Source organism: Pristiophorus japonicus, chromosome 1, assembly GCF_044704955.1.
Source record: "Pristiophorus japonicus isolate sPriJap1 chromosome 1, sPriJap1.hap1, whole genome shotgun sequence".
Classification (NCBI taxonomy): Eukaryota; Metazoa; Chordata; class Chondrichthyes; family Pristiophoridae; genus Pristiophorus; species Pristiophorus japonicus.
Window position 1 is genome coordinate 238,182,411 of NC_091977.1, and position 72,089 is coordinate 238,254,499.

The 72,089-nt window shown below is 45.0% G+C and overlaps 1 long non-coding RNA gene across 1 annotated transcript; it reads left to right on the plus strand.

Annotated features, from left to right (window-relative positions):
* The first annotated feature begins 9,198 nt into the window (after nt 1-9,198).
* On the plus strand, nt 9,199-59,272 carry LOC139243930 (uncharacterized). Its single transcript, XR_011589811.1, has 4 exons — nt 9,199-9,537; nt 22,080-22,281; nt 50,000-50,098; nt 58,018-59,272. It is a non-coding gene; the product is annotated as an uncharacterized lncRNA (long non-coding RNA).
* Nucleotides 59,273-72,089: the final 12,817 nt, after the last annotated feature.

Below are 72,089 nucleotides of genomic sequence, written 5' to 3' on the forward strand. Positions count from 1 at the left end.
GTGAGCACCAATCTTTGGATACGGGCAGAGGCATTGGTATTAATCCCTTTGCTCTCAGAGAACAGCGATATGAGCGGCTTGTGGTCAGTTTCAAGCTCAAACTTGAGGCCAAATAAGTACTGGTGCATTTTTTTTTACCCCATAAACACACACCAGAGTCTCTTTTTCAACCATACTGTAGGCCCTTTCGGCCTTGGACAAACTCCTGGATGCATACGCAATCGATTGCAAAATCCCCAAATGTTGTAACACACACCCGACCCCGTATGACGACGCATCGCAAGCTAACACTAATCATTTACATGGATTATACAGGACAAGCAGTTTGATAGAACACAATAAAGTTCTTGCTTTCTTAAAGTCAGCCGCTTGTGAATTCCCCCTTACCCCATCGTATCCCTTGCGCAGTAGCGCATGTAGGGGTTCTAGCAGGGTGCCTAACCCAGGTAGGAAATTACTGAAATAGTTAAGGAATCCCAGGAACGACCGCAGCTCCGTCACATTCTGTGGTCGCGGCGCTTTCTTGATGGCCTCCGTCTTGGCGTCGGTGGGTCTGATGCTATCTGCTGCGATTCTCCTTCCTAAGAATTCGACATCCTGTGCCAGGAAAACACACTTCGAGCATTTCAACCTGAGCTCCACGCGATCCAACCGACGAAGAACCTCCTCCAGATTCTTCAAGTGCTCCATGGTGTCCTGACCTGTAACCAATATGTCATCCTGGAAGACCACTGTGCAAGGAACCAACTTTAGTAGGCTCTCCATGTTTCGCTGGAAGATCGCCGCAGCCGACCGAATCCCGAATGGGCACCAGTTGTAGATAAACAGACCTTTGTGTGCGTTGATGCAGGTGAGGCCTTTTGAAGACTCCTCCAGCTCCTGTGTCATGTAGGCCGAGGTCAGGTCCAACTTGGTGAATGTCTTCCCTCCAACCAATGTTGCTACTAGGTCGTCTGCTTTGGGTAGCGAGTACTGGTCTTGCTGTGAAAAATGGTTAATCATTACTTTATAGTCCCCGCAAATTCTAACCGTACCGTCTTCCTTGAGTACCGGGACAATCGGACTTGCCCATTCGTTGAATTCCACCGGCGCGATGATGCCTTCACGTTGCAGCCTGTCTAGCTCAATTTCCACTTTTTCACGTATCATGTATGGTACCACCAGAGCCTTGTGGTGGATGGGTCGCATACTGGAAATCAAATGGATCTGCACTTTCGCCCCCGAGAAGCTTCCAAAGCCTGGCTCAAATAGCAATGGGAACTTGCTTAGAACCTGGGTCCATGAGGCGGTGTCGATGGATGAAAGGGCTCGGATGTCATCCCAGTTCCAGCGAATTTTCCCCAGCCAGCTTCTTCCAAACAACGTGGGGCCATCCCCTGGCTCAATCCACAACGGGAGTTTGTGTACTGCTCCATCAAAGGAGACTTTGACTTCTGCACTGCCAATTCCTTGGTTTAAGTCCTTAGATTAGTGTGAATGGGGCTGAGCTTGGGCCTGTGTGCCTTCTTTCCCCACAGCCTGTCGAAGGCTTTTTTACTCGTTATGGACTGACTTGCCCCCAAGACCAGCTCCATAGATACTGGAATGCCGTTCAGTTCAACTTTCAACATTATTGGTGGGCATTTCGTCGTGAACGTGTGTACACCGTACACTTCTGCCTCCTCCGTACGAGTTTCCAACTCAGTCTGATCCACTGTGGATTGATCTTCCTCTGCAACATGGTGGTTTGCAGGGTTTGCAGGGTTTACACCTCAGCTGCACATTAGTTGGAGGTGTCCCATTGTTCTGCAACCATTGCATGCATAGTGCTTAAAGCGGCATTGATGGGGCCGATGATCACCTCCGCAGCGCCAACAGGGTGTTAACTGCCTCGCATTAACAGATGATGGCGGTCTCTGGGTCAATTGAGGTTGGGCCACAGCAGCTGGTGTGTACATTCTGCCATGTACATTTCTGCTCAAAGCTGACGTTACTTTATGCACAGTACTGGCCGAAACTTCTTTGTTCTGTGAAATCTGCTTGGTATTGTTGCTGGTGGACATAAATGCCTGGGCAATCATTATGGCTTTACTCAGATTCCTTGTTTCTACAATCAACAGTTTGCAAAGGATTGTCTCATGTCCGGTGCCCAGTACAAAAAAGTCTCTGAACATTTGTTCTAGGAATCCCTCAAACTCACAAGGTCCTGCGAGGCGCCTTAGTTTGGTGACGTAGCTCGCCACTTCCTGGCCCTCCGATCATTGACACATGTAGAACCGATAACTCGCTATCAAAACGCTTTCCTTAGGATTAGCTGCTCCCGGACCAGCGTACACAATTCTTATTAGGATTTTTCTGTTGGTTTTTCTGGGGCCAGGAAATTCTTCATGAGGCTATAGGTTGTTGCCGCACAGAGAGTTAGGAGGATCGCCCTTTGTTTGGTGGCATTCTCGTCACTTCCAGCTTGTTGGCCACAAAGTATTGGTTGAGTCTCTAACGAAAGCCTCCCAATCATCTCCTTCTGAGAACTTCTCCAGGATGCCAACAGTTCTTTGCATTTTTGAGTGGTTGTTCATTAACTCGTCGCCAATTGTTACACTCATAATAAATGTTGAGACACTGTACTGTGTGTAATGAGCAAGTGTGACCTTAGCTCCTTTATTAAGGTTCCAGAGTGCAGGTACCTCATGGGTGGCCTGCTTATATACTGTGCTCCCAAGGGATACTGGGATACCTTGGAACACAAACAGCTGGGCCCTCTGGTGGTCAGGTGTACTGTAAGTTACAAAGGGTTAAATACATAACAGCACTTTCAAAGAAGAGCAGGGGAGCTCTCCCTGGTGTACTGGCCAATTTTTATCCCTCAACCAACATCACTAAACAAAAAAAAGTATCTGGTCATTACCAGAAAAAACAGCAAACCTGAGGACTGGGAGAAATTTAGAATTCAGCAGAGGAGGACAAAGGGTTTAATTAGGAGGGGGGAAATAGAGTATGAGAGGAAGCTTGCCGGGAACATAAAACCTGACTGCAAAAGCTTCTATAGGTATGTGAAGAGAAAAAGATTAGTGAAGACAAACATAGGTCCCTTGCATTCAGAATCAGGTGACTTTATAATGGGGAAGAAAGAAATGGCAGACCAATTGAACAAATACTTTGGTTCTGTCTTCATGAAGGAATACACTAATAACCTTCCTGAAATACTAGGGGACTGAGGCTCTAGTGAGAAGGAGGAACTGAAGGAAATCCTTATTAGTCAGAAAATTGTGTTCGGGAAATTGATGGGATTGAAAGCCGATAAATCCCCAAGACCTGATAATCTGCATCCCAGAGTACTTAAGAAAGTGGCCCTTGAAATAGTGGATGCATTGGTGTTCATTTTCCAACAGTCTATCGACTCGGGATCAGTTCCTATGGACTGGAGGGTAGCTAATATAACCCCACTTTTTAAGAAAGGAGGGAGAGAGAAAACGGGGAATTATAGATCGGTTAGCCTGACATCAGTAGTGGGGAAAATGTTGGAATCAATTATTAAAGATGAAATAGCAGCGCATTTGGAAAGCAGTGACAGGATCTGTCCAACTCAGCATGGATTTATGAAAGGAAAATCACACTTGACAAGTCTTCTCGAATTTTTTGAGGATGTAACTAGTAGATTGGACAAGGGAGAACCAGTGGATATGGTGTATTTGGACTTTTAAAAGGCTTTTGACAAGGTCCCACACAGGATATTGGTGTGCAAGATTAAAGCACATGGTATTGGGGGTAATGTATTGATGTGGATAGAGAACTGGTTGGCAGACAGGAAGCAGAGAGTCAGGATAAACGGGTCCTTTTCAGAATGGCAGGCAGTGACGAGTGGAGTGCCGCAGGGCTCAGTGCTGGGACCCCAGCTATTTACAATATACATCAATGATTTAGATGAAATAATTGAGTGTAATATCGCCAAGTTTGCAGATGACACTAAGCTGGGTGGTGGTGTGAGCTGTGAGGAGGATGCTAAGAGGCTGCAGGGTGACTTGGACAGTTTAGCCGATTGGGCAAATGCATGGCAGATGCAGTATAATGTGGATAAATGTGAGGTTATCCACTTTGGTGGCAAAAACATGAAGGCAGAATATAATCTGAATGGCGGCAGATTAGGAAAAGGGGAGGTGCAACGAGACCTCGGTGTCATGATACATCAGTCATTGAAAGTTGATATGCAGGTACAGCAGGCGGTGAAGAAGGCAAATGGCATGTTGGCCTTGATAGTGAGGGGATTTGAGTATGGGAGCAGGGAGGTTTTACTGCAGTTGTACAGGGCCTTGGTGAGGCCTCACCTGGAATATTATGTTCAGTTTTGGTCTCCTCATCTGAGGAAGGACGTTCTTGCTATTGAGGGAGTGCAGCGAAGTTCACAGACTGATTCCCGGGGTGGGAGGACTGACATATGAGGAGAGACTGGATCGACTGGGACTGTATTCACTCGAGTTTAGAAGGATGAGAAGGGATCTCATAGAAACATATAAAATTCCGACGGGACTGGACATGTTAGGTGCTGGAAGAATGTTCCCGATGTTGGGGATGTCCAGGACCAGGGGACACAGTCTAAGGGTAAGTGGTAAGCCATTTAGGACTGAGATGAGGAGAAACTTCTTCACTCAGAGAGTTGTTAACCTGTGGAATTCTCGACCGCAGAGAGATGCCAGTTCGTTGGATATATTCAAGAGGGAGTTAGATATGGCCCTTACGTCTAAAGGGATCAAGGGTTATGGAGAGAAAGCAGGAAAGGGGTCCTGAAGTGAATGATCAGCCATGATCTTATTGAATGGTGGTGCAGGCTCGAAGGGCCAAATGGCCTACTCCTGCACCTATTTTCTATGTTTCTATGTTGCTATGTTTGTGGGACCTTGCTGTTTGCAAATTGGATGTCATGTTTTTTTACACTAGACCAGTGATTGCGCTTCAGAAGTAATTCATTGGCTGTGAAGCGCTTTGGGATATCCTCAGGTTGTAAAAGGCACATCTTTTTTTTAGTATCTGAATTCCCTTATTGTAAAGCTCTGTGTCAGGGGGTCTAATTCATAAAATCTACTCCCAGTGTTCTTTAGAACTCCATTAATTAATTCTTATACTATTCTACAAACGTCCAAACTGCGTCATTCCAAATTAAATTGTAAATCTACTGTATGAACTGTAATTCTGCCATCTTGTCACTAATTCCTGTCTGCAAATGGTGTTTCACGACATTTTGGTAGTGTCTAGATTTGTTATTAACAAATGTAGCAGTAGCATCATGCTAGTTTACATTTACTTTTAGTTAGTTTAATCCTTTCTTAGCAAAACAGGTTTTAATTAAAAATTAATTTCCGAAGACCAGTCAATTCTTGTGTACCTCATCATTAATTAATGCACGTTACGCTTATTAATTAACGTGCACGTGTCAAGAACTAGTGTGCAGTAAATAACATGTAGCATTTTGAATACTGTGCAAATTTTCTATCATTTTATTACCTTCTTGGTTTTATTACACACCCAGAAATTCCTGAAGACTTTAAAATGGCACTTCTATGGCTTTTGTTTAGTTTTAGACCGAGAAAGTCCCAGGAAATGAAAACGCATGCAAATAATGGCATGTCACTTATGCCATCATTTCCTGGGACTATTGCACCCTCACCGAAATTATGCAAAATTCATCATCATAGCTCCTCCCTCCAAAGTCAAGTCAATGGTGATCGCTAATTTCAAGATTCATGCCATGTTTCCTGCAGTTGCCTCTAAGACTGAAAAGTAATGGTGTAGCTGAATGTATTTAAATTCATGAGTTCAAATTTGCTGAAGTTTGTTGAGATGAATTTCCTGGAAGTTTGCGCCATAGTATTGACACATTAATGCTAGGCGTAAAACTTCTGTGAAGTAATGGAGTAAGTGAGTTAAGCCATTATTTGCGTGGTGTCATAATTTGCTGGGACATCTCGCAATAGCTGCACCCAATGAAACTGTATATTACAACAGTGAGCACTCTTCAAAAGTACATAATTGGCTGTAAAGCGCTTTGGGACGTCCGGTAGTTGTGCAAGGCGCTATAGAAATGCAGGTCTTCTTTTTTTCCTTTTAAATTAGGTTTCTGCATGTAAACTCAGCTTTGAGGAAGCTCTCACAATGCCTTTGTTCTTGACTACATCATCATCTGTAACTTAATCAGCAGGGAGGAACAAGGAGGTGGAGGAATTGTGAAGGACAGAGCTTATCGAATAAAGCCATTGCTGATGGCACCATTCTACAATACCAACAACGCAGCATAGGAAAGGTACAACTGCACATGGGACAACCCAGCAAGTGGTGGAGAGGACCATCGGAGTGCTGAGATCACCCATCACATGGTACCGGGATATCCCAGTTTGGGGGGCGGGGGCAGGGGGGGTGCTCCTACAGTATGTCCATGATGAAATGATGAAAGATGGAATGGTCTCCTGCGCAGTGCACAATTTTGTCCGGTAGGAAGGGCTCCCCTTTTCACTTGGCAGCTGAAAGGCCCGTGGAGCCCTAGAATTCTGACCCGCATGTCCCTGGACCCATGCAAGGAGCCACCCTGCTCCCACTGACACCTGCGCCTCGTTTTAGGGTGACCCGTGAAATGCCTGAGTCCTTGTGGCACTCGAGCGGCCTGCAAGACCACCAAGTCTGTCGGGGAACATCAATGAGAGATGCTTCTCTGAGGGGACATGGGGAAGAGGCCTGGCCTGACCTACCGGCAACCGACTCTGGCCATCGACCGGCTGGTGGCTGCATCATTCACCGGCGGTCCTCAGCCATTTGGGTCCTTCAAGGCTTGTGCGTGTGGCACATAGCCTGAAGATGAAAGGAAATGGCCGCAGGGACTGCTGCCCTCCCAGCGGAGGTTCTCCAGCTTCCAAAAAATTGTGCACGCCTTGCCACAGGAGAGCCTCCCCTAGCGGTCGATGGGACTAGAAATGTCACAGATACCCGCAATGCTCCTACATTCTCCTCCTTCACAGGTATGGACCCCTGTAGTCCTGTGCCCATTTATCCTCGCGCTGGGTAGGACAGGAGACCGAGGTGCATCATCCCCCCTTTCCTCCCCGCCCCCCCAACTCCAGCCTTCCAATGCTCCCTGATCCCCTGACTTCTCAGTCTCAGACTTTGTATCTCCTGTCACACAGGCTCCGTGGTCGTAGCTGGGGCTTCACGTCTGCCTGTGAGAGCAGAGATGGTTGCCCTGATGCAGAGTGGGAGAGGCCGGGAGCTGATGAGAAGGTGGGACACCTGAGAGGGACAGCGTGAAGAAGCTGTCCATGGTCTCACGTCCCCTCCATCTCAACAGCCTCATGGTGCAGCAAGGGGATGAGTGCCCGTGCCACTTCTCCCACCTTTCCTCCCAGAATCTCACCCTGCTCCTAGTTCCCCAGTTCCTTTTGCACCTGTTCAACCTCTGCTTCAGTGTACTCTGTCCTCATGTCAACTGGTTGTTGTAGAGCTGTGGGAAGGAAGAATAAAAGGAAACAATGGTGTAGCACGTACAATCCTCTGATTGCATAGCCAGCTTTATATTCAACGCAATGTGACCAAAGTGGTCAATGCCGGAGTTCAGACACCAGACAAGCATTCTCCAACTCTAATTTCCTCTTCCCACCCTGCAGCAACGAGTGGAAGCAGGTTTTCCTCATCCAGCCTATCGACCCCATGCATAACTTCAAATATCTCCATCAACCCTTCTCTTAGATTCATCCCTGGGTAGCTCGCTGACCAGGAGACAAATCTCATGAGAGGCTGCGATATTCACCTGGCGGTGCCAATGCGGTGCCAACCTCAGGCTGGCTCAGCTTTGCACAATCCTTGCATCTTCAAGGCCCTGTCCTCACGATATGTTAGCTCTTTTAGGAAGGGAATTCCGCCATCGCTCCGTGCGCGTTCCCGCGTATTTTGCGCCAACTTGCCCTGAGGGGAGTAAAGAGAGATAAGATTAGGTGAGCTGCACTTTGTCAAGCTGACAGGCTTCTTTTGAACCATTGGAATGTTTTCTTCATCAGAAACTGAAGCTGTCAAATTCATACTCTGAAAAGACTATCTCCCATGGCAACAGGCTTTGATGGCTCGCATTTGGGTTTTGCCTTGAGAAAACAAACGGATCACATCTTGAACGCACCTCAGCTTCCCCCGCTGAATTAGAAGGACAACTCCTTCCCAGCACAAGCCACTGTTCAAAAAACAATTACAGAGACAGACAAGTTTTGATACTGCTCATCATAGGATTGTAACTTCCGGTGTGAAGCCCTGTGAAATGTTTACCGCGTCTACCCTTGTCAGGTTATCTTTCTGCCCTGGACTTTCGCTCATAGACTGACCAATGCGGAGCTCAGTGCTTTGGCCATCTCCTTCCACGCTGCCCTGCTGACTTTGTGGGGAGCCCTTGCCCTTGACCTTGACCTCAGCGTCTGTTCATGCCTCGTCCAAGAAGCCAGGTCTTCATCCTCAAAATGTTGTGATCTTTCCTTTAAATCTTTCTGTGATCTTTCTTTGGAAAAGGGGATGTGCAAACACCAATGATTACTTTTTACAGCCTTTGAACAAGTTACCTTTATTTTAAACTTGTTATTCACTTTTTAAAAGTTGGTTTCAGGTTGATGTCAGAGATTAGCTGCTCTCTGACATCCCAGTGCAATGTCTCAATCTGCATCTGTTCTCTGCTTTTTATAGAGGCACGTGATTGGTCTGCGACCTCGCTAGGCCGTCGATTGGTTTTCCAGAAAATTGCAAGGTAAATTTGGCGCGATATGAACGGAGAGCATAAATGTCCAATTAAAGTGTTCGCCATCAAACGCGCCAGTCCAGCAAATTCAGGAGGCCATTCAACCCCTCGGGGCTGTCCCATAGGAACAGGAGGAGGCCATTCATCCCCTTGGGCCTATCCCATAGGAACAGGAGGAGGGCATTCAGGCCCTCGGGCCTGTCCAACAGGAACAGGAGGAGGCCATTCAACCCCTTGGGGCTGTCCCATAGGAACAGGAGGAGGCCATTCATCCCCTTGGGCCTATCCCATAGGAACAGGAGGAGGGCATTCAGGCCCTCGGGCCTGTCCAACAGGAACAGGAGGAGGCCATTCATCCCATTTTAAATTCTTAGCTAAACCCATCAAAACACTTCAGGGCTGAGTGCTGGTGAGGGGCAGAAGTGGGGGTGGGACAGAATCTCTGCCGCTGTCACTGGTGGGGTCACTGTGCGTGTGCGTCACCACATCTCTCCCTTCATTTAAAGGGGAGAGGCAGCGATTTTCTCGATTTGGCCACTGGGTCACCTGGGAGGGTTTCAGCCGGGCCAACAGCCTGACACCCAAGAGGGGGTGCCAGGCTGCCTGTTGGCAGCCCGGCCGAACCCGGGGGCACAATGGTCCGGCTGATCAAAAAATCGACTGGCCAAAAAAAAACATGACGGCCATGGCAGTGCGCCCTCCCCTTGAAGGGCCGTCGTGCTGCCGTGCCTCACACACAAAAAACAAGGTGCACCAACTGAAAAGCTGCCGGGGACACCGCGCAGCGGCTCGTGGATTTTTTTAAGGTAAATTTCACACGGAGTGGGATGGAGGTGGTGGCAGAGCGGCGGTGCACACTTTGATGAAACGCTTGCGACGGTCGGGGCGGAAGTGGGGACCACCCAAAAAATCCCCGAGGTGAATTTGGATTGTGGCGACCAATGAGCTGCAATGCGGCGGCCATTCGATTCTGCCACATGGCTGCCATAAAATGGCGGTAATAGGCTTTATCCGGACCCTAACTTTCGCCCCCTTCTTCTTTGCCATTATGTCCTGGGTTTAGTGTATATTTTGTGCATGGTGTGAGGCCATGAAGTGCCAGGACATGCCATTGATGAAATTGAGAGTGGGGGAGATATTAATTTAGGACCGTTTGCAGGCCCAAAATGGTTGGTGGCTCAGCAGAAGCTTGAAGTTCGTTCAAAATTGAACCTTGGGCCTTACCTGTGGGCTCTGTGGCCTGTTGGACCTGCTGTAGCACATAAGAACTTAAGAACATAAGGACTAGGAGCAGGAGTAGGCCATATGGCCCCTCAAGCCTGTTCTGCCAATCAATAAGATCATGGCTGATCTTCGACCTCAACTCTACTTTCCTGCACTATCCCCATATCCCTTGTCCAAAAAACTATCGATCTCTGTCTTGAATATACTCAACGACTGAGTATCCACAGCACTGTGGGGCAGAGAATTTCAAAGATTCACAACCATCTGAGTGAGGAAATTCCCCCTCATCTCAGTTTCATATGGCCGACCCCTTATCCTGAGACTGCGCCCCCTAGTTCTAGACTCTCCAGCCAGGGGAAACTATCTCTCAGCATCAACCCTGTAAATAACCTTCAGAATCTTACAGGTTTCAATGAGATCACCTCTCATTTTTCTAAATTCCAGAGAATATAGGCCCATTCTACACAATCTTTCATTGAATCTTCATTGCACTGCCTCTAAGGCAACTATATCCTTCCATAAATAAGGAGACCAAAACTGTGCACTGCAGTCCAGGTGTGGTCTCATCAGAACCCTGTACAATTGTAGCTCACCTGTTTCCTCTAGATCAAATGGGCCAGCTGCAACTCTGGCAAGATCCCTCAGGTAAGTCCTGGGAGGGGGAGGGAAGCAAATGGGAGAGCTGTGAGCACTGACTGGCAGCAGCCCGCAGTAGTTCTGTGAAGCCAGATGAAGCATTCTGTAACTCCTGGCTCCACGTTAAAGTAAGTTAAAAGGAAAAAAATCTTACCTTCTATGTGAAAGCAAAATACTGCAGATGCTGGAATCTGAAATAAAAACAGAAAATGCTGGAAATACTCAGCATCTGTGGCGAGAGAAACAAAGGGGTTGAAATTCCCTTTATAAGGCTGCCTGTTAGCACTGGTGCTAGACGGCTAACGGGATGGCAAAGGCTTAACATCGGTGATAAGCGGCGTCCACAGCTCGGGAGAAATTCGGTAGGCTCTTTGCCAAGAGGTAACGCTGTGCCGTCTAACGTCATCCACGTGGTGAAGTCATCCAGCCACTTGGCGCTGCTCTGGTGATATTTGGTTTGTACAGATGCCTAATGGCAAGGCGTGCGTACTGCCTGGGAAAAGTGAAGATAACATCGCGGTGCTCGGGCGTATTCGCCCAGAGATCAGGTAAGTTGCTTTCTTTTTTATTTCATCTTTTTTTAGTTGTAACAGTGGGGAAGTTTGTGTGTGGGTCGGAGAAGTTTCAGGGTTTATTCTTTCTTCCCTTTTCTTCCCATTTTTCAACTAGCAAGGCGGCGACCTGTCCTTGCGACAACCAGTCGGCGTCCTGGGCTCCTGCCCGAGGATGATTGTGCAACACAACTTTTTAGCGCTGCTCTCTCATCTTTGGACATAAAAACTGATCTTGGCAGTTTGAACCTGCACCTACCGCCTGGAGGTAAAATCAGCACTCGGGCGGTGACACCGCCTCAAAAACAGCAGTACTCAATTTCGCCCCTTTAATGTTTCAGGTTGATGACCCTTCGTTAGAACAAGAAACAGTTAGAGATGTAACAGATTTTATGCAAGTGTAGGGGCAGGGAAAAGGGGGAGGGGAGGAAAGAACAAAAGGGAAGGTCTGCAGCTTGCACCATCATCCCTTTTGTCTCTTAATATCTTCTGCCTTCCGCCCTATCACAGAACTTCTGGGGGCGAGGACGGGAGGAGCGAACAATGTGAAGTTCCCCCCCGCTATTGTCATCTGGGTCCTAGTAAGAGGGGAAGACTGAACTGACGTGTAATCAAATTACTGAAACATAACTATTTGTTAAAGTTCCAACACATTTATTTTGAGTTATCTACTGTTTTTAGTTTCCTAAACAATCTGGTTTTGAGCAGAATATTTGCGAACGATACCAAATTGGTAGGTTTAGTTAATACAAAGGAAGATTGTGACAAAATACAAAAAGATATTAATAAACTTGGGTGTATAATTGGCAAATTAATTTAAATATAGACAAGTGTGAAGTGGTGTACTTTGGTAGAAAGAATAAGGAGGCTACATACTACTTGGATAATAAGAGTCTAAATGTGGTAGAAGTGCAAAGGGATCTCGGGGTACAGATACACAAATCACTAAACATAACGACACAGGTTAATAAGGCCATAAGGCCATAAAAATAACAAACCTAGCATTGGGGTTTACTTCCAGAGGGATAAAATTGAAAAGCAGGGAAGTCATGTTAAACTTGTATAACACCTTAATTGGAGTACTGTGCACAGTTCTGGCGGCCGAAACTGCCCCTCTCCTAAAGACCTGTTACCACTGCCAATCAGCAACCACTCTGCGGAGTGGAGTGGCCGCCGACTTTTCGTGGAATGGCTGCTGATAGCCTAATTGTCCTTCCGAGGTTTCCCAGCGGTGCCCCGATCCCCCCCACCGCTCTGCTGCTGCCGATCTGTCTTAAGTGCGTCATCACCGTGTGCACCGCCAATCTACCCCCCTCCCATCCTCCATCCTGCCGACGGCGACATTCCCCTCTGAAATTTTCGGCCTGCCCGGCGGTGCCAAAATTAGTTTTTTTCCTGGTGGCCCAGTGAGGCATTGGCCTTCTGCAATGGCGGTGCAGCTTCAATTAATGGGGCGGATGCACTGCCGCTACCGCCATGTTTTTTTTTGTCGGCCAACTGCCAGGTGGGCCCAACAATTATGCCCCCGGTTTTGGCCGAGTCGCCAACAGGCAGCCTGGCAACCCTCTTGGGTGCCAGGTCACTGGCCTGACTGCAACTCTCCCTGGTGGCCTAGTGGGCCGAAGTATTAAAATCGCAGAGGTTCTCCCCTTTAAGTGAAGGGGAGAGTGTGGTGACACGGTGCCATGATGATGTCATCGTGGCAGTCACTCCACACCGCCCCCAACTTCTGCTCCTCAGGTGTTGCCACCACTGCGTATCTACCCCTCTCGTGTAGTCACCGCCCACATTAGGAGCGACATCTGGATTTGAATTTTAAAAAAACAACAAAGAGCGGAATTTCGCACAAGAGGCGACCTCAACCACAGCCGCGGTAAAAACCATTGAAACAGGGTGCGTGCGCCCGTTTTGTACGGGGGGCAATTTCTAGCCCCTGGTCTTCATATTATAAAAACAATTTAGAGCCGTTGGAGAAGCTGCAAAAAGATTTACAAAATTTATACCAGATCTGAGAGGTTATAGCTACCAGGAAAGACTCTCCTCTATAAAAGAGAAGGCTGAGAGGTGACCATTTGAGGTCTTTAAAATTATAAAGGGGTTTGATAAGGTATACATAGAGATGTTTCCACTTGAAGAGGATTCAAAAACTAGGGGTCATAAATATAAGATAGTAACTAATAAATCCAAGAGGGAATTCAGAAGAAACTTCTTTACCCAGAGAGTAGTTAGAATGTGGAACTTACTATCACACAGAGTAGTTGAGGCGAATAGCACAGATGCATTTAAGGGGAAGCTAGATAAGCACATGAGAGAGAAAGGAATAGAAGGATATGTTTATAGGGTTAGATAAAGAGGGGTGGGAGGAAGCTCATGTGGAGTATAAATGGTGGCACAGGTTGAACCTCCCTTATCCGGAACCCTTAGGACCTGGCCTGTTCTGGATAAGGGCTTTTTCTGGATGAATGATGGTCACGTTAAATTGGATGGTACAGGTACTGAGGAAGGGGATATCGGGGCTGGCTGATTTGGGGCTGTGAATGTGGCAGAGATATCATGGGGGCGGGGGCAGTGGTTCATGGGGTCAGGCCAGCGATTGTGGGAGTCAGCAGCGAGGAAGGTCTTCAATTTGTTCATTTTGGAGTTCTGCGCATGCGCCACCCGGTGGCTGGGAATGGTTTTGGACAAGGAGTGGTTCCGGATAAGGGAGTTCTGGATAACGGAGGTTCAACATGTACAGGCCAGTTGGGCCGAATAGCCTGTTTCAGTGCAGTAGACTCGATGTAACATTTAAAGCTTTTCAAATTATTTTCCCAGATTGGCAAGACATAATTTGTTTTTCAAATAATGCTATATTCTCTTTGTTCAATTCAATCCCTCTACGTTCCTTCCCTTTCCACATACATCTTTACAAATTCATAATAAAGCATCCTGTTCTCAGTTTGTTTCATCTTATCTTTTAATTTTCAATCACCAAGCAGAAAAGGTATACAACTTATCAGCAGAAATGAGGGAGATGAGCTCATTAAATCCTGATTCAATAGGGACGCAGCATCAACCATATATCATCTTTATCCTCTAGGGAAAAAAATAGAAAGCATTAATTAGAGGTGGGTTATGTAAAGTGAACATATCAGAATTTAAAATATTTTAATATTCATTGCTTTAGGTAAAGCTTTTTTTTAACTTTAGTGAGCTCTGAAAGTTGCTAATTTGCATTTCTTTGTGTTTGTGTCAGAGATGAATCATTCAGTCAAGAATTACTTTTTTGAGACTTGCTCAGGACCTGATTACATTTTTTTATCTCGGTTTTCCTGCCGCAGCCAGCCAGATTGAGAAAAGGGAGGGAGGGAGAAATTGGAAAGGCTGGTGGTGGGAGGGGGGAAGATCAAAGGCCAGATGGGGAGATCAGAGAATGGGGTAAGGGGGGAGTGGGGAATCAGAGGCCGGAGTGGGGTAGCATATCAAAGGCTGGAGGGAGGGAGGAGATCGGAAGCCGTGGGGCCCGAGGAGGCTGGTGAGAGATCAGAAAGACCCGGGGGGCTTGACCGGGGGTGGGGGGAGATCGGAGAGGAGATCGGAGGGGTCAGAGAGGGAGATCAGAAAGTCGGGAGGGAGGAAGGCTGGGGGTGATATTGGAAGGGTTGCAGGGGGAAGGCCGGAAGGTTCAGAGGGAGATTGGAAGCTGTAGAGGGGGGAGGGAGGGAGGGATCGGAAAGATGGCAGGGCAGGGGGGATTCGAAAGGCTGGGTCAGTGGGAAATCATTGCTCAGGGGGACATCGTGGTTCAGGGAGGGTGGTCCGATCCCAGTAGGTCGGCTGATTGCAGGAGTGGTTTACAGATAATCTTGGTGGACCGGTGGGGGGAACACTCCTGCTCCTCCTGGCCCACAAGCTGTGCTGGAAAGGTACTTTCCTGCTGGATCCAGCAGTCCTCACCTCCCTTCAGCTGCGGGTTACTTGAGGGCTGGATAACCTTTCCGGCTAGTGTAAAATTTAAAATGGAGGTAAAATCTGAGGCACGCATCCTCATTAAAATATTTAAGTGAGTGACCTGCCTCCGGGGAGCCGATTTGATGCCCGCCTCCATTAAAACCGGAAGTGGGTAGATTCGAGGAGGTTGGGTACAGGTTTTTATCATTTACATTTTAATAATTTTAACATCCTACCCAAACCAAAGCCACCTGTTGTTGGGGTAAAGATTCCCCCTGTGAGAGAGTGAAAAATAGCCAGAGTTGGGTTTCCCTGAGAAAAATGCAGGTCCTCATCTTTAACGCATACAGAAGGAATTTACTGTACAATCATCTCCGAGTCAGCTGAAATACTCCCTTAATCAAGGGGGAAATGCATACTAAACATCAAAAAACAGAGCCAAAAATAAGCAACATTCCAGGTTAAAAAAGGAGCGAGAGAGAAAACAGGGAATTATAGATCCGTTAGCCTGACATCAGTAGTGGGGAAAATGATGGAATCAATTATTAAAGATGAAATAGTAGCACATTTCGAAAGCAGTGACAGGATTGGTCCAAGTCAGCATGGATTTATGAAAGGGAAATCATGCTTGACAAATCTTCTAGAATTTTTTGACGATGCAACTAGTTGAGTAGACAAGGGAGAACCAGTGGATGTGGTGTATTTAGACTTTCAAAAGGCTTTTGACAAGGTCCCACACAGGAGATTGGTGTGCAAAATTAAAGCACATGGTATTGGGGGTAATGTACTGATGTGGATAGAGAACTGGTTGGCAGACAGGAAGCAAAGAGCAGGAATAAACGCGTCCTTTTCAGAATGACAGGCAGCGACTAGTGGGGTACTGCAAGGTTCAGTGCTGGGACGCCAGCTATTTACAATCTACATTAATGATTTAGAACATAAGAACATAAGAACAAAGGAATTGAATGTAATATCTCCAAGTTTGCAGATAACATGAAGCTGGGTGGCTGTGTGAGCTGTGAGGAGGATGCTAAGAGGCTGCAGGGTGACTTGGACAGGTTAGGTGAGTGGGCAAATGCATGGCAGATGCAGTACAATGTGAATAAATGTGAGGTTATCCACTTTGGTGGCAAAAACAGGAAGGCAGAATATTATCTGAATGGTGACAGATTAGGAAAAGGGAGGTGCTACGAGACCACGGTGTCATGATACATCAGTCATTGAAAGTTGGCATGCAGGTGCAGCAGGCGGTGAAGAAGGCATATGGCATGTTGGCCTTCATAGTGCGAGGATTTGAGTAGAGGAGCAGGGAGAACTTACTGCAGTTGTACAGGGCCTTGGTGAGGCCACACCTTGAATATTGTGTACAGTTTGGGTCTCCTAATCTGAGGAAGGACATTCTTGCTATTGAGGGAGTGCAGCGAAAGTTCACCAGACTGATTCCTGGGATGGCAGGACTGACATATGAGGAAAGACTGGATCGACTAGGCTTATATTCATTGGAATTTAGAAGAATGAGAGGGGCTCTCATAGAAATATATAAAATTCTGACAGATTGGACAGGTTAGATGCAGGAAGAATGTTCCCGATGTTGGAGAAGTCCAGAACCAGGGCTCACAGTCTCAGGATAAGGGGTAAGCCATTTAGGACCAAGATGAGGAGAAACTTCTTCACCCAGAGAGTGGTGAACCTGTGGAATGCTCTACCATAGAAAGTTGTTGAGGCCAGTTCGTTAGATATATTCAAAAGGGAGTTAGATGTGGCCCTTATGGCTACAGGAATCAAGGGGTATGGAGAGAAAGCAGGAATGGGGTACTGAAATTGCATGATCAGCAATGATCATATTGAATGGTGGTGCAGACTCGAAGGGCCGAATGGCCTACTCCTGCACCTATTTTCTATGTTTCTCTGTTTCTATGAATCCTCGGTCTGTGCTGAATTAGCTTGTCTCAGCTAGGGCTGCTTTAGAAGTGGTTGCGTTTGCCTCAGAATTATACGTGGGACTGCTGCGCTGTTAGAGGTGCCGTCTTTTGGATGAGCTGTTAAAAACCACTGGTCCTTCTGCTCTCTCAGGTGCATGCAAAAGATCCCATGTAACTATTTCGAAGGAAAACAAGGGAGTTGTTGTGTATGGAGAAAGAGTCCGACTGAACACTGTGAGCTCGGAGCAAAGTGTGACCTCAGTCTTTTATTGCAGGTCTCCAGAGTGCCTCCCCAACCTGTGAAGCCTCCTTAAATATCTGTGCTCCCAACAGATTATGGGATCCCTTGGGACTCCAGGGGATGAACTTTCTGGTGGCTGTACAGAGTAAATACAAGTTTACATATATAATAACATTTCCCGCCAAAGTCAATTGCGTAATTATTTACAATGTGCGTCGAACTGGAGCGCTTCTTGCGCTTGTTGATTGTCTCGGTGTGAAAGCTGGTGTTGTTGAATCATTTGTTGGGTCCTCGCTGGGCTGCTGTGCAGCTGGCCTTGCTGGGCTGTCTGGTGTGTTGGGCTCTGCTGGGCTGCTGTGGACAATGGGTTCTGCATTGTGGTCAGCCGTGGTGCCGGTTGCCACTGGTGTGTTTGTTGAGGGATCCAAAAAGGTAGGGCCCAAGGTGGGTTGCTCAGGATAGTTCGTAAATCTGAGTTCAATTTGATAGAAGTGTTTCCGGTGAATGAGTCCATTTCAAAGTTTGGCCTGAAACACCCTGCTCCCGTCTTTGGCCACGACAGTGCCAGGAAGCCACTTGGGACCTTGTCCATAATTTAATACAAATACAGGATCATTGATTTCAATCTCGTGTGACACATTTGCGCTATCATGGTATGCACTTTGTTGAAGCCGCCTGCCCTCTACCTGTTCATGTAGATCAGGGTGAACTAACGAGAGCCTTGTCTTCAGTGCTCTTTTCATGAGCAGTTCAGCAGGTGGGATCCCAGTGAGTGAGTGGGGTCTTGTGTGGTAGCTAAGCAGGACTCAGGATAGGCAAGTCTGCAGTGAGCCTTCAGTTACCCTCTTCAAGCCTTGCTTGATGGTTTGTACTGCTCTCTCTGCCTGGCCATTGGACACTGGTTTAAACGGGGAAGATGTGACATGTTTGATCCCATTACGGGTAATGAATTCTTTGAATTCAGCACTGGTAAAACATGACCCGTTGTTGCTCACCAGGGCATTGGTAGGCCGTGTGTGGCAAATATGGCCCGCAGGCTTTCAGGACTTGCTAGCCGACATTATCTCACATTCAATCCACTTGGAGTACGCGTCTACAACCACAAGGAACATTTTACGCGAGAACTGGCCTGCATAGTTGACGTGTACCCTAGACCACGGTTTGGAGGGCCAAGACCATAAACATAGCGGCGCCTCCCTGGGTACATTGCTTAACTGCGAGCATGTATTACATCTGTGAACGCAGGACTCTAAGTCTGCATCGATACCGGGCAACCACACATGGGATCTGGCTATCGCTGTCATCATTACGATACCTGGGTAGGTACTGTGGAGGTCATTGATGAAGGTGTCTCTGCCCTTCTTGGGGACCACTACTCGATTGCCCCACAGAAGGCAGTCTGCCTGTATAGACATTTCAGCTTTGCGCCGCTGGAACGGCTTTATCTTTTCCTTTATTTCCACTGGGACACTGGACCAGATCCCATGAAGCACACAGCTTTAGACTAGAGATAATAAAGGGTCCTGGCTTGTCCAGGTTTTGATCTGCCGGGCAGTGACAGGTGATTGCTCACTCGCAAATGCTTCCAAAACCATGGCGAAATCTGCGGGCTGCGCCATTTCCACCCCGTGGTGGGCAATGGCAGCCTACTGAGACCATCTGTGCAGTTTCCTTGCCTGGCCTGTGGCGGATGGCGTAGTTGTAATTGGACAACGTGAGCGCCCATCTCTGGATGCGGGCCGATGCGTTGGTATTTATCCCTTTACTCTCGGAGAACACGGATATAAGTGGCTTGTGGTCAGTTTCCAATTCGAATTTTAGCCCAAACAGGTATTGATGCATTTTCTTTATCCCATAGACACAGGCTAATGCTTCTTTCTCAATCATGCTGTAGGCTCTCTCAGCCTTAGACAGACTCCTGGATGCATAAGCAATCGGTTACAGTTTCCCGAAATCATTAGCTTGTTGCAATACACTTCCGACGCCATATGACGACGCATCACATGCTAGTACCAAACACTTACATGGATCATAAAACACAACAATTTGTTTGAGCATAACAATTTTCTCGCTTTTACGAAGGCATTTTCTTGTCTTTTGCCCCAAACCCATTCGCCCCCTTTTCGTAATAAGACATGCAGTGGTTCTAATAGTGTGCTGAGACCCAGTAAGAAGTTACCAAAGTAGTTCAGGAGTCCCAGAAATGAACGCAGCTCCGTCACGTTCTGTAGCCTCGGTGCGTTCTCGATTGTCTCTGTCTTCGTGTTGCTGGGCCTGATGCCGTCCGCCGCAATCCTCCTTCCCAGGAACTCCACTTCCGGCACCAGGAAAATGCACTTCGAGCGTTTTAACCTGAGCCCCACACGGCTGAGTCGACTAAGAACCTCCTCTGGTTCTGCAGGTGCTCGACTGTGTTCCGACCTGTGACCAAGATTTCGTCCTGGAAGACCACAGTGTGCGGGACCGACTTCAGTAAGCTTTCCATGTTTCTCTGGAATATCGCCGCCGCCGATCTGATTCCAAACGGGAATCTGTCATAAACAAAAAGACCTGCGTGTTGATGCAGGTGAGGGCCTTCGATGATTCCTCCAATTCCTGTGTCATGCAGGCTGAAGTCAGATCCAGCTTCGTGAACGTCATTCCCCGCCAACGTTGCAAAGAAGTCATCGGCTTTTGGAAGTGTGTATTGGTCCTGCAGGGAGAAACGATTGATAGTTACGATGTGATCGCCACAGATTCTGACGGTGCTGTCTCCCTTGAGGATTGGGACGATAGGACTAGCCCACTCGTTGAACTCGATCGGTGAAATTATGCCCTCTCTTTGCAGCCGGTCCAGCTCGATCTCTACCGTTTCTCTCATCATGTACAGTACTGCTCTCGCCTTGTGATCGATGGGTCGTACCCCCGGAATTAGGTGGATCTGCACTTTTGCTCCTTGGAATTTCCCGATGCCTGGTTCGAACAGCGAAGGAAATTTGTTTAAGACCTGGACACGAAGTGTCATCAGCAGGCGATAGCGCTCAGACGTTGTCCCAGTTCCAGCGTATCTTTCCCAGCCAGCTCATGCCGAGCAGCGTGGGACCATCGCCCGGTAAAACCCAGAATGGTAGATTGTGCACCGCTCCATCGTAGGAGACCTTTACGGTAGCACTGCCAATTACAAGAATCAGTTCCTTTGTGTAAGTTCTTAGTTTTGTGCGAACTGGAGTTAAGACTGGCCTTGAGGCCTTGTTGCACCAAAACCTTTCGAACGTCTTTTTGCCCATGATGGACTGGCTCGCGCCCGTGTCCAGCTCCATTGACACTGGAACTCCATTTAGTTCATCATTCAGCATTATCGGGGGACAATTCGTGGTGAATGTGTGCACCCCGTGCACCTCCGCTTCCTCGATCTGAGTCTCTGGTTCATCGTGATACTCCCTGGATCTGTCCTCCTCTGCAACATGGTGGTTTGCAGCTTTAACAGGCTTTGCAGCTTGCCTGCACACTCATTGGAGGTGTCCCATTGTTCAACATACCTTGCAAACTACTCTTTGAATCGGCATGAATGAAAACGATGATCACCCCCAAAGCACCAACAAGGTGTTAATGGCCTTGCATTCATCACCCTTGATGGTGGACTCTTAGACATCTGCGGATGTGTAGCTGCCGGTATGTGTGACCTGCCCTGTATGTTACGATTTGAAAACAACATCACCTTGTTCACAGTACTTGTAGCAGCACTTGTGTGCTGAGAGATTTGCTTCGTATTGTCACTGGTGGCAATGAATGCCTGGATTATCGCTATGGCCTTACTCAAGATTGGAGTCTCCACAGTCAAAAGTTTGCGAAGTATGGTTTCGTGGCCAATGCCAAGTATGAAAAAGTCTCTGAGCATGTGCTCCAAATGTCCTTCAAATTCGCAATGTCCTGCAAGGCGTCTTTGCTCGGCGACATAACTCGCCACTTCCTGGCCTTCAGACCTTTTATATATGTAGAACCGATACCTCGCCATCAGAACGCTTTCCTTTGGGTTCAAATGCTCTCAGACTAGTGTGCACAAATCGTCATATGATTTCTCCGTGGGTTTCGCTGGATTGAGCAGATTCTTCATAAGGCCATATGTTGGTGCCCCACAGATGGCGAGGAGGATTGTCCTTGGTTTTGCAGCGCTCTCTTCCCCATCTAACTCATTGGCCATGAAGTATTGGTCGAATCACTCCACAAAAGTTTCCCAATCATCTCCCTCTGAGAATTTCTCCAGGGTGCCCACTGTTCTCTGCATCTTTGGGTTTGCTAACGGTATCTCGTCACCAGTTGTGTAAGGAGAAAGAGTCAGACTGAACACTGAGCTCAAAGTAAAGTGTGACCTCAGTCTTTTATTGCAGGTCTCCAGAGTGCCTCTCCAACCTGTGAAGCCTCCTTAAATACCTGTGCTCCCAAGGGACTATGGGATCCCTTGGGACTCCAGGGGATGAGCCCCCTGGTGGCTGTACAGAGTAAATACAAGTTTACATATATAACAGGAGTTATCCCTGGTGTCCTGGCCAATATTTCACCCTCAATCAACATCACTAAAAACAGACTATTTTGTCATTATCACGTTGCCCATTACAGAAGCTTACTGTGCGCAAGTTGGCTGCCGCGTTAGCTACATTACAACAGTGACTACACTTCAAAAGTACTTCATTAGTTGTAAAGCGCTTTGGTATGTCCTGAGGTCGTGAAAGACGCTATAGAAATGCAAGTCTTTCTTCATGTTGTCAAATGGTTGCTGCTTGTTTGGAAAATGTGATGAGGTGAGGGCAGGATGGGGCATGCCTGCGAGGCTTTAATTGAACTGAACCGCTGACATTGATTCTTAGGCTCGCACATGCGAAGGCTGACCACTTAGATGAGAGAGCAAGAGACTTGCAGCAGCTGTGGAACTGTACTTAACAAGGAGATTGAGAAAACTGGAAGAAGATGAACCGTGTCCTAGTCTAAAGGAAAGAAGACGTCTAAAGATTCAAAAACCATCAAGTGATCATGGGTTTGGCCACCAAGCACTTGAAGACTCCAGGACAGGTCTAGTTATGTTTCATATTTATTCTGGGTATTAGTTAAAGAAAGATCATCTGTGTGTTTCTGTTGCAGTAGATTCTAGTCTACGAACCCCACTCTAACACCCAATGTGGGAGGCCTGAAGATCATAATTAATTCCTACAACTCTGTATGGTTATCAAAACAGCACAGCATAATCCATGCGTCCGTACTCCAAATGTTTTCTTTAGATTTGTACGACAAAGTGTTTATTGAAATTGAGCCCTCTTTTGTGGTGAAGTATGCATTCACTTAAACATTTTAGCCTCCTGACTAAGAGCATTAATATAGGCTATGGTTAAATTAGCAACAAGGTTCGTATGATTATTAAGGAATCGTTGCATGTTGAGGGTGCAACGTAGATATTTTTAAATGCTAACATCATTGAACACCCACATATTAAAGACTATTAGAATGAGATTGAATTAAGCCTCAAGCATACTAATACCCATCATTTATTCTTTCAAAATGAAATACAATGTTCTTTTACCTCTATCATATTATATATTTGAGATTTACCAATGGGGTTCATATTCATTACAACATCAGTTTGTTCCACACTACTGAACAACTTCACTATTTCACCGAGTACTCATACACCAAAAACGACAATATCAGGTTCGCTCAGCATTTGGAATAAGGAGCTCATGTCCTTTAAAAATCTGACATGAGCATAGGTTTCAGTTTGTGAGTATAGTAATGTGGAAGAGAATGACCTCAATCAATCTCACAATGAACTGTAAACTTTGAAATCCCTTCAAGGCCTCGCCGCTCTCTAGCTGTAACCTCCTCCAACCCTATAACCCTCCATGATCTATGCACTGCTCCAATTCTGGCCTTTTTGCCATCTGCGATTTTAATTGCTCCACCACTGGCGGCCATGCCTTCATATGCCTCGATCCTAAGCTCTGAAATTCCTTCCGTAAACCTCTCCATCTCTCTACCTCTCTCTCCTCCTTAAAACCTATGTATTTGACCAAGCTTTGGTCCCCTTTCCTAATATCTCCTTATGTCGCTTGGTGTCAAATTTTATCTAATAATGCTAATGTAAGTTGTTGTTGGAAGACACCTAATGCACAAAAGCAAGTTGCATTTATATAGCACCGTCAACAGAGTAAAAATGTCCCAAAGCAATTCACAGGCGTGTTACTAGACAAAAATTTGACACTGAGCTACATAAAGAGATATTAGCACAAGTGGCCAAAAGCTCGGTCAAACAGATAGGTTTTGAGGAACAACTTAAAGGAGGAGAGAGAGGTAGACAGGCAGAGAGATTTAGGGAGAGAATTCCAGAGCTTAGGGCCAAGGCAACTGTCCATACAATTTGAGAGGTTTGATGCTAAAATGGATAATTTACTCACTGCACCTTTAATGGTATTGCAACATATGCAAAACTTGTTTCCCTTTCACGAGAGCAGATACCGATTTTCATTTTGATAAACATCGACTTTTTATTTTTTAATCTTAACAACCCTCTCTTTATTATCAATGTTTGTGGAAACATATTGTTTTTTTTGAGAGAGGTAAGATGCGTGAGACAAAACTAGGCTTGCTGAAGGACTGCAAAAATTGTTACAAAGTTACAGCAAAATCAATCAGAAAAAAACATTGGATTAGAAGAGTGATTGACCAACAAACATTTACACCAGAGCAAACATCCTCAATTCGAGCAGAACTGGATGCCAAAGATCTAAGAACAACAACAACAACTTGTTTTTATATTGCACCTTTAGCATAATAAAACGTCCCAAGGCGCTTCACAATGTATGACAAAAATTTGACACCGAGCCACATAAACAGAAATTAGGTCAGATAACTAAAAGCTTGGTCAAAGAGGTAGGTTTTAAGAAGTGTCTTAAAGGAAGAAAGAATGATGGAGAGAAGGAGAGGATTACGCACAGAATTCCAGAGTTTAGGGCCGAGCATCCGAAAGCATGGCCACCAATGGTTAAGCGATTATAATCATGGATGATCAAGAGGCAGAATTAGAGGAGCACAGATATCTTGGGGGGTTGTGGGGCTGGAGGAGGTTACATAGATAGGGAGGGATGAGGCTATGGAGAGATTTGAAAACAAGGATAAGAATTTTGAAATTGAGGCGTTGCTTAACTGGCAGCCAATTTAGGTCAGCGAGCACAGGGGTTATGAGTGAGCAGGACCTGGTACGAGTTAGGATGAGAGCAGCTGAGTTTTGGATGACCTCAAGTTTATGCAGGTAACTGTGGTATCTTCTCTATGACATCACAACACAGGAACTCCAAGATGGTTCTTAACACAGGAACTTGTCAGGTGACCTGACCTTTTTCTTATATGCAGCAATGGCTGCATTATTACAGTAGTACACTAGGTGGAACAGTAGTCCACTAGATGGAGCTATATATTACAATTCTCCCTTCTTAATGAAGAAGTAATTATAACAAACAATCATCATACATAACTTGCCTGGATATACATGACAAAAGATATGGACTTATTTTATCATATTTACAAATCAAACATTTTCTGTTTCGAAGAGGATACCTTCTCTCTTGAACAAAACCTTCCAAACATGGTGTCGAACTTAGACTCATTCTAGGCTGAGCCCGAGGAAAATTTTCTTCCAAGGGTAACCCTTGATCTACATTTTGACTCTCTACAACTTTAGGATGCTTGTCTGCCTGACTTGGACTCAGATTTAAATTCTGACTTTCTCATGGACTTGCTTCGAGTACATCTGATGTAGGATTTGCTATTGGTACTCTACTTGTAACAAGACTATCTGATGAGTCAGAAATCATCAAATCATTCCACATTTGCAGGTAAAATATAATCAATGTGAACAAATCTAACCTGTCCATGATCAAACATATTGACCAAATATGTGCGAGGACCACATATCTTCACCATTCTTCCTGGTAACCACTTTAACAATTTATGATGATGGTTCTTCAATCTCACCTTCTGATTTATTTTCACACTTCTCTCTCTTACTCTACCTCTATCATGATTCTCTTTCTGTCTTAATTATTTCTCTTCTACTGACTGTGCCAAGTTTGGCATTAACAAGGAGAACCTAGTTCATGGCTGTCATATGAGAAAGAACAATGCTGGTGTTCTACCAATAGTTGTATGAGGAGTGTTAATAATAGTAATTCAAAATTAGCTAATATGTGGTTCAACGATAAAAGCTGTTTATTTAGATTTGGATCCAACATTTGTTTGATGAGGGAACATTTTACAAATTGTACTGTGCCCTCTGCTGCACCATTTGAAGCAGGATGGTACGGTGGAACCTTGGTACGTTTCACACCATTTTTGCTCATGAACTGTGCAAATTCTTCTGAACAAAATTGTGGCCCATTATCAGGCACAATTTTTTTCTGGGAGACCATATGAAGAAAATAATCTTCGCAAATGGTCAACTGTTTTACTTGTTGTTATTTTCTGCATTGGAAACACCTCTATCCAGTTCAAATGGATATCAATCACAATGAACAATTGCTGTCCTTCTAGCTCAACAAACTCCATATGTAACCTTTGCCACACCCTAGGAGGCCATTTCCCTGGCTGTAATGGTACTGATTGTGGTTTCTTGCTTACCGATTTGACATGTCGGACTACTCTATTGGCTAGATTTTACACTTTTGTGAATATCGCCCAAAAATGGACATTATTTCCAGCGTGGGCGGTAAAAATGGCTTCTCGCCCAATCTCAAAGCACCTAGTCTCCATTTTTGAAATTGGTCATTACCTCGAGCGATATGAAATGGGCGGCAGAGTTAAATCTCGGTGATCTGCTGCAAAGTGTCGCCATCCTTAGCAACGGCATGGCAACACTCGATTCCCGTGATTCATGAGGTCAAGGATCATCATGACATGCACAGAAGAGGAGACAGAGAGAGAGGGTGCTGAGGAGGACTGAAGGAGTGTGTGGCTGTGGTATGGCTGTTTTGGGAGGAAGGAGGGAGAGTTTAGAGCTTTCGAGCAAATAGGGAAATAAAATTTAGCTGTTACCAGCCACATATTTGCACAAATTTGGCCTAGAGTGGAGGCCGAGGAGGAGGCATCACAGCATGCTGTGGAGACTGAGGCTGGAGAGACCAGTGAGATGGGAAAGCAGTGCATTGGAGGGGGCAAAAGAGTGAGGAGGTTCTCGGACAAGGCAAATGCCTCCCTCCTGCAGGAGGTTGAGTTACGCTGGGGTGATTTAACCCAGGGAAGGCATGGGAAGCCCATCCCAAAGGCTTACCAGAAGATGTGGACAGAGATAGCCAAGGTGGTCTCGTCGGCGACCAACGAGGTGCATGAGGGCAACCAATGCCGCAAACGATGGAACGACCTTGTGGGATCCGCAAGAGTAAGTATAACATTGATTTACATGTACTTATATATTTATATCAATGGTTTGTAGCAGTCATGAGTGACTATCAGCAGATGTGAGGTCTTTCACTTTTACCGGGAATGTTTTACTCAAAGCCTGCGGTCATGGTGTACGTCTTTAGATAAAGAATGATAATTATCATAATAATCATGATTACATCTGTCGGTTATGTGTTGTATCAGTCTCTATGACAGTACCGAGCAATGTTACCACACAATGATCACATGCATTTTGTCCTGTCACCTTTTACAGAAGAAACTATCGACGATGAGGTCTGTGCAGAGGCGAACGGGTGGGGGGCCACCAGTCATCAGCGACATCACTGACATCGAGGAGCGGGTGCTTGCACTCATGGGGAAGCACACCCGGACAGCTATGGACGCATCTGCAGACCCTGAAGTGATGCCATGTGAGTAAAGTTTACACCAGTCAATGTAAAGTCAATAGATGCCACACCCACTCAAATCTGAACAATCATATATGATAGATGATTTCTAAAATTGTCCTAGAAATAACGCTGGCTTAATGAAAATCATTGCAATGCAAATGTGTTGATGGTCATGAAATGTGATGTCTGTGATGATTTTGATAGTGATGGTGCTTTTGTCATGCATATGCTGTGTGTAGCGCTGAACTCACCTTGTGACCCGAGCACCCCCTTCTCCTCTAATAACCTCATTGATGTTTTTCAGCTCAGCCAGCAGCATAGCCCAAACAGACCACAGAGGCCAGAAGATGGGACCCGACCCTCCGGATGATCTTGCATCTGGTGCTGAGGAGCTCCGATTCTCGCCCGTCAATCCGCTGGTTCTGTTCTCTACGGATGAGTTCACGGACTTCGAGGAACCTGCATCGCCACGCTCCAGAAGCCATTCCACCCCAAGGCCATCTAGTCCTCCTCCGGTCATTTCCGCCTCCCCTCTGGAGGTACTGGCCCCAAGCATCTCGCCACAGAGCACCCCATTTTCCCCCAGGATGGCGCCGACCCCACGGAGGCCTCGTGGATGTGGCAGGTCTGGTCCACGAGCGCCACATGAGAGCGGAGAGATGGTACAGCTGTCCAAGAGAACTGTAGACATTGGTGACCAGCTCATCGAAGCATTGGGGGGCATATCCCGATAGCTGACCACCATGACTGAGTACATTCTGGATGGCGGAGGCCCTGGATGCAATAGCCAGGAACAGTGCTGGCATACGCCTCCCAGTGGTCCAAGAGTGCGGCACTCCACCCCTACATTCCACACCACCACTGCGAACGACAGATGAGAGGAAGGACCATGATCCTGCTTCTGCATCAGAGAATGTTGCCCCCTCAGCAACCACTGCCTCTCCCTTCATCCCCCCAATGAGGCACCAGCTGAGGAGCACCTCAGCCAGGCGTCGTGGAGCGAGGAGGGGAAGGGGTAGAGGTGGGGAGAAGAAGGGGAAGGGGGGGAAGGAAAATGAGGTGCATGTCCACAGGTGATGGTAGTGTTATATCTCCATCTGGGTGTTTACAATTTGTTGTAATGTATGGGGGGAGGGGGCCACCCTCCTGTGCTGCTGGACATGTTGACCATTTGATTGATGTCAATGGTGGAAAAAGTGGGTGTTGGCTGTGGCTGGATGTTTTTGCCCGTGATACTTATGATTTCAGATCAATGTTGGATTTAAAATGTTTCTTATTGAACATAACCTTGTTGTGCATTGTCTCAGAAAGCTGGACCGTTACACACTGGTGATTCCTTAACATGAAAGGGTTAAATAAAACTTAACTTCAATCTACGTAAACTTTAACTGGCACCCAGGTGATGGGGACCATTGATGTCTGAGCTGTACACACACAGCAGTGTGTCAGCGTTGTCACTCACAGCAATGTTCTTTCAGGCAAATCGTTCAGATATCAGCTCCTCACGTCAGAGTCTTGCAGCTATGTAGCCACCATGGACCTTTCCTGCGGTCTGGAGGGGGTCGTGGGCATGGTTGCATAGCCAGCCTGATTGTCTGTCCCGAGGTCAGCATCCAGCCCCTCGTCGTCCTCTTCCTCTCTCTCCTGAGGTGGAGCATCAGTCCCTTCTGGCAATTCTTCTCCCCTCCTGATAGCCAGGTTGTGCAGCATAGAACACATGACCACAAATTTACCTACTTACTCAGGGTTGTATTGTAGCTCTCCTCCTGAGTGGTCCAGACATCTGAAGCGCTCCTTAAGCACAGTTATTGTTTTGTGGACCACATTGCGTGTGTTTCTGTGGATCTGGTTGTATCGCTTCTCGACCTCGGTTTGGGTGTCATGCAGCGGGGTCATCAGCCAGGTGGCTAGGCCATATCGGTTATCACCAAGCATCCAGCATTGTCCTTGTGGCTGACTCTTAAAGATGTCAGAGACAGCGTTCTCACGCAAGATGTGAGCCTCCTCGAAGCTGCCCGGAAATTTGGCATTCACTGCCATTATGATCTGGTTGTGGTCGACAACTAGTTGGACCTTCAGGGAGTGAAATTCTTTTCTGTTTCGAAAAAGCTCCGGGTCCTGAGAAGGTGGCCGCATGGCGATGTGAGTGCACTATATTGCTCCCTGCACCCTGGGGAACTTAGCAATGCAGTAGAATGCTCCAGTCCTGTCAGTCTGAGCTTCCGTGGTCATCGGGAAGCTGATAAAGTCCATCCTTCACGTGTACAGGGCCTCCGTGACTTGTTAAATGCAGCGATGGGTTGCATGGTGAGACAGAGTGCAAATCTCGATCGTGGAGGCCCGAAAAGAATCGGACATGTAGAAAGACAGTGCCGCGGTGACCGTAACCTGGACCGACACTGATGTCCTGATGGCATGCTGCTTATGTAGACTGATGAGCTCACATATTTCATTGATCACCACCTTGTGGAAGCGCAGTCTCCGAAGGCTGGTGTGGTTGGACACGTCAAGGTAAGACCTCTTTTCCTTGTTCATGCGGGATGTGTATGGTCTGGCCCTCCTCCTCATTCTTGCACGTCTTAAATTGGGGACATAATCATGTTCATCACACATTGAGCCATCTGCACTCTACAGCATCTGCTGCAGGCTGAGAAATGGCTGGCCCCATTGCAATGAAAGTATAATAGCGATTGATCAGAAGCAATAATTTCCTCACTAAAATACACCTAGAGTAAAACCCCAGAGTCCAGAGTCTGAAAATACGTCTGTTGAGATGGTCACTTCACCAAAGAATTCCAGAGTCAATGCAAACTCCCCCGAAGTTGAAGCAGCCTTTTGAATGAAGCGACCTGCGATTTTCAAAATGTATGCCACACCGCTGGCTTTAGTTCAGAACAGTTCCACTTTTTCCGAGCGTTTTTTTGGGTGAACGATGTTGTGGGCGATATGTGTGCGAGGTGGTGAAAGTGACGTTGGGCGATCTCCTGGGCGTTCATTTTGCCAAATGTGCTCTTTACGATAAAAAAAAATGGGTGGGCGGTATTATTGAATCTCGGCATTAATTCTGTGTGGAAAGTTCCGCTGGCCGATATTATAGGCGTTGATTTTGCCCATTCTGATGATTCCGCCCCAAAAAAGTGGGCGTCGGTATTGTTTTTTCCCGCCGTTATGAACATGGGGAATGTAACACTCAGTGATAAGTTTCCAAAAAATGCCCGTCAGTTTCCCTTTTGTGGCTAAATGGGTGATTATATGGGCGTTATATGTCATTTCAGCGGTAAAATGGACGTTAAATAGGCATTAAGCATGTAAAAACCGTGGAAATCTAGCCCTATATCTTTATCTAGACCTGGTCACCATAAGTAAATGCATGCAAAACTCTTGGTGAAACACATTTCCAGGTGCTGGTCATGAAGATCTCCTAATAATGTGGACCTGAATTTATTTGATATAACCAATCTTTCACCCCACATGATACAATCTTTATCCACTGATAATTCATTCCTACGAACGAAGTATGGATGAATATCTTTCTCTGATACTTGGTTTGGCCAGCCATTTGCGATGTAATCATGCACCTTTGCATAACTGGGTCACATTTGGTTGCTCTCCCAATCTCTTAAGCTGTGAGTGGTAGTTCATCAATATGTGAAAAATAGAACACTTCTTCTCTATCGGGTGTAACTTGTGATGGGCATAGCAATCTAGACATAGATTCAGCATTACTGTGATCAGCTGATCATCTGTACTCAATGTCATACATATATGCATTCGGGCTGCAGCTAAGGTTGGAACTGGAGATTTTGGATGGAGGATTGCTGTCAGAGGCTTATGGTCCGTAATGATAGTAAACTTATGACCATACAAATATTTGTGGAACTTCTTGACCCCAAAAATTAATGCCAAAGCTTCCCTTTTGATTTGCACATAATTATGCTCACTGGTGCTGAGAGTGCATGAAGCAAAAGCAATTGGTTTCTCCTCCCCACTACATTGTACATGAGTGATCACTGCCCCAACATCATATGGAGAGGCGTAACATGCTAGCTTGATCTCTTTAGATACGTCATAGTGAACTAACATAGTGCTCTCTATCAACTGGCTTTTACACTCCTTGAATGCTGTGTCACATTCTTCTGACCACTTCCACTGGATCTGTTTTTTCAACAGCTCATTCATGGATGTAATACGTAGCCAAATTTGGTAGGAGCCTCCCATAATAGTTCAAAAGACCCAAAAATGATCAAAGTTCAGTGACATTCTTGGGAGTGGGTGCATTTCTGAATGCATCCAGCTTTACCTTGGTTGGATGTAAACCATCTATGTCTACGCTGTGCCCGAAGTATTCCCCTGAGTTTTGAAATAATTCACACTTGTGAGCAGGCAGTCATACTCGGTGCTTCTCTAGCCGTTTGAGGACTTAATTCAGTAAGTTATTATGCATTTGCCTATTTGGTGCTGAATTTAGTATGTCATCTAAATAACATACTATCCCTTCAATACCTTGCAAAATCTGGTTCATCACCCCTTGAAACAAAGCGGGGGCAGAAGACACTCCAAATGGTAGCCTATTAAATTGATATAGGCCTAGATGAGTATTTATAGTCAAGCATGACTTGGACTCCTCATCTAGCTCCAGTTGTAAATAGCCATTTTTGACATATAACTTTGAGAAGATCTGACCAACTGTCAGCTTTGTGAACAAATTTGGCAAAGTATTGGGGAGATTACCCTCTAGAATCTGGTTTACGGTTACTTTATAATCACCACACAATCTTATCTTACCATTGGACATAGGTACAACAACAATGGGTATCGCCCAATTATATAGATCTTTCTTAGAGATAATGTTCTCAGTCACCAGTCTTTTGAGTTCTTGCTCAACTTTCTCCTTGAGTGCATATGGTACGGGACGTGGCTTGCAGTAAACCGATCTAGCGTCCTTCTGTACCCTGACACTCGCCTTGAAGCCTTGGATTGGACTGTCTGTTTCGCAGAACACCTTCGGATATTTATTGATGACATCATCCTTTGATGCAAATCTTGTTTCAACACGAAAAATCTAATTCCAATCCAGCTTCAGTGATCCCAACCAATTTTTACCTAGTAAGGCAGGCTTGTCTCCTGCAACCACTAAGAGAGGCAAGCTCTTAAATTGATCCTTGTATTTCACCGGTATGGTGATATGACCCAGCATAGGAAGTTGCTATTCTGAGTAGCCTCGCAACTCCACCTTGGATTTCTCCAATGGGAAATCATGCAATTTGTCGAGGTGTAGCGACTCTGGTACTAAGCTCACAGATGTACCAGTGTCGATTTCCATGGGTATCTTGGTTCCTGCAACGCCTATTTGGATAACGATACTTTGCGAATGGCTGTAAGATACATTTGTGCTTCTGATGACGTGTATCTCCAAAACATTCTCTTCCTGTTGCTTTTCCTCCATGCTATGTAGTCTCTGGGGATTTCTACTTATAGTGTTGAAAGTTGGTTTACTCTTCAGTTGGCATGCCTTTGCAAGATGCCCAGTTTTCCTGCAGAAGAAACACTATGCCTTTACATATGGACAACTTTGAGCAATGCGTTGTCCCAGACACCGATAGCATGACTTCACACCATTGCCAGTTGCTGAAGCCGTGGGGCCCAACTGCCCCTTATAATTTTAACCTGCAGGGAATTCACCTTGGTTGTATGACGACTGAAAATGGTACAAAATTCTCGGGAACATTGGTCGGCCATGTCCATCGGACATAGCTGTCTGACAACTCAAAAGTCAAGTTAGAGGTTGTCAACAACATCCTCCTGATTGCTTAATTTTTCATCCCACAAACAAAGCAATTACGCAATGCTCGGTCCTGAATGTTTCCGAAATGACAGCGACTGGATAGTTTTTTTAATGCTACAGTATATTCACTGATACTCTCATCAGTTAACTGATCTTGTGTTCCGAAACGCTAACTTTCAGCAATTTCTATGGGCTCAGGACTGTCGTGCTGTTCTAACTTTCTTAGAATCTCCGTAAGTGATGTGTCCTTTGGCTTGATGGGAACAAGCACATTTTTCAGGGCTTCATAGACCTCGGGGCCTGCTTCATTCAAGAATATGGCCCATTTTCTTTCTAAAACCACCTGATTACTGTTTTCATCATCGGGGACTTCCATGATACTATTTGTGGTGAAAAACATTTCTAGCCACTCCACATATACTCCAAAAGTGTCTCGGTCGCATTGAAACACACCCAATTGCTTTATTATTCCCATAGCCACAACCATCTGGACTCTTCAGTTCAGCCAAGTGTGCTTGTAATTTTCCTTGGATTTTTAGTTGTTATTCAAAACAAAGAACCCCTCAAAGTATCTCTGTCAGAATCATCCACCAACAAAAATTTCAGCTTGGAAATCCAATTATCCCATCCTTCATTGCCAATGTGATATCTTCTCGATTACATCACAACACATTCAGACTCCAAGATGGCCCTTAACACAGGAACTTGTCAGGTGACCTGACCTTTTCATTATATACAGCAATGACTGCATTACCACAATAGTCCGCTAGGTGGAACAGTAGGCTATTAGATGGAGTTGTATATTACAATAACCTCAAGCTAACACAAAAAACACTGTTGAATTGATTTTAACAGAAGAAAAATATGATACTGCATTGATGTTCAGAAAATTAACATCTTGTTTTCAAATTTTTAATCATTCAAAATTTGCAGAATTAAATTCAAAATTTAAAACAATTCAAATAAAAGAATGCAAATCAAAATGACCAAATCATACATGGAATTTTCAGCAAAGAAACTGGTCCATGCTGGTGTTTATGCTCCACACGAGCCTTGTCCCAATCTATTTATTTCATCTCACTCTATCAACATAACCTTGTATTCATTTTGTCCTCATGTACTTATCGAGCTTAAATGCATCTAAACTTTCTGCCTCTACCATTCCATGTCGTAATGACTTCCAAATTGTCATCACTCTCTGAGTAAAATCACCCTCCACATAATTTGCTTTACATGAATAAGTTACATTTTTCCTGTTTATATTGTGCACTTTTAAAAGTAGAAGACTTGCATTTCTCTAGCCCATTTCACGACCTTAGGATATCACAAAGCACTTTACAGCTAATGAAGTACTTTTGAAGTGTAGTCATTGTAATAATGTAAGAATCATGGCAGCCAATTTATGCAAAGCAAGCTCCCACAAACAGCAATGTGATAATGACCAGATAATCTGTTTTTTTAATAATACTGATCAAGGGCTAAATATTGGCTAGGATACTTTGATCTTCTTTGAAATAGTGCCTCAGTACTGCACAGGAGTTATCAGCCTAGTTTTTTGTGCTCAAGTCTCTGGAGTGGGACTTGAACCCACAACCTTCTGACTCAGGGGCGAGTGTGCTACCCACTGAACCACTTTGTACGATATTTGTTGGTTCAGGAGAATCTTTCTAATCATAATTCTAATCAGATTACAGGCAACTCTCGATTATCCGGGTCCCTTGGGGATTGGACGATTTCTCCGTTAGAACAAGTTGGCATTATAAAATTAAAACTTCAATGAATAAATACTGTACAATCAACTACAAACAGCAACAAGGCAGTTAAGTATGGACATTGCCAGCATGCATGCAGGTGGCCATGAGGAGGAGATTGTCCAGTTCCGGGGTTCCGGAGCCGCTGCCTTCCCAGGCCGAAAGGACACCGTACGCACCAGCCCAATGTCTTCCCGGGCCGAAAGGACACCGAACGCACCAGCCCAATGTCTTCCCGGGCCGAAAGGACTCCGAATGCACCAGCCCAATGCCTTCCTGGGCCGAAAGGACTCCGAATGCACCAGCCCAATGCCTTCCTGGGCCGAAAGGACTCCGAATGCACCAGCCCAATGTCTTCCCGGGCCGAAAGGACTCCGAATGCACCAGCCCAATGTCTTCCCGGGCCGAAAGGACACCGTACGCACCAGCCCAATGTCTTCCCGGGCCGAAAGGACTCCGAATGCACCAGCCCAATGTCTTCCCGGGCCGAAAGGACACCGTACGCACCAGCCCAATGTCTTCCCGGGCCGAAAGGACTCCGAATGCACCAGCCCAATGCCTTCCTGGGCCGAAAGGACACCGTACGCACCAGCCCAATGCCTTCCTGGGCCGAAAGGACTCTGACGGTGGCGGCCGCGAGAGACAGCAGCTGCAGCAGCATGCACACACACGGAACTTAAATGCCATTACAACAGTTTCCCGTTGCACCCGTGTGTGGATAATCGAGAGTTGCCTGTACTTAACTTTCCTTTTTCGCCTTCAAGTTGTTTCACCTTGTTATAATGGTTTTGATTAGGGGCAGGAATCAGGGCTGATTGTCCCCTCTCTCCAGCTGAAGGACACTGAGCTCAGTTTTTTTTTTTTTTTTTTTTTTGGGGCACTAAAATCAAATTTTTCCTTTTTTCCAGTGCCCCCTATAAAAGGAGAGGGGGACACTAAAAGCACCGGCAATTAAAACAAATTAAACTTAAAAACGTAAAATCAAATTAAAATTTGGTTGCCGGGCGTGATGATGCACTCCAGTCCCTCCGGTGCCCACCTCTCACTGAGCTCAGTTGTGCTGTCCCACGACCGGCCTGATGATGGTTATCTCACGTTAACTGTTTGATTCTATTCATGCTCTAAGTACAGTACTCACTGGGTAACTAATTTCTGCTACTGAGGTAGAAGCTGATGACCCTTTTAATAGTGTCCTAAAGTACATACACAGGGTCACAAGATGTCAAATTGTGCATCATCTGCTGTCATTTCAAGTATCCATCCCATAATTACGGTTGGTGAGTGAGCTGCCTGTTGTGGCTGGAACCAGATGAACAAAAGATTGTGTTGATCGATAGAATAAAGTGTTTTAAACTAAAAGGCTTTGGATTATATAAATCTCAAATGATACCCATACTGTTCTGGTAATCACTGTCTTATGGGCTCAGGTTTCCCCGGTCATTTGTGCGTTTTTTTTGGCAGGCGCCGTTTTTTGTCGTATTTATTTTTTTCCAAGTTTCCCCCTGCGATCTGCGCCGACATAACTGACTTAGTTACGATTATTTTAGGCCATTTATTTTTTTATGTCATGAGGGCGGGGACATTCCCTCATGTCTCAGCCGGTTTTTATAATTTTTCGCAGTTTTGCTACCATTATTTCCTCCTAGGTCGGCGTATCTGGCCACTCCTGAAAAACCTTCTGGGCACTTAAGAAAACCAGCGCACATTGACAAATCGACGCTGAAAGATGCCATTGTTTTTAAATTGAAGATTTTGGAGGGAGTCAAGAACACTGTAAAATTCAATAATAAAGTTCAACTTTTTTTACCTGTCAACATAGTAAATGGAAGTTTGTTGGATTTCAGAAGTTTTCTCATTTTTTTACTCACTCACACGCCACCACTGAACATCTTGAAGCAGGGCTGGAGGGTCGTAGCTTTGGACGGCAGAATCGGCCCCATGCCTGGATACAGCGGCTCGGTGGGGGCGGGGGGGGGGAGCGTGGAGGAGAGAGAGAGAGAACGAGGTGCCAATCTTAAGGCTTCAAGCCCGGAGAGCAAGGTGCCGATGGGAAGCCTTCTGCACTGAGGCCAGGGAACGAGGTGCTGATCAGAAACCTTCTGAAGGCTGCAATGAGTGGGGGTGGGGGGGAGAGAGAGAAGGGGAGAAGTCACAAGACTGCAATTAGTTAAGGGGGAGGGGGGAGAGGAGAAGTTGTTAATTTGCAGACTATAGATATACTCTCTGTGTAGTCACTGTATAGTTGCATAAGATGGAGACTTGTTTGCCTGATGTACTATCAGTAAAGTTTACACTGTGTTATACATGCTGGCACCACTTGAGGGTGCAACTGGTGGAGACCGGGGTTTCCTGTCCTGCCCTGGTGGCAGGGGCTACATGAAAGGGGAGCCACCATGTGGCTGCCTCACTCTGGTGTTAGGAATAAAGGACCAAGGTCACTACAGATTGAGTACAACACATTGCCTCATGGAGTCATTCATAGGTACAGTACACACATTATAACTGGCGACGAGAATAAGGACTTTCACATTATATTATGGCTACCTTTGGCACACTAAAAGACTTTGCAGAGGGTGATGATTGGGATGCTTTCACGGAAAGGTTCGAGCTATATTTCGTGGCAAACGACCTGGCAGGGGAGACGGACACATTGGCGGAGAAGCGCAAGGCTATGCTGCTGACCAGTTGTGAGCCCAAGGTCTACCGCCCTGTCAGGGACTTGCTGACACCCACGAAGGCCAAGGATAAGACATACTGACTGAACTAATTCACGACCAACTTAAACCAAAAGAGAGCATCCTCAAGGCCAGGCACAGATTCTACACTCACCACAGACCTGAGGGCCAGGAGATTGAAAAATAAGCAGCCGACCTCAGGAGACTTGCAGCACCGTGTGATTTTGGCACGGACCTCAATGAAGCATTGCGAGACATCGTCATTGTGCCTCCTTCACAAGCTATTATCTGCCGACACCACAGTCAACCTGCAGAAGGTCATCAGCATCAGTCAGGCATTCATGACCTCGACCTGCAGCACCAAGCAAATTATTTATCCTGTGGACTCAAACCCGGCAAGTACACAGAATGGTGCCTTTCACAGGCAAGACTGTAGAACGTGGCTCTGCCCAGGGCAGAAGCACAGACCTCAGGGTTCCAGAACTCAGAGTCTGCCGAGGGTTGTTAATCGAGTAGGACCATGCTGGCGTTGTGGAGGAAACCATAGGGCTCACCAGTGTTGGTTTGCTGAATACATATGCAAAGCCTGTAACACGAAGGGCCACCTCCAGCGTATGTGTAAAAGAAATACGACTCACCGTCTAGCAGAGGAGTCAGTAGATGACTTTGAATCAAGCAGGGAGTATGGTGATTTGGCCAGAGAGGCAGCTCAGCCCCAAGAAGAAGTGTATGGAGTGTATACCTGCACCACCGATTGTCCTCCAGTGAAGATGGAAGTCGAGATAAACGGCGTTCCAGTCTTCATGGAAGTGGACACAGGAGCGAGCCAGTCAATGATGAGCCAGGATGCCTTCAAGAGTCTATGGAACGAAAAACGACCCAAGCTGGTTCCAGTGCAGGAAAAGTTGCGCACCTACACAAAGGAGCTGATCCCAGTCCTTGGTAGTGCGGATGTAAGTGTAATCCATAAAGGCGTGGTGCACAAATTACCTCTGTGGATTGTTGCAGGTGATGGTCCAACACTGCTCAGAAGATGGTGGATGAGGAAGATCTAATGAAATGGGAAGACCTCTTCACTCCAGCAATTGATGTCCCCCGTGCTCAGAGGCAGAGCAAAACCTCACCTTTGCTTGGGCCAGACACCAGAGAACAGACCAACGCAGCACCTGAGGCACAGACCATCCATCTGTGTGACAATGATCCGACTGGAATGAACTAAAAGTACCTTCCTGGCTCCAGTGGCAGGACTCCTGGGGAGGAAGATCAAATTCACAGGCACTCTTCCAGCTTTTGTGGCAGAATCACGGGAGAGAAGGATCAGGGCAGTCCACCTCGAGGACAGGCAAAATGGCATCCCTGCGGCTGCAAGGAACAGCAAGGCATGGCAGGGTTCTCTTAAAGGGGACCTGCAACCAACTGAATTTAAAGAGACATTGTATGTGTTATGTATGGAGAAAGAGTCAGACTGAATACTGTGAGCTCAAAGTAAGGTGTGACCTTAGTCTTTTATTGCAGGTCTCCAGAGTGCCTCTCCAACCTGTGAGGCTTCCTTAAATACTTCCCTCAGTACCACCTTCCTGCTTTCTCTCCATACCCCTTGATCCCCTTAGCTGTAAGGGCCATTTTTAAATCCCTCTAGAATATATCCAATGAACTGGCATCAACAACTCTCTGCGGTTGGGAATTCCAGAGGTTAACAACTCTCTGAGTGAAGAAGTTTCTCCTCTTCTCAGTCCTAAATGGCCTATCCCTTATCCTAAGACTGTGTCCTCGGTTCTGGACTTTCCCAACATCGGGAACATTCTTCCTGCATCTAACCTGTACTGTCCCGTTAGAATCTTATATGTTTCTATGAGATCCCCTCTCATCCTTCTAAACTCCAGTGTATAAAGGCCCAGTTAATCCAGTCTCTCCTCATATGTCAGTCCAGCCATCCCGGGAATCAGTCTGGTGAACCTTCGCTGCACTCCCTCAATAGCAAGAATGTCCTTCCTCAGATTAGGAGACCAAAACTGAACACAATATTCCAGGTGAGGCCTCACCAAGGCCCTGTACAACTGCAGTAAGACCTCCCAGCTCCTATACTCAAATCCCCTAGCTATGAAGGCCAACATACCATTTGTTTTCTTCACCGCCTGCTGTACCTGCATGAAAACTTTCAATGACTGATGAACCATGACACCAGGTCTCGTTGCACCTCCTCTTTTCCTAAGATGTCGCCATTCAGATAATATTTTGCCTTCGTGTTTTTGCCCCCAAAGTGGATAACCTCACTTTTATCCACATTATACTGCATCTGCCATGCATTTGTCCACTCACCTAACCTGTCCAAGTCACCCTGCAGCTTCTTAGCATCCTCCTCAAAGGTCACACCGCCACCCAGCTTAGTGTCATCCGCAAACTTGGAGATGTTACACATAATTCTCTCATCCAAATCATTAATGTATATTGTAAATATCTGGAGTCCCAGCATTGAGCCCTGCGGTACCCCACTAGTCACTGCCTGCCATTCTGAAAAGGGTTCGTTTATCCTGACTCTCTGCTTCCTGTCTGCCAACCAGTTCTCTATCCACGTCAATACATTACCCCCAATATCATGTGCTTTGATTTTGCACACCAATCTCTTGTGTGGGACCTTGTCAAAAGCCTTTTGAAAATCCAAATACACCACATCCATAGGTTCTCCCTTCTCCACTCTACTAGTTACATCCTCAAAAAATTCTAGAAGCTTTGTCAAGCTTGAGTTCCCTTTCATAAATCCATGCTGACTTGGACCAATCCTGTCACTGCTTTCCAAATGCGCTGCTATTTTATCTTTAATAATTGATTCCAACATTTTCCCCACTACTGATGTCAGGCTAACCGATCTATATAATTACCTGTTTTCTCTCTCCCTCCTTTAAAAAAAAGTCATATTACATTAGGAACTGATCCAGAGTCGATAGGCTGTTGAATAATGATCACCAATACATCCACTATTTCTATGGCCACTTCCTTAATTACTCTGGGATGCGGACTATCAGGGCCCGGGAGAGGGAGAGAGCCAAGCCAATGCACAGCCAAGGTGCAAGGACTATTGGCACTTAAGTCTATGGAGAGCTAAGCCAGAGCACATAGTGCAAAGGTAATTGCACAAAGGACTTGGGGGAGAGTGATGTTATATATGCAGACCATAGATATACTCTCTGTGTAGTCACTGTATAGTTGCATAATTTGAAGACTTGTTTACCTGATGTGCTATCAATAAGGTTTACGCTGTGTATATACATGCTGGCACCACTAGAGGGTGCAACTGGTGGAGACCGGGGTTTCCTGTCCTGCCCTGGTGGTAGGGGCTGTCTAAAAGGAGAGCCACCATGTGGCTGCCTCACTCTGGAGTTAGGAATAAAGGACAACGGTCACTACAGTTTGATTACAACTCATTGCCTCGTGGAGTCATTCATAGGTACAGTACAAACATAATAGAAGTCACAAGACCTTGGATGTGATCCATCCTTACAGACCTTGGGGAGAGAGAGAACTGTGAACTTGTCCTGCCTGCTTTCCTGCCATTTTGAGCTTCTTTTAAAGGTTAAATATAAATATGGGGGCAATACTGACAATGCCATACCTTGTGTGAGCCTTCTGCATCATGGTGCTACGTAGGAGACAATTGATTCAATGTCATTGCATCAGCAACATCAGAGCAGGAGGCCTTACCCACCTCAGGTATATCAAGACAGGCGTTCGTACCTCCACCTGGGTAGACTATGTCAGAAGGCTGCATTTCCGCAAAGAAGTTGTAACTGAAATCTGTGAGTTGGTCAAAGCAGATCTGCAACCTAGAAGCATCAGGAGGACTGCTTTGTCAGTTGAAGTGAAGGTTACAGCTGCAACTTGATTCCAGCGTTTCTTCATTTCTTTGGGTGGAACTTTTATGTGACCTCTGCTGGTGTTCAACTCCTGCCATCTGTTCTCAATCACAGTAACTAGTGCCTCCACTTCTTCCTGTAAGAAATTCTTGGTCCATGCACTGCATTGCATCTTGTACTGCTGCAGCTGTGATTTTCCCAATGCTCTCACACAGCACTCCTTCTCATACACACAACTGGCTCTTTAAAAATGGCCGATTGCCAAATCTGAGCTGTACTGAGCATGCGCGTCCATTGCAACCACGTTAGAAATGTAACTTTTTTTCCCGCGCAGGCGCAGAAGGTGTGACATTGTTTCTTGGCGCAGACAACAGGCTCCATCCCCCGAGGCATGGCACCAATTCGAATTATAGATCAGGGAAACTTTGGCAAATTATTTCTGGCACATTTCTGACCTAGAAAAATGGGCATAACTCTGGCAATACGCCAGAAAATAGGCTTGGGCAAAATTGAGCTCGATATAAGTTACTTTCAAAGCTTTAAAAAAATGTTAAAGCCGCCGTCAGTTAGTTTATCAGATGTCTGTGATTAGCAGCAATAAATAATTTAGAAATTTGCAAAGGGCACGGGGGTCAGAGTCATGACTAATGTGCAATGAACCCCCTTCAGACTTCTTGTGACTCTCCTGCAAGTTTCTACCTGTCACTCACAATTCCTTCTCAAGTGTGACCTGGAGTAGAAAAGTATAGATAATCTAAATGCCCTTGTGCAAGTGCTACTCTTAAAAATTCGCCCCAATCTCTCTCTTCCCAGTAATCCTATTTTTTAAATCATAGATTGATTAAAAGTAATCTTAACTTCTTCGAAATTGGCTTTCATGCCCCAGAAAGGAAGTAGATGGTAAATCAAGCACTAATGACCACGCGACAGGGGCGTGATACCAGAGTGCTACTCAATTTCAGGTGACTTGCACTCAACAATCATCCTTCAATCCTTCACACTGTCTCATTCCAGCCCATTTAAAGGGAAGATTCTATTAAAGTGCAGCTGCTCATTTTCACCAGTCCTGCATCTGAAGAAGACCTGAGAGGAATTGCAACAACTTTTTTGCTATGGCAGCTCCTAATCCAGCTGTAAGGGAGAGAGCTCGTCATTTCAATGATATAGCATTGGAGGCATTGGTGGGGCAGTCAAGCAAAGGGGGAAGCGCTGTTCCTGGCAAGAGAAGGAGGCCATTGCCCCAGGTCTTCAGGGCAATGTGAAGGGAAGCGGCAGAGAAGGTGTCGGGTGGCACTGTCATTCAATGCAGCCTCACACAGTGCCGTAAGAAATTTAACAACCTCAGTTGGATGGTCAAGGTGAGTACATGCTTCAACACCTCCTACATACCAGCCTCAGAATCTCTGTCTGTGCACACTGCGCAAACCACCACTCCCCCAACACTCACCCACCAAACATCTGCCACTATTCAAACTCACATCCTCACCTCACGCCTTGCCTACATACACAGCTATTTAATGATGGCAGCCATATCTTCCAGGCACATAGCTGGACTCTGACTCACACACATTCTTTTCTTTTGCAAGCCAAGATGACATACAATAGGAGGGAGCAGCAGAGAACAGGTAAAGGTGAACCTCTGCTCCAGCAGCTCTCAGACCTGGAGGAGCTAGTGCTGCGGTTCATTGGGCAGCAGGTGGTGGGCACCGTTGGACATCAGTGACATCGTCCCAGCTGGGGTCAACAATGGTATCTTCATCCCCTCTTCTTATCCCACTTTCAGCTCACACCACAATCCTTTCTCACTTTCCAGCTGCTGATAATGTCTGCATTCCTTGCTCTATTACTGCCCCCCTGCCCTCACCTTAATGCGAGTTCTGTGCCTTTTATGCTTTCAGATAATCAGCAAGCAGATGATCAGCCTATCACTGTCCCCCAACGAGAGTGAAGAAGGAGAAGAGAAGGAGGATCCAAGCACCGCATCACTGCATCTCTCACCCACAGGCACCAGCTCAGATACTGGCACTATGCGTTTGTTAGAGGTTAGGTTAGTAGAGGGGTCCACACTGGGTGATGCACCGGGGACGAGTGGGCTGCAGCAAGGCCAAGGGGAAAGGGTAGCTCGGGAGTCAGCTTCCCAAAGGGAGAGTTTGCGCGTGAGTTCTGCTGCACAAAACTCAGATGCGGACCTCGATAGGGAAGCTTTCACAAGAAGGGTAATGGCCATGCACTCCAACATGATAGGTGCAATTGCAAGGGTGCCCTCGAGCCTCTCGGCAATGGTAAGGAGCGTGGAGGAGTCCACATCCAACATTGCCCAGAACTCTGCGCACACCATGGAGCCCATCATTTCAAGTCTGCTGACAATGGTGGATTCCCAGAGAGAACATGGGGACCCAGACCTCATGATGCCTGTCATGGGCAATGTGGCAGCTTCCATTGTAGCACAGATGGAAGCAACGCAACATCTTATTGCTGTAATTCAGTCAATGGTTGGTGGCTTGGAAGCTCAGACTGCTCTCATGCAGTCTCAGCTGCATTCCACGCGAGCTCTGACTGCTGCCATCATCACTAGTTTAACACAGTCAACCGGGGATCTCACGGTGTCACAGCAGGCCACCAATCTGTGTTCCAGCTACTTGGGAGGGATGCTGAGCTGCTGCCCCAGGGGATTAGCAGTGGGTCAGTGGAGCAGGCACATGCTGTTCTCTATCAGGATGACATCATTCCTGAATCCACAACTGCCACTCCACCATTACACTTGTCACTGCCTGTCATCCAGCCAGCCCAGACTGAGTGGTGCAGTCTGCAGCCGGGCCTTCCAGGCCAACAGCTGGTCGAGGGCTTCCTGCAAGGCCATCTATTGTCTCTGGCCCTGACACTCAGCAGCCTTCCACCAGCTGTGCTGCGGACACAGGGGACACACAATGAAGGAGCACTGGAATAGGTAGACAGTGTTAAGAGGAGATATTAGGTTTTGCACAAGGTGATTCATAAATTTATAATTATGGTGAATGTTATGAGATAAAGGGGGAGAAAATCCCCAGTGCCCCGATTGGGAGTGGTAACCTGCTCCGGGTGGGACTTCCTGCACCCTGCGCTACCCGCGGGATGTGGCACTCCCATGGCAGTGCCTCCGCTAACTCCCGCACAATTTTGCGGGAGTCCCCCCGAGCGAAGAAGTGCTAATGGGTGTCACAAAAGGGAGCAATTTCGACCCCAAAATTTGAATTGGAAAGTTGCATATTTGGTGCTTTCATCTCATTTCAGTTTTGGTGCTGTGGTATGGAAGGGCAAATTGATGCGCTCATGGAGACGTGCAGAGCAACTGGGAAGTGGGCTGGAATTCATTGGAACTGTAGTCTGATGAAGTAGGCATGGACCGCCCTTGCAGAATATCAATTGAGTGGCTGCCTCCTCTGTCGCTGCTGTTGCTGGTCCTGTTCCTCTTCATTTTCATCCTCATCCTCCTCCTGCTCCTCCTCCTGAGATGGTGGAGCTATGCATGGTGGCAATGGCTGTGCCCTCATGATGGCGAGGTTGTGCAGCATGCAGCAGTTTACGACAAAAAGGGACACCCACTCAGCTGAGTACTGGAGGACTCCCCCCGATTGGTCAAGGCAGCGGAACTGTTGCTTGAACATCCCGATGGTCTGCTCGATGAAATCCCTTGTGGCAGCATGGCTCCCATTATATGGGCAGGAATGTTGGGGTTGTGGAAGGGAGTCATGAGCCACATGGAGAGCGGATAGCCCTTGTCTCCGACTAGTCAGATGCGAGCTTAATCTGGTGGCTGGAGGAGAGCTGACATACCAGTCTGGCGCTGGATGAATGGGTAATCGCTGCTGCCAGGATAGTGGGCATTGACAGTGAGGATTTGGCATGTGTGGTCGCACACCAACTGCACATCCAGTGAATGGTAGCTTTTGCAGTTACGGAATACCTCAATTGCAAAATTTGCAGATAACATCAAATTAATGATGGGCAATAAATGCTGGCCTTACCAGCGCCCACCTCCCATGAGCAAATAAAAAAAAATACACTGTACACTTACCTATATTGAAATTAATTTGCAATGAATGGCCATTCTGAAAGTTTATTAATGTCTTCTTGTATTTTATTACATTTTCCTCAGTATTAACGACATCCCCCCAATTTAGTGCTGTCTGCAAATTTTGCAATTGTACTTCCCATTCCCAAGTATAAATCGTTTCTGTAAATTATGAACATTAGTGGTCCCATTATTGATCCTTGTCAAACACCACTTCCAACAGTTTATCAGTTTGAGTAGCTACTCTTAACTCTTATTCTCTGTTTTCTGTTTTGTAGCCACCTTGCTATCCATTGTACTACTTGTCCCCAACTCTACATGATCTGACATTAGTCCCGATCAATGTACATGTTAAGCTGCCCTAGATGTCCTGTGCAGCCGGTTCATCAGCTTTTAAATGGAAAAACCTTGCATGCGCCGAAATTTGAATGGGCCGCACATCCTGTTAAAGGGGCCGCGCACCCCCCAAAAAATTAGAGGAAACATTATTCATGAGTGTACTGTGCAGTACCTTATTGAAGGCCTTTTGAAAATCCAAACATATTACGTCTGCTAATCATTCTGTTACTTCTTTAAAGAATTCAACAAGGTTAGTCAAGCATAACATTCACTTTTGAAATCCGTGCTAATTGCTCTTTATTATATTTTCGGTTTCTAGATGTTTTTCTATGAGATCATTGGAATTCCATTATATTTCCTACCACTGACAAATTAAATCAACCAGCTAACTACTTGTGTGGGCTGTATTTTCAGTAGGATAGCATTTCAGCTGCTGAAATCAGATGTAAGGAACTTTTTAAATGAATATATGAAATACTGCAAAAACATAAATTCAGCAGTTAAAGAAACAGATGGAACCTGTAACCTAATGTGGTTTTGGATATAGGTCAATAGTGAGCCTTTTTAAATCTCCGCTCCACTCCCACTTTGACTTCTTTGTCCTCGGCCTCCTACACTGATCGAACGAAGCTAAACGCAAGCCCGAAGAACAGCACCTCACCTTTCGATTAGGCACTTTACAGCCTTCCGAACTCAACATTGAGTTAAACAATTTCAGATCATAGCCACTCCTGCAATTTTCTCAGACAGCAGAATTAGGTAATGGCTCTGCGGCAACCATTTATACCTCCTCTAAACTCATCTTTTGTTTCTTTACTTATCCCATTATCATCTCCTTTCACCTTGCACCATTATCCATTTTGTCATTTATTCACTCCTGCCCTCCACCCTATCACCGACCTTCCCTTTTGTTCCTTCCTCTCCTCAAACCTTCTTCTGCACTTGCTTATAAACTGTTGAAACTGATAAAAGGTATTGACCTGAAACGGTAACTCTGTTTCTCTCTCCACAGATGCTGCCTGACCTGCTGAGTATTTCCAGCATTTTCTGTTTTAATTTCAGATTTTCATCACCTGCAGAATTTTGCATCTGTTTTGTTAAAAAATTAATTCATGGGATGAGGGCGTCGCTGGCAAGTCCAGCATTTATTGCCTATCCCTAATTGCCCTTGAGAAGGTGGTGGTGAGTAGCCTCCTTGAACCGCTACAGTCCACGTGGTGAAGGTACTCCCACAGTGCTGTTAGGGAGGGAATTCCGGGATTTTGACCCAGTGACGATGAAGGAACGACAATATATTTGCAAGATAGGATAGTGTGTAACCATGATTGAGAAAAAACATATTTCCACTTCAATTATAAGACTATCAAAAATAGATGACCATCATGTAAAGTGAAGATTACAGCAAAAGATTCTTGAACATTTTTCCAAACTAATCTAAAAGGCAGACACGGTTTATTCAATTTTTCATCTCTGTGTCTACCCAGGAGAAATCTTTGCTGGAAATACTTTACACAGAACCTAGCATATTTTCTCAAGTTTGACTGGAGTGACTATCAATCCATCTATGCTGCAGAACCATTTTGTAAAATTACAGGCTACTTTAACTTCTGGAGAGAGATTTGTCGATTGGAAAAGATTCAGTGCTCATTATTTTCTTCCGTTTGGAAAATGATGGACATATTAAAGCTACAATTATTCCTGCGAGCTTCACAGAGGGTTGGAGAGCAATTTTCCAGACGTTTCCTCCCCGAATTGCCCTGTTTTATTAGCTCGCCAGGAGATCACATGGCTTTCAGGTAGGGTGGGCAATGTATATATATATATATTGTAATGCAAAAGGCACCGCAGTTGTGTGGGACAGGCTGGATGGACCACAGGGTCTTTTCCTGCCCGTCATTGTTCGTATGAATTAATCTCCACAGTCTGTGTTGCCCTGCATTGTTTTAAATCAAAATCATAGATCTGATTGATCAAATTGTGAATGATGCCAACAATCCCACCTCTAACATTTCGAGTGCACTACGTAAAAGGGTGGTGGAAGCAGATTCAAAAGTAGTTCACAAAAGGGAATTGGATAAATGGAAAAAAGATTGCAGAGCTATGGGGAAGGAGTAGGCGAGTGGAATATAATTGGATAGCTCTTTCAAAGAGCCGGCACAGGCTTAATGGGCTGAATTACCTCCTTCTGTGCTGTAACAATGTTTGAAACAACCTTGATGGCGTAGGTCCTAAAATAAGGCTACGTGAAGGTGCCCAAATGTATATGAGGCAATTTTAGACTTTGCAGCCCCCAGTGAAGAACTTACCTGCCAGAGATGCAAATCAGAAATTCAACTGTGTGTGTCACAAAATGTTCTGATCGTAAATTCAAATCAGAGAATAACCTCTGTAGGGAACCAGAACTTCAGCAGGATAAAGTGCAGAATTATAAGGTGAAGGGTTGGTGCCAGCATAAATTTGTTATTATATATTTAATACATCGACTGCACCTCACAAACCTGAGACCACTATCGCCTATAAGGTCAAAGGCAATGGTTGCATGAACAAAGAACTGGGAGCAGGAGTAGGCCATTCGGCCCCTCGAGCCTGCTCCGCCATTCAATAAGATCATGGCTGACCTTCTACCTCAGCTCCACTTCTCCTGCCATATCCCCATATGCCCATGGGAACACCATCACCTCCAAGTTCCCCTCCAAGTCGCACACTATCCTGACTTGGAAATATATCCTTCATCGTCGCTGGTTCAAAATCCTGGAACTGTAACAGCACTGTGGGAGTACCTTCACCACATGGACTGCAGCAGTTCAAGAAGAATGCTCACCATCATCTGCTCAAGAGTAACTAGAGATGGGCAATAAATATTGACCTTGCCAGCGATGTTCCCATTCAAAGACTTAATTTTTAAAAAGGTTTTCATGAGGCCAACTAAAACCTCGTACACCTGGCCCTTTAATTCCACATCTTCCATAGCGGGGCTGGCATTAGGATCTCAATCATTAGGGCATGGGATTTCATAAAAGCATCCCTTAAAGATCCGCCGACATCGAGTAATGGTAAATTTAAGGGGATGTGATGACTTTAAGAGAAGTGTTACATGTGGAGATAAAAAGGTTGGTGACGCTTATAGATGTTGCTAATATTTTTTAGATATATGTCAGCCTTTGCAAAGGTTGCTGGGTGAAGAAGAAATGTTTGTGAAAACCCATGGAATAATACAATCAATGTAGAATCAGGAAACCAAGCGATGAAGCAGTACAGCACTCCAACCCCTTGTTTGATGGCTGGTAAAATGAATCAGCTGCAGACCAGCAAGGAGGGTAGCCCTGTTCTCCTGCTCCAAGATGCTGTCCCCCAAGGACAGCATTGTAAAAGAAAGACTTGCATTTATATAGCGCCTTTCATGACATCCGGATGTCTCAAAGTGCTTTACGGCCAAGTGTCATCCCTGTTGTAATGTGGGAAACACAGCAGCTAATTTGTGCACAGCAAGCAAGCTTCCACAAACAGCAATGTGATAATGACCAGATAATCTGTTTTGTTGATTGAGGGATAAATATTGGCCAGGACACCAGGGATAACACCCTTACTCTTTTTTGAATAGTGCCATGGGATCTTTTACGTACATCTGTGAAAGCAGACGGAGTCTCAGTTCAACATCTCATCAGAAAGACGACATCTCCGACAGTGCAGCACTCCCTCAGCACTGCACTGGAGTATCAGCTTAGATTTATGTGCTTAAGTCCCGAAGCAGGGCCTGAACTCACAACTTTCTGACTCAGAGGCGAGTGTGCTACCCACTGAGCCAGTGCTGATATTCTATAACATGTCTGGAAAGAAAAAAAGCATTGATATAGCGCCTTTCGTGACCTCAGAATGCTCCAAAGCGTGTTACGGCCAATTAAGTACTTTTTAAGTGAAGTCACTGTTGTAATGTAGGAAAATGTGGCAGCCAATTTGAGCACACCAAGCTCCCACAAATACCAATGATAAAATGGCCAGATAAATTGATTTAGTGATGTTTGAAGCGGGGATTAATGACTTAAGCACATATGATGTTAGTAAGACAAAACACAATTTGCTGATGTGGCAAAATTAGCAGGTGCAACTGTAGAACAATGGTGTGAGTTCCTGTTATTCAGAGCTAAGGTCTTGAGCCTAGGAAGTGGGTTCTTGTTATTCAGAACTAAGGTCGTAGGCCTAAGAAATAAGTTCCTGTTAGTAGCAGGAGGCAGGAGGCAGGATGCATATGTTCTTACCCAAGGAGGATACTGGAAAAATTAACAAAGTTAAAATTAAACAATCTGTAACAAAGCAAAAAAATTGTCACGCGGTAGAAAGACTGACCAATGATAATGTAATTGATGACTTTGCAAAGAATTCTGTAAAAAGGAAACAGCTCCTAAAGTGTTCAAGGAGAACGGTTGGTCACGCACCCAGTTGAGGAACTGGTGTAGCCGTGTCTCCCTTGATCAAGCAATTAAACAATTCTTTTCTCCACAACAGGGCTGTGTTGAGTGTCTTTGTCATACTCCACATCACATGGCGTAGTCTGACAGCACGCACCAGGACAAAAGACAGACGGATGTTTGCAGATCATCACAAGTAAGTATATTTTAAATACCATTCATAAATCCGATGCAATCTGCCGCGAAACGTGTCAGTCGCCTAGAGTGTCCGAACTTGTGAGAAAGGTCTGTAATGGTGTAAAAGACTTGAAGATAGTTAAGAGGTCACAATAGTAATTATCAAAGTAGGATCGGCTTTGCAGGTTTGTAATTGCAGACCCTAGGTTCGTGGAAACCAGGTTAAAGGGGACAACGAACTGATAGAGGGTAGACGTACCAAACATAGATGGTGTGAAAAGATATGTTTGATTAGGGGCCGGAAGGTTTGCTGAGTAGGTATTTTGCTGGCGACCATAAAAATTGATAGTTACTATGTTAAATGACGGATGGGATCCCAAAGAAGATTCCGTAAAACAAAGATGATGGTGGGAGAAACAAAAAAATAAAAAGACAGCCAAAGCAGGTTAGTTGGTGGTCAGTCAATCAGCTTTGTTGAGTGAAAATGGTTGCTTGGATGTCTTCTTGACTATAGAATATTTGAGGTGGGAGTTAATGAATTTTTCATTTGTCTGAAAGCCGGTCTTTTAAAAGATAAATGGTGTATCTGTATGTTTGTTTTAGCTCCACCCACATTTTCGGGCAGAGAGGTGAAAGTTTTTAACCCTTTCTAGTGTTGTCCTAGATGTGGGAAGTTTTAAGAAAGTGTGAATAATTTAAATTGTGTACCTAGAATTGAATAGTATTTTAAGTTAGAAACACAGATGTGGATTTATTTTGATGATAAGTTATGAGTGGAAAAAACCATTGATTTGGAAGTTTAACTGGATTACAGTGAAAAAATGTGATTGGCTTATATCATAAAGTGCTGTCTTTTCAATTTGGTTATTACAAACCGAGACATCCAATTACTTGTTAAAAAAAAAACGCGTAATCATTGATTACATTGGGTTGAAAGATAATAAATTTAGTCTATGAATGAGATAAAGAAAAGAGAAGGGAGAGTGTGATGTCTTTTTAAAAAAGCCTGCGTGGGTTTCTCGAGGCTTCAGGCTGGGGGAAGCTCCGCCCTCATTTTCCTTTGTGTAGAATCTTATTTTAAATGACTTGAAAGCTTCTAGTTCAGTAAAAGAGATTTAAATAAAAAGATTGGCAGTACATTATTTGAACTGGGATTTTGAGATATTCTTCTTGATAAACATTTTGGTTGTATTGGAAAATCTTGGATTTGGAAACCTTTGTAAAAGAAATAATACTAAACAGTTTAGAAAAAAAATACTAAAAAGTTTGGAAACAATCTAAAAATGCCATTTTATTTGATGAGAGACAGAAATGCACAAGGACAGAATCAGACCCATAGCTTACTATTCAATCCAACAATCACCAGTAACCGTGGGTTTGTCCAGATGCATGGCTGCACTAGACTGCGCCACATGGGCAGTCAAGGTCAGAAAACCTGTTGTGATGACAGGTGAAATTGTCCTACACACCAAACACACTCTGGTAAAAATGTTGAATGCTGGAAAGCTCCAGGCCATCTCCAATGTCCGCCGAGCGAAATGGGAAGCCGTTTTACTGCCCCACAAGAATCAGTAAAGATAGTCAGATACACCGCAGAAGGGAGGAGCCCCACGAGTGTAATGCATTAGAATGGGAAGCTTCCCCAGAGAATGTAAGTGAGGTAGCTCTCGAAAACCCAGACATCACATTGTATGTGGATGGATCCCAACGGTATGTCGACGGCTACCCACGTACGGGATGGGCGGTATTAAACCAGCATCTCGAAGTAGTGATGCAGGGAGCGCTGGACGGAGGTCTTTTGGCCCAAGTAGCAGAATTAACCGCACTAACGAAAGCCTTATTACTGGCAGAGGGAAAGACAGTGACTATATACACAGAGAGTAGATAAGCCTTTGGGGTAGTACATGACTACATGGTAGCATGTGGAAGGAGAGGGTTTGTTACCTCTGGCGGCGAGGCCATCAAACACAATGAACGTATAAAATTACTATTAGAAGCAGCCAACAAACCAGCTAAAGCAGCAGTGATGAAGGTAAAGTGATGGATGAAAGATGAACGAGTAATGGATGAAATACCGCGTGGAAATGAGGCTGCGGACAATGCCGCTTGAGAAGTGACCACATCCGCAGGCATAAAATTAGAGTCAGTCTGCAGCATTACCATAGAGGAGGACATAAACATAGTTAAACTGCACGCAGATACGAATGAGGAAGAAAGAGCAGAATGGGAGAGAAAGGGAGGATCATCTGATATAAACTCCGTGTGGAGAAAGGACGGAAAGGTATTGGCTCCTTCCTGCATTTGGCAAATGATCATGGAGTTACACCATGGCATTAACTATGCCGGGCATAACGCCATGATATCTAATATCTCACGGGATTGGTGGTGGCCGGGAATTGGGCGCGATGTTGCTAAACATTGTCAGCACTTTGTTACGTGCACCCAACATAATCCGGGAAAAACGATAAAAATAAGGAAGGCGCAACAATCCCACCCACGGGGACCATGGGAAAACATACAGATTGATTTTACTGGGCCCCTAATAAACTCCAGGGGAAGGAAGTACTGCTTGGTGATTATTGACCAGTTTACAAGGTGGGTGGAAGCATTCGCCACCCGCAATCGCACCGCACCCACGGTAGCCCGTATATTAGCGGAAGATGTCATTCCTAGAAGGGGATTCCCATTCAGATAGATTCAGACCAAGGGACTCATTTCACAGAAAAGGTAATGAAGGAAACTTCTAAAATATTGAACATTAAGCAGAAATTCCACATCCCCTGCCATCCCCAGAGTTCGGGAATGGTAGAAAGAATGAATAGAACCCTCAAAACCTCCCTGAGTAAAGCAATCCAGGGAACTGGACAGGACTAGCCAGAACTCCTGCCCACCATCTTGATGAGACTGCGTGCTACACCGAACTGCACAACAGGAATCACCCCTTACGAACTAATGACTGGATGAGCAATGAAACTACCTGAGGGAATAGTTACAGGAGGAGTAGTATTAGGACAATTACGAGATAGAATTAGGAAGTAGGTGATGGAACTGAGGAAGTTGAAAGGTATGCGACAGGAAGTGCGAGATAAGCAGGAAGAGGAGGACGAGGATAAAGGAACAAAACCCCCGGCGGTAGTACCCGAGGTGGGGGCAAGGGTAATGGTTCGGGTATTAGCAGAAAAACCTGGATTTGCCCCTCGACAGAGCGGACCCTATGAGCGAATCACAGGATAGCTCAGATGAATACGTGGCTTGAGCAGTGGTGCAGCAGGAAGGGATTCAAATTCCTGGGGCATTGGAACCGCTTCTGGGAGAGGTGGGACCAGTACAAACTGGACGGTCTGCACCTGGGCAGGACCAGAACCAATGTCCTCGGGGGAGTGTTTGCTAGTTGGGGAGGAGTTAAACTAATATGGCAGGGGGATGGGAACCAATGTAGGGAGACAGAGGGAAACAAAATGGAGACAAAAGCAAAAGACAGAAAGGAGATGAGGAAAAGCGGAGGGCAGAGAAACCCAAGGCAAAAAACAAAAAGGGCCACTGTACAGAAAAATTCTAAAGGGTCAAAGTGTAATAAAAAGGCAAGCCTGAAAGCTCTGTGCCTCAATGCGAGGAGTATTCAGAACCCAGTAGAGGGCTCTGAGCTAGTTAGAGTGGGTGAGAGCTCAGATGAACAGGACCCCAAGAAAGAATGGAAGAGGCAGGAGGCAACAGAGCAGAGTAGCACTGGGTTAAGGGTAAACCACAAGGTGATAGGAAGGGACAATATGTATGAGTATAAGGGGGCTGCAGGAGGGGTCAAAACTAAAAATCATGGTTTAAAAACTAGTATTAAAACACTCTACCTAAACGCATGCAGCATTCAAAATAAAGTAAATGAGTTCACGGCACAAATCATTACGAATGAGTATGATTTGGTGGCAATTACAGAAACGTGGTTGCAGGGTGGCCAAGAGTGGGAATTAAACATACAGGGGTATCTGACAATTCAGAAGGATAGACAAGAAGGGAAAGGAGGTGGGGTAGCTCTGTTAATAAAGGATGATATCAGGGCAGTTGTGAGAGATGATATTGGTTCTAATGAACAAAATGTTGAATCATTGTGGGTGGAGATTAGAGATAGTAAGGGGAAAATGTCACTGGTGGGCGTAGTTTATAGGCCCCCAAATAATAACTTCACGGTGGGACGGACAATAATCAAGGGAATAATGGAGGCATGTGAAAAAGGAATGGCAGTAATCATGGGGGATTTTAACCTACATATCAATTGGTCAAATCAAATTGCACGGGGTAGCCTGGAGGAGGAATTCATAGAATGCATACGAGATTGTTTCTTAGAACAGTATGTTATAGAACCTACTAGGGAGCAAGCTAGTTTAAATCTCGTCCTGTGTAATGAGTCAGGAATAATAAACGATCTCCTAGTAAAAGATCCTCTCGGAATGAGTGATCACAGTATGGTTGAATTTGTAATACAGATTGAGGGTGAGGAAGTAGTGTCTCAAATGAGCGTACTATGCTTAAACAAAGGGGACTACAGTGGGATGAGGGCAGAGTTGGCTAAAGTAGACTGGGAACACAGACTAAACGGTGGCACAATTGAGGAACAGTGGAGGACTTTTAAGGAGCTCTTTCATAGTGCTCAACAAAAATATATTCCAGTGAAAAAGAAGGGCGGTAAGAGAAGGGATAACCAGCCGTGGATAACCAAGGAAATAAAGGAGAGTATCAAATTAAAAACCAATGCGTATAAGGTGGCCATGGTTCGTGGGAAACTAGAAGATTGGGAAAATTTTAAACGACCGCAAAGAATGACTAAGAAAGCAATAAAGAAAGGAAAGATCGATTACGAAAGTAAACTTGTGCAAAACATAAAAACAGGTAGTAAAAGCTTTTACCGATTATATAAAACGGAAAAGAGTGACTAAAGTAAATGTTGGTCCCTTCGAAGATGAGAAGGGGGATTTAATAATGGGAAATGTGGAAATGGCTGACACCTTAAACAATTATTTTGCTTCGGTCTTCACAGTGGAAGACACAAAAACCATGCCAAAAATTGCTGGTCATGGGAATGTGGGAAGGGAGGACCTTGAGACAATCACTATCACTTTGGGGGTAGTGCTGGACAGGCTAATGGGACTCAAGGTAGACAAGTCCCATGGTTCTGATGAAATGCATCCCAAGGTATTAAAAGAGATTGCGGAAGTTATAGCAGATGCATTTGTTATAATCTACCAAAATTCTCTGGACTCTGGGGAGGTACCAGTGGATTGGAAAGCAGCTAATATAACGCCTCTGTTTAAAAAAGGGGGCAGACAAAAGGCAGGTAACAATAGGCCGGTTAGTTTAACATCTGTGGTGGGGAAAATGCTTGAAGCTATCATTAAGGAAGAAATAGCGGGACATCTAGATAGGAATAGTGCAATCAAACAGACGCAACATGGATTCATGAAGGGGAAATCATGTTTAACTAATTTGCTGGAATTCTTTGAGGGTGTAGGGAGCATGATGGATAGAGGTGTACAGTTGGATGTGGTGTATTTAGATTTCCAAAAGGCATTCGACAAGGTGCCACACAAAAGGTTACTGGAGAAGATAAAGGTACGTGGAGTCAGAGGAAATGTATTAGCATGGATCGAGAATTGGCTGGCTAACAGAAAGCAGAGAGTCGGGATAAATGGGTCCTTTTTGGGTTGGAAATCGGTGGTTAGTGGTGTGCCACAGGGATCGGTGCTGGGACCACAACTGTTTACAATATACATAGATGACCTGGAAGAGGGGACAGAGTGTAGTGTAACAAAATTTGCAGATGACACAAAGATTAGTGGGAAAACGGGTTGTGTAGAGGACACAGAGAGGCTGCAAAGAGATTTAGATAGGTTGAGCGAATGGGCTAATGTTTGGCAGATGGAATAGAATGTCGGAAAATGTGAGGTCATCCACCTTGGAAAAAAACAGTAAAAGGGAATATTATTTGAATTTGGAGAAATTACAACATGCTGCGGTGCAGAGGGACCTGGGGGTCCTTGTGCATGAATCACAAAAAGTTAGTTTGCAGGTGCAGCAAGTAATCAGGAAGGCGAATGGAATGTTGGCCTTCATTGCGAGAGGGATGGAGTACAAAAGCAGGGAGGTCCTGCTGCAACTATACAGGGTATTGATGAGGACGCACCTGGAGTACTGCGTGCAGTTTTGGTCACCTTACTTAAGGAAGGATATACTAGCTTTGGAGGTGGTACAGAGACGATTCACTCGGCTGATTCCAGAGATGAGGGGGTTATCTTATGATGATAGATTGAGTAGACTGGGTCTTTACTCGTTGGAGTTCAGAAGGATGAGGGGTGATCTTATAGAAACATTTGAAACAATGAAAGGGATAGACAAGATAGAGGCAGAGAGGTTGTTTCCACTGGTCGGGGAGACTAGAACTAGCGGGCACAGCCTCAAAATACGGGGGGAGCCAATTTAAAACCGAGTTGAGAAGGAATTTCTTCTCCCAGAGGGTTGTGAATCTGTGGAATTCTCTGCCCAAGGAAGCAGTTGAGGCTAGCTCATTGAATGTGTTATGTTCTTATGTAGGTACTGATTAGCCGAGACACGTGTGCATGCGTAAATATGAAAGGTGGGGGTCGATGGAAATATTGTTCCCAGCTAAAAGAATATAAGGAGTGGAGAGATGCATTGATAGATGGACTTTTCGGGGGACTCGGATTAATATTTGCAATACTAGGGGTACTTGCCATCATAAAATAGATCTGGGAAAAGTCACTTGCCCAGAGAAATGGTGCAAACAATCTGGTCGGAGTAGAAATGGTAAGGATCTAACTAAAAATCTGGAATATCCAGGATGTGTTTTATCAACAGAATGCATATCAATGTGATCACCACCGCCCTTATAATTCTGTAAGGACAACGAAGAAACTTGTAACCCATCACCCGCCCCAGAGGGAAGTACAAGTTGTGACAATTATACAGGAGGAGGAACGATGTTCCTGTGTGAGGGGAGAACTCCAAGGTGCCCTCACAGAACAAAAGGGGTGCAAAGGGGGGTTAGGAATAGAATACGCCAGAAGATAATCACAGTATTTCTAAATCTGACCAATCTAACGATCCCCTGTTTCTGCAAGTCAAAAACAATGAGCATGTATAAAAATCTGACACTGCGGGCCTTAGATGGACCCGACTCTAAGGCCCTGAGGTTTATCACATTAAAAGGGAAGATTAGATGAAAAAGGGGATATTAGAAATGATGAGCGCGGGATATGTGACAGGCGTAGCAACGGTAAACATTACAGATCACCAGATGGTCGAAGATCAGGTTGACATATTCACCCAAACCCTAAGAGGGTTGCTGGAAAGGGGAAATGATAATGAGAAAATGCAGGCACAATTGGGAGATAGGGCCAGACGAGAATTGTTACAAGTGGCTCACACACTAAGGGATCATGCCAAGACAATTAACAATAAACGTGAACCAAAAGTAAAATAGTGAAAGCAGACAAAACGCCGCGGTATGACCGGGTATGGAGCATGGATGATAAGTACAGTAGAACATAACTTAGAACAGCTACAAAATGGGGAGGTCCCTGATTGGATAACCAATGATGTATTCAGGGAATGGACTTTGAGAAAAAGGGAAACAGATACCTGTGAAATCAGGCGAAACAGCCATGCATGGGTTCTTAAACTAAATGTGTAACTGGTCATCAGAATATAATCGGATTTGTACTGTCAATACCACAATATGATGTAACCAAGGGAAACCTCCTGTATAAATTTGACAATATAGGAGAAATAAGAAACCAAACACGGGTCAGATACCACAAACTGCACCAATACAATATTACGAAGGGAGATGATACCAAGGGTGTGTGCATTAAAGATTTTATAAGAATAACCAGGTTGCTTTGTTCTGAGAACAACCCAAATTTGATCAAGGTGACTGTGGATACAGCCGCACAGAAGGATACGTCCTGAGCATAACCCCACTGATGCTGGATTTCGAGACAGCAGCAGCACCACGAAGTTACGGGCAACGGTGTGTCAGCACCACAGCCACTAACATGACTGTGGGAGGAGTAACGCACTGCCCCATCACTACCACCGATTTTTGCTTCACGACCAGAGAAGAGGTTAATATTCAGGGACATATTCTATACCCAGAAGTAAAAGAAGAAACTGTCAGTGGAATAGTGGTAGATACTATAAAGGCGGGGTACGAGGGCTTTGAAGAGCCTCGGGGAAAACCTATTCCCAAACTAAGTGAGGAACAGACAGTATTGGAGAAGAGTGTCCGTGAGCAATGACAAAAATACATCATCCTGATGAAAGAGATTGTTGAGCTGCAAAAGGACACAAAGAAAGTGCTGGCCAATCAACCCTGGTATACACGACTATGGGATTTTGGACTTAATGTTCATGTACATCCTTGGATAAGAATTATGTCACATGTATTAATGATAGTGCAGATGTTGGTTATACTGATGTTACTGTTTGAATGGTGCTTCAGATGTAGGAGGAGAAGGATAAATGCGCTGGTAAAAGCTGCTCAGAAATACGAAAGGAAGCCTTTGCTGAAAGTAAGTAACAGGGGAGATGGACCAAACCAACATGAATACCTGCTATGAGTTGTAAGGGTCCCAATCCTATCGCATGATCAATGAAATCGGGGCGGGAGACACATGAGTCTAGTAAGGTAAAATAATTGGTCACGTTGGGTCAATAGAATAATCATATGACCAAAGGGGGGATTGAAGTGGGATTAAAGAGTTAAACATGTATGATGTTCATAAGACCAAAACTCAATTTGCTGATGTGGCAAAAGTAGCAGGTGCGACTGTAGAACAATGGTGTGAGTTCCTGTTATCAGAGCTAAGGTCTTGAGCCTAGGAAGTGGGTTCCTGTTATTCAAAACTAAGGTCTTACGCCTAAGAAATAAATTCCTGTTAATGGCAGGAGGCAGGATGCATATGTTCATACCCAAGGAGGATACTGGAACAATTAACAAAGTTAAAATTAAACAATCTATAACAAAGAGAAAAAAATTGTCATGCAGTAGAAAGACTGACCAATGATAATGTAAATGATGACTTTGCAAAGAATTCTGTATAAAGGAAGCAGCTCCTAAAATGTTCGAGGAGAACGGTTGGTAACGCACCCAGTTGAGGAACTGGTGTAGCCGTGTCTCCCTTGATCAAGCAATTAAACAATTCTTTTCTCCACAACAGACCTGTGTTGAGTGTCTTTGTCATACTCAACATCAATGTTGGTTGAGGAATAAATATTGGCGAAGACACCAGGAAAAACCCACAGCTCCTCTTTTGAAATAATGCCATGGGATCGGTTACATTCATCCACGAGTGCAAATGGGTCTGGGTTTAATGTCTCATCCAAAAGACACCTTCGACAGTATTGTGCCCCCTCAGTACTGCACTGGGAGCGTCAGCCTAGATTTTGTGCTCAGGTCTCTGGAGTGGAGGTTTAACCCACAGCCATCTAGCTCAGTGGTGAGAGTGCTACCAACTGAGCTATGGCTGGAAGGTAGCAGAGGAAAACAATATTTACAGGAGGTCCATACACCTTGGGGTAGAAATTGGTCCTCATTGCACCTGTTTTCCATACAGAAACAGGGCCCAACAGCGACCAAATCTGCCGGTTATGGCGCAGACAATTTGCAGGCAACCCGGGCAACTGTCTTCAACAGGCGTTAGGCCGCTTACATATGTTAATGAAAGGGCCTAACAATTGTTTAAGCACACCTTCAAGAAATTGGGCAGCATGAGTCTGCTGAGCTTTTGTAGCATTTGGCCTAATCAGTGGCCACCAACAAACAGGCAACATTGTATCTTGATGAGGAGCCAGTAGGAGCAGGAGTGCAAGGGCATCTAATGGCCCGCACTAGCGCCTCTCTCCTTTTCTCCCACAACCCCCCCACCTGACACGCTACATCTATCTTTGAGCCATTGCAGACGAAGAAGTCAAATTTCAAATCCCTAAACCACTGAACTGCCTCTGGAAACACAACAGGTGCCGGCAACTAACCAGTAATATTGCAATCGGGCCTGAAGGCCAATTTTGGGATCTCCATTGGTCAAACACTTTGGGAAACGTGTCCATTTCACACCTATCATCGGGTACTCACCATTACCCTTTGCTTCCTGTCACTGAGCCAATATTGGATCCAACTTGCTACTTTCCCTTGGATCCCATGGGCTTTTACTTTTATGACCAGTCTACCTTGTCAAAAGCCTTGTTAAGATCCATGTAAAACATTTGGCCCCTGTTTCTGTCAGGATAACAGGCTCAATAAGAACTAATTTCTACCCAAGGTGTATTGGTCCCCAGAAAATATCAAATGCACTACCCTTATCAACCATCATTTTTCCTGCACAAGAGGGCAGGAAAAAGAGTGGGAGAGCTAGAGTGGTAGGGAATTCTATAGCAAGGGGAATAGATAGATATTCCTGTGGCCGCAATCGAGACTCAGGATGGTATATTGCCTCCCTGGTGCAAGGGTCAAGGATGTCTCGGAGCTGCTGCAGCACATTCTGGAGGGGGAGGGTGAACAGCCGGTTGTCATGGTGCATATAGGTACCAACGATATAGGAAAAAACGGGATGAGGACCTACATGCTGAACTTAGGGAGCTATGAGTTAAATTAAAAAGTAGGACCTCAAAGGTAGTAATCTCAGGATTGTTACCAGTGCCACCTGCTAATCAGAGTAGAGGGAGCAGGATAGCTAAGAAGAATATGTGACTTGAGGAATGGAGCAAGAGGGAGGGATTCAAATTCCTGGGACAATGGGATCGGTTCTGGGGGAGGTGGGACCAGTACAAACCAGACGGTCTGCACCTGGGCAGGACCGCAACCAAAGTTCAAGGGGGACTGCTTGCCAGTGCTGTTAGGGAAGGGTTAAACTAATATGGCAGGGGGATGGAAACCTATGCAGGGAGACAGAGGGTAGTAAAATGGGGGCAGAAGCAAAAGATAGAAAGGAGAAAAGTAAAAGTGGAGGGCAGAGAAACCCAAGGTAAAAATCAAAAAGGGCCACATTACAGCAAAATTCTAAAGGGGCAAAGCATGATGAAAAGACAAGCCTCAAGGCTCTGTGCCTCAATGCAAGGAGTATTCGTAATAAGGTGGATGAATTAACAGGCAGCAAAGAATATGATATAATTGGCATTACGGAGACATGGCTCCAGGATGACCAAGGCTGGGAACTCAACATCCAGTGGTATTCAACATTCAGGAAGGATAGACAGAAAGGAAAAAGAGGTGGGGTAGCGTTGCTGGTTAAAGAGGAAATTAACACAATAGTAAGGAAGGACATTACCTTGGATGATGTGGAATCTGTATGGGTAGAGCTGCAGAACATGAAAGGGCAGAAAACGCGAGTGCAAGTTGTGTACAGACCAACAAACAGTAGTAGTGAGGTTGGGGACAGCATCAAACAAGAAATTAGGGATGCATGCAATAAGGGTACAGCAATTATCATGGGCGACTTTCATCTACATATAGATTGGGCGAACCAAACTGGTAGCAATACGGTGGAGGACGATTTCCTGGAATGTGTTAGGGATAGTTTTCTAGACCAATATGTCGAGGAACCAAAAAGAGGGCTGGCCATCCTAGACTGGGTGATGTGTAATGAGAAAGGACTAATTAGCAATCTTGTTGTGCGAGGCCCTTTGGGGAAGAGTGACCATAACATGGTAGAATTCTTTATTAAGATGGAGAGTGACACAGTTAATTCAGAGACTAGGGTCCTGAACTTAGGGAAAGTTAACGTCGAAGGTATGAGGTGTGAATTGGCTAGAATAGATTGGCAAATGATACTTAAAGGGTTGACAGTGGATAGGCAATCGCAAACATTTAAAGATCACATGGATAAACTTCAACAATTGTACATCCTGGTCTGGAGTAAAAATAAAACGGGGAAGGTGGCTCAACTGTGGCTAACAAGGGAAATTAAGGATAGTGTTAAATCCAAGGAAGAGGCATATAAATTAGCCAGAAAAAGCAGCAAACATAGAAACATAGAAACATAGAAAATAGGTGCAGGAGTAGGCCATTCGGCCCTTCGAGCCTGCACCGCCATTCAATAAGATCATGGCTGATCATTCCTTCAGTATCCCTTTCCTGCTTTCTCTCCTTACCCCTTGATCCCTCTAACCGTAAGAGCCATATCTAACTCCCTCTTGAATATATCAAGTTGACTGGCATCAACAACTTTCTGTGACAGGGAATTCCACAGGTTAACAACACTCTGAGTGAAGAAGTTTCTCCTCATCTCAGTCCTAAATAGCCTACCCCTTATCCTAAGACTATGTCCCTTGGTTCTGGACTTCCCCAACATCGGGAACATTCTTCCCGCATCGAACCTGTCCAGTCCCGTCAGAATCTTATATGTTTCTATGAGATCCCCTCTCATCCTTCTAAACCCCAGTGAATAAAGGCCCAGTTGATCCAGTCTCTCCTCATGTGACAGCCCAGACATCCCTGGAATCAGTCTGGGGAACCTTCGCTGCACTCCCTCAATAGCAAGAACGTCCTTCCTCAGACTAGGAGACAAAACTGAACACAATATTCCAGGTGAGGTCTCACTAAGGCCCTGTACAACTGCAGTAAGACCTCCCTTCTATATTCAAATCACCTAGCTATGAAGGCCAACATACCATTTGCCTTCTTTACCGCCTGCTGTACCTGTGTGCCCACTTTCAGTGACTGATGAACCATGACACCCAGGTCTCATTGTACCTCCCCTTTTCCGAGTCTGCCGTCATTCAGATAATATTCTGCCTTTGTGTTTTTGCCCCCAAAATGGATAACCTCACATTCATCCACATTATACTGCATCTGCCATGCATTTGCCCACTCACCTAACCTGTCCAAGTCACCCTGCAACCTCTTCGCATCCTCCTCACAGCTCACACCGCCACCTAGTTTAGTGTCATCTGCAAACTTGAAGATATTACACTCTATTCCTTCATCCAAATCGTAAATGTATATTGTAAAGAGCTGGGGTCCCAGCACTGAGCCCTGCGGCACTCCACTAGTCACTGCCTGCCATTCTGAAAAGGACCCATTTATCCCGACTCTCTGCTTCCTGTCTGCCAACCAGTTCCTTATCCACATCAGTATATTACCCCCAATACCATGTGCTTTGATTTTGCACAACAATCTCTTGTGCGGGACCTTGTCAAAAGCCTTCTGAAAGTCCAAATACACCACATCCACTGGTTCTCCCTTGCCCACTCTGCTAGTTACATCCTCAAAAAATTCCAGAAGATTCGTCAAACATGATTTCCCTTTCATAAATCCATGCTGACTTGATCTGATCCTGTCACCGCTTTCCAAATGCACTGCTATTTCGTCCTTCATGATCGATTCCAACATTTTCCCCACTACTGATGTCAAGCTAACCAGTCTATAATTACCCGTTTTCTCTCTCCCTCCTTTTTAAAAAAGTGGTGTTACATTAGCTACCCTCCAGTCCATGGGAACTGATCCAGAGTCTGTTGGAAAATGATCACCAATGCATCCATTATTTCTAGGGCCACATCCTTGAAGACTCTGGGATACAGACTATCAAGCCCCGGGGAATTATAGGCCTTCAATCCCATCAATTTCCCGAACACCATTTCCCACCTAATAAGGATATCCTTCAGTTACTCCTTCTCACGAGACCCACTGTCCCCTAGTACCTTCGGAAGGTTATTTGTATCTTCCTTTGTGAAGACAGAAACTAAGTATTGGTTCAATTGGTCTGCCTGAGGACTGGGAGAAATTTAGAATTCAGCAGAGGAGGACAAAGGGTTTAATTAGGAGGGGGAAAATAGAGTATGAGAGGAAGCTTGCTGGAAACAAAAACTGACTGCAAAATCTTCTATAGATATGTGAAGAGAAAAATATTAGTGAAGAAAAATGTAGGTCCCTTGCAGTCAGAATCAGGTGAATTTATAATGCGGAACAAAGAAATGGCAGACAATTGAACAAATACTTTGGTTCTGTCTTCACGAGGGAAGACACAAATAACCTTCCGGAAATACTAGGGGACCGAGGGTCTTGTGAGAAGGAGGAACTGAAGGAAATCCTTATTAGTCAGGAAATTGTGTTGGGGAAATTGATGGGATTGAAGGCCGATAAATCCCCAGGGCCTGATAGTCTGCATCCCAGAGTACTTAAGGAAGTGGCCCTAGAAATAGTGGATGCATTGGTGATCATTTTCCAACAGTCCATCACCTCTGGATCAGTTCCTATGGACTGGAGGGTAACACCACTTTTTAAGAAAGGAGGGAGAGAGAAAATGGAGAATTATAGACCGGTTAGCCTGACATCAGTAGTGGGGAAAATGTTGGAATCAATTATTAAAGATTAAATAGCAGCGCATTTGGAAAGCAGTGACAGGATCGGTCCAATTCAGCGTGGATTTACGAAAGGGAAATCATGTTTGTCAAATCTTCGAGAATTTTTTGAAGATAAAACTAGTAGAGTGGACAGGGGAGAACCAGTGGATATGGTGTATTTGGACTTTCAAAAGGCTTTTGACAAGGTCCCTCACAAGAGATTGGTGTGCAAAATTAAAGCACCTGGTATTGGGGGTAATGTATTGATGTGGATAGAGAACTGGTTGGCAGACAGGAAGCAGAGAGTTGGGATAAATGGGTCCTTTTCAGAATGGCAGGCAGTGACTAATGGAGTGCCGCAGGGCTCAGTGCTGGGAACCCAGCTATTTACAATATACATCAATGATTTAGATGAAGGAATTGAGTGTAATATCTCCAAGTTTGCAGATGGCACTAAGCTGGGTGGCGGTGTGACCTATGAGGAGGATGCTAAGAGGCTGCAGGTTGACTTGGTTGGGTTAGATATGTGGGTAAATGCATGGCAGATACAGTACAATGTGGATAAATGTGAGGTTATCCATTTTGGTGGCAAAAACAGGAAGATAGAATATTATCTGAATGGCGGCAGATTATGAAAAGGGGAGGTGCAACGAGACCTGGGTGTCATGATCCATCAGTCATTGAAAGTTGGCGTGCAGGTACAGCAGGCGGTGAAGAAGGCAAATGGAATTTTGGCCTTCATAGCTAGGGGATTTGAGTATAGGAGCAGGGAGGTCTTACTGCAGTTGTACAGGGCCTTGGTGAGGCCTCACCTGGAATATTGTGTTCAGTTTTGTTCTCCTAATCTGAGGAAGTACGTTCTTGCTATTGCAGTGAAGGTTCACCAGACTGATTCCCGGGATGGCAGGACTGACATATATGAGGAGAGACTGGATCGGCTGGGCCTGTATTCACTGAGTTTAGAAGGATGAGAGGGGATCTCACAGAAACATATAAAATTCTGACGGGACTGGACAGGTTAGATGCAGGAAGAATGTTCCCGATGTTGGGGAAGTCCAGAACCAGGGGACACAGTCTAAGGATAAGGGGTAAGCCATTTAGGACTGAGATGAGGAGAAACTTCTTTACTCAGGGAGTTGTTAACCTGTGGAATTCTCTACCGCAGAGAGTTGTTGATGCCAGTTCATTAGATTATATTCAAGAGGGAGTTAGATATGGCCCTTACTTCTAAATGGATCAAGAGGTATTGGGAGAAAGCAAGAAAGGGGTACTGAGGTGCTGATCAGCCATGATCAAATTGAATGGTGGTGCAGGCGCGAAGGGCCGAATAGACTACTCCTGTACCTATTTTTTATGTTTCTATGTTTCTATGTTTACCTCCTCAAAAAATTCAATCAAGTTTGTGAGACACGACCTTCCCTTATCAAATCCATGCTGACTGTCGTTGATGAATCAATGCTTTTCCAAATGATGATTAATACCGTCCCTCAGAATTTCTTTTAACAATTTGCAAACCATTGGCCTATAATTACTCAGTCTACCCCTTTCTCCCTTTTAAAACAATGCTACAACATTCTGGGCCGAGATTGCCCCTCTCCTTCAGGTCTGTTACCACCGCAAATCAGCGGCCACACTGCGGACTGGAGTGGCCGCCGACTTTTCGTGGAATGGCCACTGATAGCCTAATTGCCCTCCCGAGTTCTCGCGGTGTTGCCCCAATACCCTCCCCCCCACCGCTCCGCTGCTGCTGATCTGTGGTAAACGCATCATCACCATGCGAAAACCTGTTTTTTCTCAGTCTTCCAGTGAGGCTGTGGCCTTCTGCCATGGTAGTGCGGCTCCCTTAAAGGGGAGAATGCACTGCCACTGCTGCCATGTTTTATTTATCAGCCGACTGCTAGGTCAGCCCGACAATTATGCCACTGGGTTCGGCCGGGCTGCCAACAGGTAGCCTGGCACCCTCTTTTGGGTGGCCCAGTGGGCCAAAGTTTTAAAATCGTGGAGGCTCTCCCTTTTACGTGAAGGGGAGAGTTATGGTGACGCAGTGATGTGCTGACGTCATCGCGGCGGTCAGACCGCACCGGCCCCCAACTTCCGTCCCTCAGGTGTTGTCACCAACCCCATTTAGAGCGACTTTCAGAGCCAAGGAAAAAAAAACAACGAAGAGCCGAATGTCGCTCATGGGGCAACCTGAATTGCAACTGCTCTAAAAACCATCGAAATATGGTAGGAGCGCTCCATTTCGGACGGGGGGGAATTTCTACCCCTCGAAGTCCTACAATCCTCCAGCACCAAACCTGTAGCCAGAGAGGATTGAAAAATGATGGTCAGATCCTCTGCTTTTTTCTCCCTTGCTTCTCTTAACAACAATGTCTGCATTTTGTACCTCTCTTTTGTGAAGACAGACGGAAAGTATTCATTAAGAACCAAACCCATGTCTTCTGCTTCCACACACATGCTTTCTTTTTGGTCTCTAAATGGCCCTACACTTTCTTTAGTTATCTATTTGCTCTTTATGAATTTATAAAACATCTTTGGGTTTTCTGTAATTTTAATTGCCAATATTGTTTCATGCCCTCTCTTTGCTTTCCTAATTTCCTTTTTAATTTCACTACTGCACTTTATATACTCCTCTAGGCTTTCTGCAGTATTTAGTTCTTGGTATCTGAAATAAGTTTCCCTTTTTTGCCTTATCCTACATTGTATCCCCCTTGACATTCAGGGGACACTAGATTTAGGAGTCCCACCCTTTCTCTCTGTGGGAACATATTTGGTCTGAACCCTCATTATCTCCTCATTGAATACCTCCCACTGCTCTGTGTAGGATTGAAAAATTTGTGGAAACCCCTCAGTGTTTGGACTCATTGAAAAGGAAATTCGATTTGGGACTATCAAACAGAAAGTTTGGGAACCTAAAATGCTTATGGAAGAAATCTATGTGTTTTAACCAAGTTTGGGATTTTTAAAAGGTGAATGTTGGGTCTGCAAGAAAAGGGGTGGGGTCAATCTCTAAAAGGTCAGTTTGGACATTGGAGCTAATCAAATTGTCTGGGAACTGTTTACCCTCGAAATTTGCCCCTAGAAAACATTAGCATTTAAACAATCGACCACGGAAGAAACATTATCCACCCCACCCAGAGGACCCAAATGTCACATACATATTCCAACACCTTTTCAACAGGCATAGAAATATCTGGCTCAGGCCAGACTTCCAGAAGAAAAAAAAAGCAGTGCTATCACAATGGACAAGAGCTCATCAACTCAGAAAAGTCTATCAACGCCAGATTAAAACTTAATCAAGTTTCAGTTAGCTGAGCAGCAAAACTTAAACAAAGAAGCAAGGTTGATTTGGGGCACAGATAAGGAAGTCTCTCAAAGTATAATTAGGGCCTGTTTTTACAGCCAGGGAGATAATTTGCTTCTACACCAGCTTCGTATGCTTCAGACCTGGTAGACTTCAAGATCAGCACACCAGTTTTTTGTTAATCTGGTTCTTCAGAACATCAACCAAAACAGCATCGCAAGCAACCAGGGCACCAAGCACGCCGTGGCAGCAAGAGGCACACGGAACAACCACTAAGATATTACCAGAAACCAAATTGGTAATATTGAGCCACCGCGACCAACGATTCCCAAACTGAAGTCAACGCAACGAAAACCCGAAGATTCGCAAGCTGTTTCCACTCTACAAGCTATTCCTGAGCTACCAATGGGTAAAAGAACGTTAAAATCTACTGCTGAAGGAAGAAAGTGGTTACTTACCCCATAAATCCAAAACGCGCCCTACCGCATCAGCGGACACCATCCAACTGAGGAACACGCAGCAAGAAGTGCTGTCCTACGTCCAGGGTACAGCTAGTAGAATCGACAAAATCCAATGCACCCCGAAACCGCGACCCATGACCGACTGTCAAGGAAGGATTGGTGAGCATAGTCCCTGAAGCCCCAGAGCTGAACCTAGTTAGATAGGGGGAATTGGGAAGCGGGAAGTGTTGTCCTGCTGTGTATTCTCTTGGGTTTGAATGAAGGATTCCCCATTGGAGTGTTAAGTTTTCTCTCATTTAAAGTGATAAGTTTTCTCAGTTTCAATAAAAGGTGTATTCATTCTTCTTGAATAAAAACCATACATTTCTTTATACAAAACAGTTGTCTGCTGTACTTTATCACACCCTGATTAATAAATCCAGGCTCGAGAACCAGGGAGTGGGAGCAACTCGCAACCGCTCTGGGTCAGGGAAGGTAAACTGACCCCGCACACTACCCCCTACATCTGACACTGATTTACCTTCAAGAAGCTATTTCCAGTACACTTTTGCTAAATCACATCTCAGCTTAGTAAAATTGGCTTTTCCCGAATCGAGAAATTGTGCTCCTGATCTATCTGTGTCCTTTTCCATAACTACGCTAAATCTAATTGAATTATGATCACTACCACCAAAATTCTCTCCCACTGATACCCCTTCTTCCCAGCTTCATTCCCTAAAACTAAGTCCAGAACCACCCCCTTTCTTGACGGGCTTGCTATGTACTGGCTAAAAAAGTTCTCCTGAATGCATTTTAAGAATTCTGCATCCCCTATACTTTTTACATTGATTCTATCCCAGTTAATATTAGGGTAGTTGAAATCTCCTACTATTACTGCCCTAATGGCCCAGAAATTGCAGTCAGAAGCTTCCTGCGGGCAGATGCTTCCAAGCAAAATTTTTTAACGAAAGTACTTGATGGTCCTGGAGGAATGTATACTCATGGTCCGGGGCCTCCATTCACAGTCCAGCGTATGGACTCACACATCCCAGGAACGTTAGCGCAACCTGGGATCACGTGGGCCTGGACCACCAATGAACATGGAGTACCTTCATTAATAATAATGGGAGCTCCATTTGTATGAACTCCCAATACTATCAATGAGAATACTCCCAAAAACAGAGACACAACACAGTAAATAAAAATAACACCTCACATATTTAAATGTTTTTGATTGTTTTTAATATGTTTTAATAGGGGTAAAAATAAATTTACCTTAATGGACATGGTTTTTAATATAAAAATTAGTGATAAATTACATTTTTCTATCTTTTAAAACCCTTATATTTGTAAAAGCAGGCTGTACACCTGTTTTTACGAGGTGTAAGAGTTTGAAGGACATTCACTGGGCAGGAGTTGGGCAAGTAGCCCAAATCTCTGCCTGTGAATGTCCTTATCCCAGGGATGTGTGCAATCTGTCAAAAGACATTTTGACAGTTCGCAAATGCTGGATCTCGACACATGCTCATCGCATGCCGAGAACCTGCATTTGTGAAGCATCTTTGGGTGCATGCGCACATCGTACGCACCCGGAGAGGCCGCAATTTACGGCTCATTATATTTGCAATTCTCAGAAATTTGCTGACATATTTGCTCTTCTGTCTCCCTCTGACTGTTTGGTGGTCTATAATACACTTCCAGTAGTGTAATTGCCCCTTTTTTGTTCTTCAGTTCAACCTCATTTGATCATCCTTCTGACATATCATCCCTCCTTACAGCCCCATGCTAATTTTTTTGACTAGGGATCATCTCCAAACAACAAGAAGAATTATCCTCTATTACTTTGAGTTAGGGGACTAATTGCTGTAAATGATTTGTTGAACTTTGTCATTTGGTCATAAAAAACTCATAACCAACTTGTTCATCCAACAGTCATGGTAATAAAATCTATCAAACGTTCAGGCTCCATTTATTCACGAATATTAATACGAATGAATACTTTTTGAAATTCAATTTGTAGAATGTGCATCGTAAAATGCACCCATTTCCCTGATACATTATCCCAGCTGAAATTCAGCATTGAACAGTGTATTAAACTGTTCATGAACAGTTCACAAATGTGAATGAAGCAGAGAGTATTTCATCGCAGGAGATATAAAAGGACAATGATTGATGAAAGTGGGACCTAGTACCTTTTAACATTTACTTTTATAATCCTTTGACAGCTGGAATTTTCTTTAATACTATTTTAACCAATTAATAGAGGTGTGAAGCTTTGACTGGGGAATATGATACTCTTAAATATATCACAATAAACCTACAAAACAAACAGTTCATTAATAACAGCAGAAAATGTTGGAAACAGCAGGTTAAACAGCATCTGTGGAGATAACAAAAAAAGCTAGGTTGGCGTTTCGGGTCTAAAACCCTTTATCATGCACCTGAATCATTAACCCAACCCTTTTTCTTCCTCCACAGATGCTGCCCTGAGCTGCTGAGGGTTTACAGCATTTCCTGTTTATATTACTGTTTCATATTCCCAGTGCCTGCAGTATTTTGTGTTTTGTTAAATTATTCAGCACTTCTGAACGATGTGAGTGCAGCACTCACGATTATGAAACTCTTAGTTCTCGAAGAAACTATGCCCATGAATAATCTTGTCATTTAATTCCCAGTATCAGTATTTGCGATCTTCATGGAGAGGTGAGCTGGATTAGTCAGTGGATTTCAAGGGGATGTTGAGAACCTCAGCACAATTAATAATGCAAACCTTGAACAGCGAACCAGCAATCGGTTCCTGAACAGGTCTCTGGGCTTTCCGAGCACGCTACCAGAGCAGGGGGCATGGATCATGGGAATGTCTCCCAGGGCAAGCCACATTGCTGTCACCCAGCACCCTGCTCCAATGACTCGAGATGTGACAGAAGGCATGCAGGCACAGGCAGCCACTGCAATACATGGTATAAGAAGTCTTAGACCTCAAACTTAATCATTCGAACGTGACTCCATCTTAGCACGGTAGATGTTTTATTGGTATACAGTAGAAGTCAATACGGCCACCACAGCCTAATATTAAGTGACAGTAATTTAAAGTTCCGAAAGGTATTACCAAATTTTGTTCCTGGACATGTAGCATGCGATGTCTCCATTGTTTCTCCATTTCTCTACATCTGTACATCTCAAATCAAACAGTTGCCTTTTATCCATCAAAGTTCTAATCACTTGACACTTCTCGTCTGGCATCTTCATCTCAATGTTTACTCCTGTTCCTTTCGACATAGGCTTTTCAAAGACTTTGCATCAATAATAGGAAGTAGCTGTGGTCTGCTCTTGCTTTTACAGAATCTGTTTGCAATGGGGTGCTGGGATAGCTACTGACCTAGCACAAGAAAGTTCTGTATCACTTCTATATCTAGAGGCAGACTCTAACACACAGCAGCCAATTATCTCACTCTCTCCTTCCGCTGGCACAAGTTGAGAAGGAACACATAGTTAGAAAGCAGAAGACACTGTCACGGAAAGCAAACACGCACATTAGGGTAAATAAAATGGGGCACAACTGGTACCCGGTCTTGACATTTCATTTGGGAAGGGACAAAATTAGAGATTTGGGAGAAATATAAGATAGTCACTAATTAATCCAATCGGGAATTCAGGAGAAACTTAAGATTTCGGTTTAGGATTGTATAACATATCTAACTTAGGGTCAGAGCCAGTGTAAGAGAGCTTGATTCAAGGACACAGCCACAGCCACCAGTCAATGTGAGCAGAAAGCAACAATGCAGAGAGCTGCTATCAATTCCAGGGGGCTTTAATACATTGCCTTGTGCTCGAATGCAAAAGGAACTCATTTAAGTGCATACAGAGGAGATTTACATAAGAACATAAGAAATAGGAGCAGAAATAGACCATTGGCCCCT